The sequence below is a fragment of the Arachis stenosperma genome, chromosome 9, assembly GCF_014773155.1.
Source record: "Arachis stenosperma cultivar V10309 chromosome 9, arast.V10309.gnm1.PFL2, whole genome shotgun sequence".
Classification (NCBI taxonomy): Eukaryota; Viridiplantae; Streptophyta; class Magnoliopsida; order Fabales; family Fabaceae; genus Arachis; species Arachis stenosperma.
This window is the reverse complement of record NC_080385.1, coordinates 130860198-130932286: the sequence shown is the minus strand read 5'-3', so window position 1 is coordinate 130932286 and position 72089 is coordinate 130860198. Positions and strand designations below refer to the sequence as shown.

The 72089-nt window shown below is 37.4% G+C and overlaps 2 non-coding genes across 2 annotated transcripts; one reads left to right on the top strand and one right to left on the bottom strand.

Annotated features, from left to right (window-relative positions):
* The first annotated feature begins 44498 nt into the window (after positions 1-44498).
* LOC130952498 (small nucleolar RNA R71) lies at positions 44499-44602 on the top strand. The gene has a single exon (XR_009074678.1). It is a non-coding gene; the product is annotated as a small nucleolar RNA R71 (small nucleolar RNA).
* A 12653-nt stretch (positions 44603-57255) lies between these two features.
* On the bottom strand, positions 57256-57359 carry LOC130952042 (small nucleolar RNA R71). Its single transcript, XR_009074224.1, has one exon. It is a non-coding gene; the product is annotated as a small nucleolar RNA R71 (small nucleolar RNA).
* Between the last annotated feature and the right edge of the window lie 14730 nt (positions 57360-72089).

Genomic DNA, 72089 nt, shown 5'->3' with positions numbered 1-72089 from the left:
TATTTGAAACATACTTGCATAATCTAATCTCTTGTGCCATAACCACTTTTCAGATTCTTTAGAAAGAAAACAAGCTACATTTTGATCCTTTAGTTCATCAAGAGTAAGTCCATACACATTATTAAAATGCTTGACAACAAAAAGCACTTCATTTGTTTTTTCATTAACAACACATCATTCAAGTCTTTTGAAAGTCACTAGATATCCTAAATCACACAGCTAACTTATACTCAAAAGATTGTGCTTCAAACCACATACCAAAAATACATCATCAATGAAAGTAGATTGTTCATTACCTACTTTTCCAACAGCAATAATTTTACCTTTACTATCATCTCCAAAGGTCACAAAACCTCCATCATACTTGTTTAGTTTGATTAAATAAGTTGACCTTCCAGAGCATGTGCCTTGAGCATCCACAATCCATGTACCACATGTCCTTTTTGTTCTTGGATGCTAGGCAAATCTGCATGAAGAGTTTCAAGTAGCCTTAGGTATCCAAATTAATTTGGATCCTTTGAAGTTAATCCATCTTGGTTGCCCAATTGCATTGAAATCACAAACAACATTATAAATTTGGTTTTCCACAACTCTCTTTTCAATGAAACATTGTGCATATGAGTGACCAAGTTTTTTGCAATTAAAACAGTGATTTTCTGATGCATGTTGCTGAAATTTAGATGAGCTACCATGCTGAAAATGATTAAATGATTGAAATTTTCTGAATTTTGGAAGATGTGTATTTCTTTTGACAAACTGATTTTTGTTATAATTATTCCTCTTTGCAAAAGTATTTTCACCAGAATTTTTGAAAACCTTTGGATTTTTCGAAAATGAGATTTTATTGTAAAAATGTGGTTTCTTGAAAGCTACCTCATTTTTCGAGTTGAATCCCAAATCTGGCCTGTTTGAAGTAGGTTCGGTTCTTGGTGAAGGCTCAGTTTCACTTGTGTGAAATTCATCAAATTTCTCCTCCAGTGTGGGAACATACCCAATACCAGATTTGTTAGATGTGATTTTTGTATTTGATAAAGAAGCCACAAATTTTATAGAGGAATCATTAAAAACTGCACTTTCCTTGGTTCTGTAACCTAAACCAGATTTTTCAAACAATGGTATTTGGCTTGCAAGTAATTTGTCCAAGTTACTAGAACTTTGAGCAAATTTTGCTAAGTCACCATTCAGCCTTTTAATCATATCATTTAATCTTTCATTTTCAGTAGTTAGCTCTTGGGAAGGATCCATAATGTGCTTTCCTTTTAATTTTTCAAGTTCAGATTTTAGAAATCTGTTTTCTTCAATAATGTCCAAAACACTTTCTGTTTCCTTCACTTTTTCTTTTAAAAATTTATTTTCAGTTTTCAACACATCTTTTTCAGATCTCCACTTATTGTATTTATCTAGCAACTTTAATGTATTTAAAGTGAGATCATCAATAATAGCATGTAAATCATCTATGGTTAAATCATAGTAATTTACCTCATCAAGATTATTGTTTTCAGCCATGAAACAGTATTTGTCTTCACCTTCAAATTCTTCTTCTTTATTTGAGTTGTTCTCAAGATCCTCCCAAGCTGCCATGAGCACTGTTTCCCTTTCTTTCTTGCCTTTGTCCTCCTTTTTGAGCTTGGGACAGTTTAACTTGAAGTGTCTAGCCACCTTGTAATGATGACACGTCACTTTGCTCAAGTCCATCTTGTGTTCCTTTGAGTGTGAACCCTTGTACTTGTCCTTGTTCTTTATCATTCTTCTAAATCTCCTAACAAAAATCATGAGTTCATCATCTGAAATACCATCACTAGACTCACTCTCTTTGGTTTCTACTTTTGACTTGAGGGCTATTTCCTTTTTCTTTGAGTCTGGGTTTGTGTGTGTAGTTTCATAGGCAAAGAGTTTTTCTCTCAGCTCATCATAGGTTATGGGGCTTAGGTTGTTGCTCTCGGTTAGGACAGTGGCAGTGGTTTCCCATTTTTTTGTGAGGCTTCTAAGGAATTTTCTCACCAAGGTTTGTTCTGCATAGTTTGTACCCATAGCATCAAGGTTGTTGATTATGATTGAGAATCTCTCAAACACTTCATCAATGCTTTCTCCATCCTTCATGTTAAACATCTCGTACTCTTTTCGCAGCATATCAATCTTCGTTTCTTTGACTTGTTTAGTGCCTTCGTGTGTAACCTGGAGTTTTTCCCAGATTTCTTTGGCTGTCTTACATCTAGACACCTTTCAGTACTCTTCAAAGCTGATAGCACAATGAAGAAGGTTGATGGCTTTAGCATTCAGCTCCATCTTCTTCTTATCGTCTTCATTCCATTCAGCTTCTTCTTTTGGAGTCACCACTTCATCAGCACTTATTTTTGTTGGGATCTTGGGACCGCTCACAACAATCTTTCATATGTTGTAGTCAATAGATTGAATGAAGATCCTTATCCTTTCTTTCCAGTAGGCATAGTTCTTCCCGTTGAAGAAAGGTGGCCGGTTGTTTGACTAGCCTTCAGTGAGGGTGTAGGCAATTGTAGTTGTGCTCAAGTTGTTCGCCATTGGATCTTTGCTCTAAGCGGTTAAGCTTGATTCTTGAGACCTTATCTCTGATACCAAATGAAGGTTGTGGTAGGCTTAGAGAAGGGGGTTGAATCTATGCCTTCCGTTTAAGTTGCTATTATGACCCTTTTAAAACAAACTTTCAATTCTGATTCTGTTTGTACTCAGCAGCGAAAATGTATGAGACAATTTATTTTTGTCTCATGAATATAAAAAAATAGAACACAGCAGAGAAGAAAAAAGCTAACACCAGCATGTATCCTGGTTCGGTCGCCTTGTGCTATGCAACCTACGTCCAGTCTCCTCCACAACAATGGAGGAATTTTCACTATAGTTAAAAGTATTACATACACCAATTCCAAAAGATTGACCCAATCCTTTCACACTCAAGTTCTAACCTAACTTGACATTGGCTATGCTAATACCTAAATCTTCACTCTTAGTGCTAACCCAACTAAGAAAGGGATACCTTACAGGTACAAGATACAAGACATAGACATACTTAAAAAAATCAGAAAATAACTCTAGGCTTTTCTCTCAAGTGTATCACTCAGCCTTTTTTCACTCATGGCTTTTACTTGAGCTCTCTCACTATGCCTTTTTCTCACAAGAAATTGCAGAAAAATAAACATAGAAAAGTACATTACAATCTGTAAAACTTGAAGGAGATTGACTTCATCAACAGCCTCTTTGCTATGTGATAAACTAGATTTGCAAACCTCAGATTAAGTTCTTCAGTATTGGCCGAATACTTCTTTGAAAGAGAGCATTATCCAAGTAAAGGAACTTCTTCACAGAACACAACTCACCAAGCTCTGGTTTTCTCTCCTTGGTTTCTGAATGAACAACAAACCTCTTTTATCTCCTTGCATGTTGCTTGGTTGCTCTCCCTTGGTCAACTTCTTGAGCCTTGAGCTTCACTAACCCAGCCGTTCACTTATTCCCAGTAATCCTCAAAATGGGACTTTGCTTCTGACTTCTCTATCTTGACTGAAAGCCACATTATCAGCAGAAAAAGATTTCTTCAATGGTAAACCCAGATCTTGACCATTGATACACAACTTGGTCTCCAAGTATCTCTTATGACCGTAGATACTGGTGCACGAAATTGCAATCACACTTTTGCAATCCCGCACAACTAACCAGCAAGTGCACTGGGTCGTCCAAGTAATACCTTGCGTGAGCAAGGGTCGATCCCACGGAGATTGTCGGCTTGAAGCAAGCTATGGTTATCTTGTAAATCTTAGTCAGGATATCAGAAATTATCAGGATTGATTGTGAAAAGCAAAAGAACATGAAATAGGTACTTGTTTTGCAGTAATGGAGAATAGGTTGAGGCTTTGGAGATGCTCTATCTTCTGAATCTCTGCTTTCCTACTGTCTTCTTCATCAAACACGCAAGGCTCCTTCCATGGCAAGCTGTATGTAGGGTTTCACCGTTGTCAGTGGCTACCTCCCATCCTCTCAGTGAAAACGTTCCTATGCTCTGTCACAGCATGGCTAATCATCTGTCGGTTCTCGGTCAGGCTGGAATAGAATCCATTGATTCTTTTGCGTCTGTCACTAACGCCCCGCCTGCTAGGAGTTTGAAGCACGTCACAGTCATTCAGTCATTGAATCCTACTCAGAATACTACAGACAAGGTTTAGACCTTCCGGATTCTCTTGAATGCCGCCATCAGTTCTAGCTTATACCACGAAGATTCTGGTTAAGGAATCCAAGAGATATCTACTCAATCTAAAGTAGAACAGGGGTGGTTGTCAGGCACATGTTCATAGTTGAGAATGATGATGAGTGTCACGGATCATCACATTCATCCGGGTTAAGAGCAAGTGATATCTTAGAATGGAAGTAAGCATGATTGAATAAGAAATAGTAGTAATTGCATTAATCCATCAAGACACAGCAGAGCTCCTCACCCCCAACCATGGGGTTTAGAGACTCATGTCGTGGAAGGTATACAATGAAATGTGTAAAAATGTCATGAGGTGCAGATACAATGTCAAAAGATCCTATTAATAGTAAACTAGAATCCTAAGGTTTACAGAAATGAGTAAATGACAGAAAAATCCACTTCCGGGCCCACTTGGTGAGTGCTTGGGCTGAACAATGAAGCATTTTCATGTAGAAACCTTTTCTGGAGTTAAACGCCAGCTTTCATGCCAGTTTGGGCGTTTAACTCCAAGTTTTATGCCAGTTCCAGCGTTAAACGCTGGAATTTCTGAGGCTGATTTGCCACGCCGGTTTGGGCCATCAAATCTTGGGCAAAGTATGGACTATCATATATTGCTGGAAAGCCCAGGATGTCTACTTTCCAACGCCATTGAGAGCGCGCCAATTGGGCTTCGGTAGCTCCAGAAAATCCACTTCGAGTGCAGGGAGGTCAGAATCCAACAGCATCTGCAGTCCTTTTCAGTCTCTGAATCAGATTTTTGCTCAGAACCCTCAATTTTAGCCAGAAAATACCTGAAATCACAGAAAAACACACAAACTCATAGTAAAGTCCAAAAAAGTGAATTTTAACTAAAAACTAATAAAAATATAATAAAAACTAACTAAAAGATACTAAAAACATACTAAAAACAATGCCAAAAAGGGTACAAATTATCCGCTCATCACAACACCAAACTTAAATTGTTGCTTGTCCCCAAGCAACTGAAAATCAAATAAGATAAAAAGAAGAGAATATACTATAGACTCCAAATTATCAATGAAACTTAGCTCCAAATTAGATGAGCGGGACTAGTAGCTTTTTGCCTCCGAACAGTTTTGGCATCTCACTTTATCCTTTGAAATTCAGAATGATTGGCCTCTTTAGGAACTCAGAATCCAGATAGTGTTATTGATTCTCCTAGTTAAGTATGATGATTCTTGAACACAGCTACTTATTGAGTCTTGGCCGTGGCCCAAAGCACTTTGTCTTCCAGTATTACCACCGGATACATACATGCCACAGACACATAATTGGGTGAACCTTTTCAGATTGTGACTCAGCTTTGCTAGAGTCCCCAATTAGAGGTGTCCAGGGTTCTTAAGCACACTCTTTTTGCCTTGGATCACAACTTTATTTCTTTCTTTTTCTTTCTTTTTTCTTTCTTTCGTTTTTCTCCTTCTTTTTTTTTTCTTTTTTTTTGTGTATTCACTGCTTTTTCTTGCTTCAAGAATCATTTTTATGATTTTTCAGATCCTCAGTAACATGTCTCCTTTTTCATCATTCTTTCAAGAGCCAACAATTTTAACATTCATGAACAACAAATTCAAAAGACATATGCACTGTTCAAGCATACATTCAGAAAACAAAAAGTATTGTCACCACATCAAGCTAATTCAACTAGTTTCAAGGATTAATTTCGAAATCCTGTACTTCTTGTTCTTTTGTGATTAAAGCATTTTTCATTTAAGAGAGGTGATGGATTCATGGGACATTCATAGCTTTAAGGCATAAACTTTAAATTTTATTAATTATGAATTAAGATAAAGACTCAAAAATAGATATAAAATGAGACTAAAAAATAGAAAAGAAACTAAAAACGCAAAAATAGGCTCCTAATGATAGAGGTTTTCACAGAGTTAGGACTCAACAACCTTAATTTTGAGAAGTGGATGCTCCCTCAGCTTGAGAGGAGAGCTTTTGGCGTTTCATCTCTTGGAGTTCACGCCCCTGCTTCTCTTGCTCCTTCCATTGACTTCTTGGTGATTGGATGTTCAATGGGTATGAATTCATCTGCTTCCATCTTTACCCCAGCCTCTTTACAGAGCAAGGAGATCAAGCTTGGGTAAGCCAATTTTGTTACAGTGGAATTCTTATTTGCAATTGTGTAGATCTCACAGGCAATCACATGATGAACCTCCACTTCTTTTCCAAGCATAATGCAATGAATCATCACTGCTCTCTTGATAGTTACCTCAGAACGGTTGCTAGTGGGCAGTATGGAACGCCCAATAAAGTCTAGCCAACCTCTTGCAATTGGTTTGAGGTCTCCCCTCTTGAGTTGGTTTGGGACACCCTTTGAATTGGTTATCCACTTAGTTCCAGGGAGGCATATGTCCTCTAGAACTTGATCCAACCCTTTATCTGCTCTCACCATTCTCCTATTAAAGGAGTCAGGATCATCTTGCAGTTGAGGCAACTTGAAGATTTCTCTTATTTTGTCCAGATGGAAGTACATAACTTTCCCTCTGACCATGGTTCTGTAGGTATGGTAAGCGGTTCCAGTCATTCTCTGCTTATCTGTCAGCCACAGATTTGAGTAGAATTCCTGAACCATGTTCCTTCCAACCTTTGTCTCTGGATTGGTTAGAACTTCCCATCCTCTGTTTCGAATTTGCTCTTGGATCCCTGGATATTCATCTTCTTTCAGATCAAATTTTACTTCCGGGATCACTGACCTCAGACCCATTATTTTGTGATAATGGTCTTCATGTTCTTTGGTTAAGAACTTCTCTTGATTCCAAAGATTCTTTGGATTATTCTCTTTCTTGCCTCTTAAATTGGTTTGTTTTCCTTTAGGAGCCATGATATTGATGAATCTTGGCTTAGTGATCACGGAAAAGCACACCAAACTTAGAGGTTTGCTTGTCCTCAAGCAAAAGAAAGGGAAGAAGAGAGAGAGGAGCAAATTCGAATGGTGTGGGTAATGAGGGGTCCAAACGTGTTTATAAAGGGGGGGAGAAGAGATTTCGAAAAAAAATAAGAATTTGAAAGAAAATTTGAGAAGATATGGAAAGGATTTGAGAAAAGGGTGAGTTTTTGAAGAAGATTTGGGATTAATTTGAGATAGATTTGAAGAATGGTTTTGATTTGTGAAGATTTGAAAGTGAATGATGAAAGGTTGAAGTGCATTTATGTAGAAGAGTATGGGTAAGAAAAGGAAAGTTTGAAAAAATCTGAGTTGAAAACGAAATTGTGGTCCCCCCACCTTTCTGGCGTTAAACGCCCAGAATGGCACCCATTCTGGCGTTTAACGCCCATTTGATGCCCCTTTTGGGCGTTTAACGCCCAGCCAGGTGCCCTGGCTGGCGTTAAACGCCAGAAAACCTTTATCACTGGGCATTTTTCTAAACGCCCAGGATGCTGCACACCTGGCGTTAAACGCCCAGAATGGTGCCCATTCTGGCGTTTAACGCCCAAAATGGCACCATTCCTGGCGTTAAACGCCCAGAATGGTACCCATTCTGGCGTTTAACGCCCAAAATGCCCCTTACTGGCGTTTTTTCGCCAGCAAGCTCTTTTTCTCTGCTTTTTTAGCTGAATCCTTCTGTCACTCTGTGAATTCCTTCATTTTTGATACTTGCCTCTGTAAGAACAAATCATATAACCTCCTAATGACTGGGTTGCCTCCCAACAAGCGCTTCTTTACTGTCTTTAGCTGAACCTTCACTGAGAATCACTCAAGTCTCAGTTTTGAGCATTCCTGCTCAAAATTGCCTTCAAGATAATGCTTGATTCTCTGTCCATTAACAATGAACTTTTTGTCAGAATCAATATCCTGAAGCTCAACATATCCATATGGTGAAACTCCTGTAATCACATACGGACCCCTCCACCGGGATTTGAGTTTTCCTGGAAACAATTTGAGCCTAGAGTTGAAGAGCAGAACTTTTTGTCCTGGCTCAAAGACTCTGGTTGACAACTTCTTGTCATGCCACTTCTTTGCCTTTTTCTTATAAATTTTTGCATTTTCAAAGGCATTGAGTCTGAACTCCTCTAGCTCATTTAACTAGAGCAATCTTTTTTCACCAGCTAACTGAGCATCCATGTTTAGGAATCTGGTTGCCCAGTAGGCTTTATGTTCCAGTTCCACGGGCAGATGACAGGCCTTCCCATACACCAGTTGGTATGGAGAGGTTCCTATAGGAGTCTTGAATGCTGTTCTGTATCCCCACAGAGCATCATCCAAGCTCTTTGCCCAATCCTTTCTTCGGGCTATCACAGTCCGTTCTAGGATTCTTTTTAGCTCTCTGTTAGAGACTTCAGCTTGCCCATTTGTCTGGGGATGATACGGAGTTGCCACTTTATGGCTAATTCCATATCTAACCATACCAGAGTATAGCTGTCTGTTGCAGAAATGAGAGCCCCCATCACTGATTAGTACTCTGGGAACACCAAATCTGCTGAAGATGTGTTTCTGGAGGAATTTTAGCACGGTCTTGGTATCATTAGTGGGTGTAGCAATTGCTTCTACCCACTTAGATACATAGTCCACCGCCACCAGAATGTAAGTGTTTGAGTATGATGGTGGGAATGGCCCCATGAAGTCAATTTCCCATACATCAAACAATTCTATCTCTAATATCCCTTGTTGAGGCATGGCATATCCGTGAGGCAGGTTACCAGCTCTTTGGCAACTGTCACAGTTACGCACAAACTCTCAGGAATCTTTGTAGAGAGTAGGCCAGTAGAAGCCACATTGGAGGACTTTAGTGGCTGTTCGCTCACTTCCAAAATGTCCTCCATACTGTGATCCATGGCAGTGCCATAGGATCTTTTGTGCTTCTTCTCTGGGTACACATCTGCGGATTACTCCGTCTGCATATCTCTTAAAGAGATATGGTTCATCCCAGAGGTAGTACTTGGCATCTGAAATTAATTTCTTTCTTTGCACTTTGCTGTACTCCTGGGGTATGAACCTCACAGCTTTATAATTTGCAATATCTGCAAACCATGGAGCTTCCTGAATGGCAAAGAGTTGCTCATCTGGGAAAGTCTCAGAGATCTCAGTAGAAGGGAGGGACGCCCCAGCTACTGGTTCTATTCGGGACAGATGATCAGCTACCTAGTTTTCTGTCCCTTTTCTGTCTCTTATTTCTATATCAAACTCCTGCAGAAGCAACACCCATCTTATAAGCCTGGGTTTTGAATCCTGCTTTGTGAGTAAGTATTTAAGAGCAGCATGGTCAGTGTACACAATCACTTTGGATCCCACTAGATAAGATCTAAACTTGTCAATGGCATAAACCACTGCAAGTAATTCTTTTTCTGTGGTTGTGTAATTCTTCTGTGCATCATTTAGAACACGGCTAGCATAATAAATGACATGCAGAAGTTTGTTATGCCTCTGTCCCAACACTGCACCAATGGCATGGTCACTGGCATCACACATTAATTCAAATGGCAATGTCCAATTTGGTGCAGAGATGACTGGTGATGTGACCAGCTTAGCTTTCAGGGTCTCAAATGCCTACAGACACTGTGTGTCAAACACAAATGGTGTGTCAGCAGCTAGCAGGTTACTTAAAGGTTTTGCAATTTTTGAAAAATCCTTTATGAACCTTCTGTAGAATCCTGCATGCCCCAGAAAGCTTCTGATTGCCTTAACATTGGCAGGTGGTGGTAATTTTTCAATTACCTCTACCTTTGCCTTATCCACCTCTATTCCCCTGCTTGAAATTTTGTGCCCAAGGACAATTCCCTGAGTCACCATAAAGTGACATTTCTCCCAGTTTAAAACCAGGTTAGTTTCTTGGCACCTTTTCAGGACAAGTGCTAGGTGATTAAGACAGGAGCTGAATGAGTCTCCATATACTGAGAAGTCGTCCATGAAGACTTCCAGAAATTTCTCTACCATATCTGAGAAGATAGAGAGCATGCACCTCTGAAAGGTTGCAGGTGCATTGCACAGACCAAAAGGCATCCTTCTGTAGGCAAACACGCCAGAAGGGCAAGTAAATGCTGTTTTCTCTTGGTCCTGAGGATCTACTGCAATTTGGTTGTAGCCTGAATAGCCATCCAAAAAGCAATAGTAATCATGACCAGCTAGTCTTTCTAGCATTTGGTCTATGAATGGTAAAGGAAAATGATCCTTTCTGGTGGCTGTATTGAGCCTTCTGTAGTCAATACACATGCACCACCCTGTGACTGTTCTTGTAGGGACCAGTTCATTTTTTTCATTATGAACCAGTGTCATGCCTCCCTTTTTGGGGACAACTTGGACAGGGCTCACCCAGGGGCTATCAGAAATAGGATAAATAATCCCAGCCTCTAGTAATTTAGTGACCTCTTTCTGCACCACCTCCTTCATGGTTGGATTTAGCCTCCTCTGTGGTTGGACCACTGGTTTGGCATTATCCTCCAACAGGATTTGTGCATGCATCTAGCTGGGCTAATGCCCTTAAGATCACTTATGGACCACCCAAGAGCTGTCTTGTGTATCCTTAGCACTTGAATCAGTGCTTCCTCTTCCTGTGGATTTAAAGCAGAGCTTATAATTACTGGAAAAGTTTCTCCACCTCCCAGAAATGCATATTTCAGGGATGGTGGTAGTGGTTTGAGTTCAGGTTTGGGAGGCTTATTATCCTCCTGAGGAATTTTCGAAAATTCCTTTGTTTCCTGTGGTTTTTCCTGATCAGATTGAGCATCCTTGAAGATGTCTTCAAGCTCTGATTCTAGGCTTTCAGTCATATTGATCTCTTCCACCAAAGAGTCAATAATGTCAGCGCCCATGCAGTCAATTGGTGTGTCTGGATGCTGCATGGCTTTCACAGCATTCAACTTGAACTCATCCTCATTGACTCTCAGGGTTACTTCCCCTCTTTGTACATCAATGAGAGTTCGTCCAGTTGCTAGGAAAGGTCTTCCTAGAATGAGAGTTGCACTCTTGTGCTCCTCCATTTCCAGCACCACAAAGTCAGTTGGAAAGGCAAATGGCCCAACCTTGACAATCATGTCCTCTATTATGCCTGATGGGTGTTTAATGGAGCCATCAACAAGTTGGAGGCATATCCTGGTTGGTTTGACTTCTCCAGTCAGCCCAAGCTTTCTGATAGTGGATGCAGGTATTAGATTGATGCTTGCTCCAAGATCACATAGGGTTGTCTTGGTGCAAGCGCCTTCTAATGTGCATGGTATCATAAAGCTTCCAGGATCTTGAAGCTTTTCTGGTAAGCTTTTCAGAATGACTGCACTGCATTCTTCAGTGAGAAACACTTTTTCAATTTCTCTCCAATCCTTCTTATGACTTAAGATCTCTTTCATGAACTTAGCATAAGAAGGTATTTGCTCAAGTGCTTCTGCAAATGGAATCTTTATTTCAAGAGTCCTCAGATAGTCTGCAAAGCGGGCAAATTGCTTATCCTGTTCCGCTTTGTGGAGTTTCTGAGGATAAGGCATCTTGGCTTGATATTCTTCAACCTTAGATGCTGCAGGTTTATTCCTTACAGAAGTGGTTGAAGAAGCCTTGTTAGAGGGATTACTGTCAGCACTCTCAGGTGTCTGATCTTCCTTTGGCGTCTGAACGCCAGGAAGGGGTGAAGTTTGGGCGTTAAACGCCAACTTTTCTCCCTTTTCTGGCGTTTGAACGCCAGAATTGGGCAAGGAATGGGCGTTTAACGCCAGCTTTCCTTCCCTTTCTGGCGTTTGAACGCCAATAACATTCCTCTCTGGGCTCTTACTGTCCTCAGAGGGATTTTGAACAGTGGTTTGGTTATCCTCTGTCAATTGTTCCTTGTTTGGCTTTTTGCTCTTTTGAGCAGTGGTGTTCAGTGTCTTCCCACTCCTTAGTTGAACTGCTTGACATTCCTCTGTTATCTGTTTAGATATTTGCTGTTTTGCTTGATTCAACTGCAGTTCTATGTTCTTGTTAGCAACCTTAGTATCATGGAGCATTTCTTTAAATTCTGCTAACTGTTCTGTCATCAGGAGCAATTGTTGATTAAGCTCATTCATCTTTTCTTGAGGATTAGGATCAGTGACTACTTTCATGACTTCCTCTTTTGGAGAGAACTCATTGCTAGAGTACAAATATTGGTTTCTAGCAACAGTGTCTATAAGCTCTTGAGCTTCTTCAATTGTCTTCCTCATGTGTATAGATCCACCAGCTGAGTGGTCTAAAGACATCTGAGCTTTTTCTGTGAGCCCATAGTAGAAGATGTCTAACTGTACCCACTCTGAAAACATTTCAGAGGGGCATTTTCTAAGCATACCTCTATACCTCTCCCAGGCATTATAAAGGGATTCATTATCCTCTTGTTTAAAGCCTTGGATGTCCAGCCTTAGTTGTGTCATCCTCTTTGGAGGGTAAAAATGATTCAGGAATTTGTCTGATAACTGTTTCCATGTTTTTATGCTTGCTGTAGGTTGGTTATTCAACCACCTTTTAGCTTGATCTTTTACAGCAAATGGAAACAGTAATAGTCTGTAGACATCCTGATCTACCTCTTTATCATGTACTGTGTCAGCAATTTGTAAGAACTGTGCCAGAAACTCAGTAGGTTCTTCCTGTGGAAGACCGGAATACTGGCAATTTTGCTACACTATGATAATGAGTTGAGGATTTAGCTCAAAGCTGCTTGCTTTGATGGGAGGTGTACAGATGCTACTCCCATATGCAGCTGTAATGGGGTTAGCATATGACCCCAGAGTCCTTTTGGACTGATCAATCCCTCTTAGGTCCATAATGGACAAAAGGGAAATGATAATGATTGCAACTAGATAAATTTTGTTGTTTTTTTTTTTTTGAATTAACGAAAAAATTAAAATAAAACAAAAGAAAATTAAAGTAAAAATTCGAAAATCAAAAAGAAAATAAGATCAAAGCAAATTGAGAACTGGATCAATTAGTTAATTAAAAAGATTTTGAAAATAGCAATTAAAAAGATATGATTGAAAAATTTTTATGAAAAAGATTTGATTTTTGAAAAGAGAAAAGAGAAAAACAACAAAAAGACACCAAACTTAAAATTTTTAGAAAATCAAACACTAATTTTCGAAAATTTTTAAAGGAAAACACAAAGAGGACACCAAACTTAGAATTTTTATGAATCAAAAAGGGACTAAGAACATGCAAAATCGAAAATTAAAAGAAAAACAAAGGCATGCAATTGACACCAAACTTAAAATATGAAACTAGACTCAACTAAAAGACTCTAAACCAACAAAAATAAAACAGTCCTAATCTAAGCAACAAGATAAGCCGTCAGTTGTCCAAACTCGAACAATCCCCGGCAACGGCGCCAAAAACTTGGTGCACGAAATTGCAATCACACTTTTGCAATCCCGCACAACTAACCAGCAAGTGCACTGGGTCGTCCAAGTAATACCTTGCGTGAGCAAGGGTCGATCCCACGGAGATTGTCGGCTTGAAGCAAGCTATGGTTATCTTGTAAATCTTAGTCAGGATATCAGAAATTATCAGCATTGATTGTGAAAAGCAAAAGAACATGAAATAGGTACTTGTTTTGCAGTAATGGAGAATAGGTTGAGGCTTTGGAGATGCTCCATCTTCTGAATCTCTGCTTTCCTACTGTCTTCTTCATCAAACACGCAAGGCTCCTTCCATGGCAAGCTGTATGTAGGGTTTCACCGTTGTCAGTGGCTACCTCCCATCCTCTCAGTGAAAACGTTCCTATGCTCTGTCACAGCATGGCTAATCATCTGTCGGTTCTCGGTCAGGCTGGAATAGAATCCATTGATTCTTTTGCGTCTGTCACTAACGCCCCGCCTGCTAGGAGTTTGAAGCACGTCACAGTCATTCAGTCATTGAATCCTACTCAGAATACCACAGACAAGGTTTAGACCTTCCGGATTCTCTTGAATGCCGCCATCAGTTCTAGCTTATACCACGAAGATTCTGGTTAAGGAATCCAAGAGATATCTACTCAATCTAAAGTAGAACAGGGGTGGTTGTCAGGCACATGTTCATAGTTGAGAATGATGATGAGTGTCACGGATCATCACATTCATCCGGGTTAAGAGCAAGTGATATCTTAGAATGGAAGCAAGCATGATTGAATAAGAAACAGTAGTAATTGCATTAATCCATCAAGACACAGCAGAGCTCCTCACCCCCAACCATGGGGTTTAGAGACTCATGCCGTGGAAGGTATACAATGAAATGTGTAAAAATGTCATGAGGTGCAGATACAATGTCAAAAGATCCTATTAATAGTAAACTAGAATCCTAAGGTTTACAGAAATGAGTAAATGACAGAAAAATCCACTTCCGGGCCCACTTGGTGAGTGCTTGGGCTGAACAATGAAGCATTTTCGTATAGAGACCTTTTCTGGAGTTAAACGCCAGCTTTCATGCCAGTTTGGGCGTTTAACTCCAAGTTTTATGCCAGTTCCAGCGTTAAACGCTGGAATTTCTGAGGCTGATTTGCCACGCCGGTTTGGGCCATCAAATCTTGGGCAAAGTATGGACTATCATATATTGCTGGAAAGCCCAGGATGTCTACTTTCCAACGCCGTTGAGAGCGCGCTAATTGGGCTTCTGTAGTTCCAGAAAATCCACTTCGAATGCAGGGAGGTCAGAATCCAACAGCATCTGCAGTCCTTTTCAGTCTCTGAATCAGATTTTTGCTCAGAACCCTCAATTTCAGCCAGAAAATACCTGAAATCATAGAAAAACACACAAACTCATAGTAAAGTCCAGAAAAGTGAATTTTAACTAAAAACTAATAAAAATATAATAAAAACTAACTAAAAGATACTAAAAACATACTAAAAACAATGCCAAAAAGGGTACAAATTATCCGCTCATCAGATACACAGCAACAAAGAACAGAAATCTTCTTTTCTATATAACCCAAAACGGAGTGGCAGAGAGTTGAAGATGAAGAGAAGAAAGTGTGATGCTTGTAAAAGGAAATGGTTTACCTTTACTCTAAGCTTGATTTGGTTTGAACTTGCTGATTTGACCTCAGCCTTTCTTGCCTAACCTTCTCTTTCTTTCTTCTTTCATGACTAGCTTTAGAACTAAGCTCTCTTTCTTACTTTTTCTGAGTTCTATGAATTGACTGAGACAGAGAAGAGAGGAACGTTGTCTTGGAAGCAAGATGGAGGGATTTGAAATCAACTCAGGCTTGGATCAGTTTCTTCTTAAGTTCAGCCCGTTGGTTTCTTTGGCTTTGTTTCATTTAGGCTCCACTTGACTAACCAGTCCATTTGCCTTGATGTTTTATTTTTATTCTATTTTGGGCTGCTAGAGAAAGTTTTTGGCCTGTATTGTTTAATAAATAATTAGCAACATATAATTATTATTACTCAACACTAATTATTTATTTTATCCAAAAATAATGTTTGTCATCACTAATTAATTTAGTTAATTTCTTAACTCAAAAAAGTTCTTAAATTTGGAGGTGGCTAGAAGGTGGCTCTATTGTGTGTTGAACGTGCCCATGTAGTCGTGCAACATATGACCTTCAATTTGGTGAGTTTGGCCTACGCCTATCTTCCTACATCCCGTGGCCATGCATTTTTGCCTCAAATTGTTCTCTGTTTACTCCCAGGCATCCCACGGCTGAATTTCCGCGTGAGACATGACTGAATGTCGTGCGTATGCATACCAGATGCGTATGCATGACTCCTTTTATGGCTCTAATTGTGCATACTAATGCTAGATGCGTACGTATAATTTTCTTTGATTGCCCAATTCATGTGTATGCATGATATATGCGTATGGATGAATCCCTTTGATTCTCTCTTCACATTGCACATCTAGAGACTCACATTGCATGCTAAGGTTATCATGCGTACGCATGTCAGATGCATACACATGGTGTCACTTTTCGCACTGATTGTGCGTACGCGCATAAAATGTGTACGCACAACACTCCCATGTACAATGGCTATGTCTTCACATCCCATAGTTGCACTTCACACCTCAAGTTTTGCTTTCTATTTTGCTCAGGGCCATGCCTAAATGCACACGCTGCACGGCTAGCTTTCCTCATCAATTGGTGTCTAGGGAGCTCTCTGTTTGGTCCAGAGGGCTCTCTGAGTTGACTTTTCCTTCTTGTTTTTCTTACTCATAGTGATTTCTGGCTTCTTTTTCTTCTTTGATCTTTGCTAATTCTCTTTCAAATTCTCCTATAATCAATGAATTTAACTAACTCAAAGCAATGCTCATTTAACCATAAAATAATTGCTTCTCTAACAAGAATTCTTAGCTAATTGAATAAAATTATAAAGGAAAAATAACTAAAGATGCGAATGCATCACAACACCAAACTTAATACTTTGCTTATCCTCAAGCAAAAGAGAAGAAAAGAAAAGAATTACATGAGATAAGGAAGAATTGAATCATTCTTGAAGCTCATGTCCCTCTTAGGAGTGGGGTTTAGCAGTCCATGTGATTATTTATAGTTTCTCTTCCTTCTTAGTAAATCTTGCATTTTCGGGAGTGAAGGATCCCTGAGAGTTAAGGTTTGGATGATATTATGAGACCCTTCTTTCAAGCTTTGATTGATCTTTGAACCTTTATTTATCAAAGAGAGCTTTTTGGGTTGACAACTCTAAATGCTCCGTTTTTAAGGCAACTCTTAATTGTGGGTGTTCGATCAATAATCTTGGACTAGTTTGCCCAAGTTACCGGGTGATAAGGCACCCCTAAGATCTAATTATCCGAGCAACTCCTTGATATATTTGCACCACAAGCACATAGTTAAAGAATTTAAATTTTCAGTCATCGATGTCTAAAGCCTCTTTCGCCTTCTAAATGTTTTGTCTCAAGAGAACTCTTGATAGTGGGTTTTCGATCGATAATCTCAAACCAGTTAGCTCAAGTTGTCGGGTGATGAGGCACCCCTCAGATCTAGTCACTCGAGTCCTATCCTTGGACAATCAACACCACAGACACATAATTAGGCTCTTTAACCATTGAGACTCAGAGCTTTGCAACCTTTGATCTTTATCTTGATTTTCTTTCTTTTATTCTGTTTCTTTTCTTTGCTGTTTCTTTTTTCTCTTTCTTTTTCTTTTCTTTTTTCATTCAAGTTCAAGGATCTTTTTGTTTGGTCAGTGGTCTCAAAATATTTCTCTAGGCCTCATGCTCATAGAAAATCATTCTTTCCTTTCATACAAGATTCTCAATATGTTAGCTCTATCCATGACAATCAAAAGTATGTACCACCACTTTTCATGTGATTAGAGTGTTTAACAGGACTTTAAAAATAGTAAGTTCAGCAGCCATGACAACGAATAAGAAAACATAAAAATAATACAAAAGCAAAAGAAAAATAAATAGAATAGAATAAAAGGTAAAAGAAGTGCAAAAGAACTTAACCACCTCATTCGTTATTGTTGCCTTCATCTTCTCTTAGGCTATGTAGAGCATAACCTCCAACACCAAATTTAAAGTGGTGGCTTGTTTCATAAACTATAATTTTATGATTTATTTTGGATTTGTATTTATTCATTGAAATAGTATAATTTTATAAATTTTTTCTAATTGTGTTTAATGATTAAAAATATGTTTTTTAAGTTCTTAAATTGCTAAATTTAATTCACTTTAATTCTATTTGATATCTTGATATGTTTATTGAATAATTTTAAACTTAAATGACAAAGATGGCTTAAAGAAGTGAATAAAAAGCTTAAATGGCATTGAGCTTCTGCAATAGAAAGGAGTAGCAAGCTACCCAAGATCAGACAAGGTGAGCTATAATCATTCCCTCTCCTTTTTTTTATCCCTGATGAGTCATGACTTATGAGTTATGATATTCCCAATTAAGTACCTTAATTAATTACGCATGCATATGTGTGGTTGTATTAGGAGAAGAGTTTAATTTTGGTGCACTAATAGTGTAAATGATTTTATATAATCATATAATTATATCTATTTTTTGAGATAATTTTTTATACAATCGATATAAAAAATAATTATTTTTATCAATGTGACGTTATGTAATTAGATATATGTATAAAATTTTACTTTATACTAATAATATATTAAAATTAAATTATTAAAAAAATAAAAAATTCTCCCGTACATTTAAGATCTATCTTATACTTTAATTTAGCTGATTGAGTTGGTTTTTAAAATATAGAACCTCTGGTTCAGTGCTTTTTTTCCTTTTCACCTTTTTTGTTATATTAAATTTTTTATTACAGCAAATAGTTGTAGTAGCTAGATTGCAACATCTTCTTAGAAAGTTTTTTAGCCAGTCTAATAATCACCATGATCTTAAGTGAAAGTTTAAGAAATCAATTTGTAGTTAACTAATATTAACTAATTGTCCTAGCAGCACAGTGAAAGAAAATATTTCATTAAGTGTAGTTAATAAAATTCATGCTAGTTTGAACGAAAGTGGTAAATAGCATATTGATATATGTCTGATGAAAAGTGATGCAGTCTATGATTTAGATTTAGAGAATGAAAATACAGTGGTGAAAGAAATTGGATTAGAGGATGAAGAGGTTGTAAAAAACTTGAAAAATTCGGAAAATTCAGAACAGAATGCAAACGATGAAACTTATCAAGATGAGCACGGAGGAAGTTGGGATAAAGATATGGTTGAAAGCAGAGCTACTTTGGATTTGGTGGTCGAATCAGGAGCTATTTTATATGATGAAGATGAGGACATTATGGTTATTCTCCAAGTTTAGAATGAAGTATTGCATTAAAAAAGGTAAGCAAAACAAAAAGAGAAAGTAAGAAAGAGCTGCCCCAAAAATCAGAATAAGGTGTGTAATAAAGTTTTTAAATGGTTTTAGTTCGTGGAATGTGAGGGATTCAGGGGGTGTTGGAAAATGGAGAATACTAAAAAATTTAAGTGTAAAAATAATGTGAACATGTTAGGATTGATAGAGACAAAGAAGGAGGTGATTACTAAGTTTGATGTAGTACAATTTTGGGGTAATGATGTCGTGGATTGGGAATTTGTGGAATCGAAAGGTGCTTTCGGAGGTTTATTAATAATGTCGGATGATATAATGTTTAGGTTGAGTAATTGTTACAGAGGAGAGAAATGGTTGTGTATAGAAGGAGAATTGACAAACAATAATTTTTATTGTGCAGTTTGTTTGGTGTATGGTGCGCATACAAAGGAGGTGAAGCTTGGTGTGTGGGAAGAATTGAGTTTTTTATCGGAAATATATCAAGTTTTTCTTTGCTATATGGGTGACTTAAATGAGATTGTGCAGTTGGAAGAAAGGAAATGCGCTAGTTTATTAATAGCAACAGTGGAAAACTTTAAAATATAAATACAAGATATGAAGCTAGTGGATATAGAATTGAATGACCATAAGTTTACGTGTTTTAGGAGTCAATCGTGCAGTCGAATTGATAGAATGTTGGTGAGTTTGGTTTTATTGTTATCATTTGGAGCACTTGGTTGAAAAGGAATGATAGAATCTTCAGGAATTAAAAAACAGGTGTTGCGGAAGTAGTCAACAGGTCGATTAGAAATTACAAAGAGTGGAATGATATTTAATCTCTTGGATTATTGATAGTATTGGCAAAAATGATTAAAAATTAGTTTATTTTATCTATCTAATATTTTTTTGATGATATTCCACCTTGTTGTGTTAAGCTTTTTGACTTAAAAAAAATTAAAAATTCATGATGTACAATTTAAATTTAAAATAATTTAAACTAATTAATTGATATTTGAACAAAAAGAATTAGTTCCCTAATATTACTTAGTTATAAATTTAGCCTGATATATCATCATTATTTACTTTTTGTTGTTGATTGTTGAATCATGGAATGAAGAAAATAAAAAAAGACAAAAAAATAATCAAATGGCAAGATGTTGGAGAATTACTATGAAAGATATAATAAAAAGATTGAAGAAGCTGATAAATAAAGAGGAGAACAAGCAATAAATGGAGCACATAATAGGGAACCTGGCTATGGTAGCCACCATGATCGCAACCGTAACCTTCCAAATGGGACTGAATCCACCAGGCGGCGTTGTCTAGAACAGTAAAGACAGGAATGTAAGTTGTTCAAACATGGTTAAATCAAGAGGAGGCAATTATCAATGTCCCAGAATATCTGTTATTGCAGGAGGTGAAAGAGGATTTTAATTCAGCATATTCGTGACCTTCAACAACTTGTCTTTCGCTTCGTCTTTGTGGGCCTGTTTCTTTCTCGTGAGCGGGGTTCCTCTGCGTAAGCCACTCGCCATCTTGCTCATGGCGGTCGACATGTGCTTCTCTCTTAGTGCTATTGGAATAGCCTATTGCATTGGTGTTTTCATTACCGAACCGCAAAATGTCAACTTTGTCATGTATTTGTCCATCATGATATCCGTCATTATCTTCTTTGTAATTGTGGTTTTCTATCTTCTTTTTCGCCTTTTAATTACCTTCAAAGAGTTCTTGAAAGGAAATGAGACTATTAATGCTGCACCATCATCATCAGCTATTGCTCCAACTCTAGAACTAATCTAAAATTCATAGTACTACTAGTAACATAAAAATTTAATTTTTAGTTATTTTGGTGTTTGGTTTTTACTCTTTTGTGTCCTAATTTAATTCGTATTTATTTATTTTTGTATTTTATTTTTTGGAATTATATAATGGTTTAATTTTAACATTAGTGTCAGAAAAAGTATGGAAAAACAATAATTTGAATGAACAATGTGAACAATAATTTAAAATTGGAAGGTCAATTATAATTAAAATTCAGATTTTTAAATTAATGATCTAATTATAACATTTTAAAATTTGAAAAATTAGGATTTATAGTTTAAGTCATTCCCACTACAGACGGTTACTCCTAATATTTTCATTTCCTCTCAGTCTCTGGTATCCCTTCTCGTTGCCACAGCCTCACCTATGTCGTTGCAACCACCGCCCCCGAGAGAAAGTTTCAATGCCCGCATTATCTCCCACCAACACCGACGCGGTCCCCACACACACCACCATCACCTCAAATTGTGCTCCTTGTTCTTCTGTATCCCGGTGATCTCCAATCCCCCTCTTTCCGGTGCGTCCCCTCTGGCACCCTGGCAACCCCCCGGCCGACAAGAATCCCTGCCACCACCGCAACAGATTTCTGTTGATGCACCAAGCGGTGGTTCTCTTGGAAGTGCCGACACCGCTGCGGCCAACAGTCATATATTTAAAAATCTAAGCAGACGATTTCAGTAAGAATTTCTTGGCTTATAGGTCTAGTGATGTAATTGATTTCATTTCATTTCATTTCCGCTACTTCTAATATGACTTAACCATATATTCCCAACACCAGCCCCCAACCACCACTTTATTCATCTCCTTCTTCTTCTACTTGAATTGTCAGTTTAGGATGGTCATTTTAGTAGGTATGCGGGTGGTTATTTTAATTTTTATATGGATGATTATGATTGGATTAGGTTTAGTTATATATAATTAAAATATATTGGATTTTCAATTCATTAGGTATGCGGATGTTTATTTTTGTCCTTAAATAGATGGCTATTTTTACTATGGATGAGTGATATCGGTGGCAGCTTGTGGCAAATCAAGCAGCAACGGTAAAGTGGGATGATTATTGATGCAGAGAGGTAGCAACCGGTTGGAAAAAAAGTATATTGGAGTGAAATATTTTGGTAAACTAGGGTTTGGGATGTTTTTTTGGAATAACTAAGAGAATTTTTTTATTTAGGTAATTTGAGAGTATTTTTTTATTTTTTACATGTATTGAGATAAATATGCAGCCCATTGTTCACATTGTTTAAATTCCCTATTGTCTCCCTAGTGGAGTTGTAAATATAATTAAACCATTGTGTAAAACTTTTATTCTATTAGCACATTAAAATTAAACTCTTAAAAATAATCGTATTTCACTTCTTATTGGTTCATGGTCATACTTGTGATGAAATATAAAAAGGATAAAGTATTATTTTAGTTCTCAATATTTAAGTCAAATTCTAATTTAGTCCCTAATATTTTAATTAAATGTCATATTTTAGTTCTAAAAAGTTTTAAAGTCATATATTAGTCACAAAAAGTTTCAAATAGATTCAATGTTGTTCCAGTATTAAATTTGATATGAACAATTAGCATATTGAAGAGGCAACGTTCAATTTTAGTATGTAAACAAAATCGACCCACTAACGATCACTAGCATAAAAGCTTTTTCTTTAATTTTGGAGCACTAATTATCGATTGCTAGGTTTTGGATTTTTTCTTCCTTTTTTTTTACAAGAAAGATCTAGAAGAAGTATTATAAAAAGGTTTTGGTTATATTTTTCTAACACATGAAAGAAGATATGACTTAACAATAATGTTGTTAACATCTATGCCTATCACTCTATTAATTATTCGTGTTAAATTTAATAATAGGACAACATTGAACCTATTTAAAATTTTTTGGGATAAAAATAGAACGTTTAAAACATATGGGATTAAATTAATATTTGTCCTACATAATGAGAACTAAAATAATATTTTACTCGATATAAAAATAATTACTTGGTCATATTCGTGTGTTAAAGATAAGTTTAAAATTTTCCAAACGAATATTAAAGTTGAAAAACATATTTTATCCTAATATTTATAAGAGATGTTCAGTAAATTTATCATATCAAAACTTTCATCTCATTTTTACCTTTTAATATATTTAATTCAAAAATAAAATTTTTTTTGGATAGATTTTAAAAATAATATAAATAAAACCTAACTATAAAATATTTTAATATATTTAATTCAAAAATAAAAATTTTTTTGGATAGATTTTTAAAATAATATAAATAAAACCTAACTATAAAATAGTTATACCCCAAATTTAAGAAAAATAATCACTTCTACCCATAAATTTTGGGAATACTAATAAAAGTGCTGAATAAATGAGAAAATTAACATTATACACATGAAAAATATGTTCTGTGTGATAAAAATATCTAAACTTTGATTTTTTTTAACTTCTTAATAAAATTTTTAAATTATTCCCATCTTTTATCTTCAACCTCAACTCCATCATTATTTTTTCTTTCCAATTAAAATCCCAAACTTTCAAACTCCATTCCTTTTTCTCTTCCAACCTTCTTTCCAAACCCCCGGCCACCGCCACCATCATCTCCATTCTGCCTCTTTCATGTACTATGCACCGCTACCGCATCTAGCTCCTCTACCATCGCCATCGTTACAACCATCTCGGCCTTTTTCACCTCTCTCGCTGCAACCATTGTCCATGCTCGTATCGACCTCATCCATCATTTCCTGCCCCCAATTCTTTCTCCTCTACCATCATCACTGCTACAACCATGTTTGTCTCTTTCATCACTCATAATAACAACCTCTACGTATTCTACTATTTCTCTTGTCACCGTCGATTTTCTCACCATCCACTTATGATTTTGTTTCTATTGTTGAATCTATTGCTCAAATATGTATTTAGTGGTGGTAGTGGTGGTGGCTGTTATTATTGGTATCATTGTTGTTCTTGGTGATGGTGAGTTGTAAGAGTGGAAAGAGTTTTCGAAAGAAGTGGCGGTGAGTAAAGAGGATGATAACTTAAGTGTGATATGTGACTAGAGTTGGGTGGAGGTGATAGATTGAGTTTCATATAGAGTGAAAAGAGTTCATGGTGTTGTGACGATTATGAGAAGAGAACAACTGTATAATGGTAGCAAGGGTGGGGTGGATGTGGGGGTATGAAGGGATGGTATGTGGCAGTAGTGAGTGTGAAGGGCGGTAGTTGTGGTAGTGGCGATGACAGGTGGCCACGAGAGTGGATGGTAGTTGCTGGAGGGAGAAAGTAGAGATAATGATTACGAGAAATTTATGTTGAAAGTTTGGAATTTTAGGAAGAAAAAATAGCGACGGGGTTGAGGTTGAAGACAAAAGATAAAGATTTTAGAAATTTTATTAAAAAATCATCAAAAATTTAGGATTTGGATACTTTTGTCACACAGAACCCATCTTTCGTGGGTATAATATTAGTTTTCTTGTTTAATGTGTATTTTTATCAGTGTTTGCAATGTTCATGATAAAATTAAAATCAATATCCTTACCATATCCTTATGTCCAGTTGGAAAATAAAATCAAGATAAAAATTTTCATAGATAATCTCAACTAAAATCAATATCCTATTTTTATCCTCTTAACCATTCATACCAGAGTATACAAAATAAAATCAAAATGCTACTAAAATATAAATAGAAACCTAGATAAAGAATGCATAGAAGGAGATATGGAGAGACGAACAAATAAGTAGGAGGAGGAGAAGGCAGCATGAGAACAAAACTGGAAAGAGAAGCAAATGATGTGGCAAGACATGGAATGGGAATAGGATGCGGCAACAAAAGGAGGGGAATGGATCCTCTCTATTGTTAAAAAAAATTGAGAGTGTAAAGTGTAATCTCTAACCCTTCATTGCTCTCTCTTTCATATTTATTCTTGGTCCCACTTATAAAATTAATAGTAAGAAATTACACTTTATTCCCTCAATTGTTAAAAAAATTGAGAGGATCCATTCTCCAGAAGGAGTAGGAGGCAGTAAGGTGTTTGTTGGTGTTAGAGAAAAATGGTATCAATACAAGGGATGGAAGTTAAGAGAATAATTTTAATAAAAAAAAACCAAATTGGCTTATCTAAAAATTAATTTCCAACATTTTTTCGTATGAATACAAAAAAATTTTAAATAAATAAAATAAATATTAAAAGCACAAAAGGGGTGGAATTTACCATTTTACACTTTCTTACTTATCTCACCCTCAAGTAAGACGATTTTCTTATAAACGTATCTCGTCTTTAGAGAAGACAAGATAAGTAAAGAACGTTGATAAAGTATCCAGTTTACAGACGAAATAAGTCACTGGGCTTATTTTAAATGGATTTCGCCCGTGGTGAGGAAGTTGGCAGCGAGAAGGAAGCTGACAGCGAGACTCGAAATAAGAAGTGGATAACAATGCAGAGCAGAGACGCGAACGAGCAGAGCAGAGACAGTAAGGCAGACGCGAACGACTAGAAAAAAAACGTCGAGACAGATGCCAGGTGAAGGCGCAGTGGAAAGGATGTTAGGGGTGAGCGACTGCTAAGGTTCCCCCTCTCTTTCTGTCCCTCACAGCTAGGGTCCCCTTCTTTTTCTTCTATCCCAGTATCCCTCATTTCCCCCCTTTTATATATCACTCTCGCCCTTTTCTCTTTTCTGATCTTTTTTCTTTCTTTTGTTTTTTTATTCAAAATTTTAATTATTTTAAAAATTATAGAAAAATTTTAATTAATTTAAATTATTAAAATTTTATTTAATTCCCTTAGTAAAATAATTTTTGAAATATAAAATTTTGAATAAATAAAATAAAAATAATTTAAAAAAATTAAGACACTTAAATTTAATTTAATTCTATCCTCTAATTACTTAAATTTTAAATTTTAAATTATGCACAATACTTTATTATTAAAAGAATTACTTTTGAACCATTATTAATTAAATCAATTTGACATAAATAAAATTTTAATTTTTTATTGGGATTGATTTTAGGAAATAATAATCCTTAGATTTATAAAATTAATTTTTTATAATTAAATTTTTAAAAGGTTGGAGATTTATAATGCATATAATAAAGGCAGGTTATAGTATTTTTTAATTTTTAACTTTTTAATATTTTACTATTAGATATTTTTTTATTTGAGAAATTAATTTTTAATGAGAATTCAGAATTGATTCCTACTAGATATTAGATATATTAATTTTAACAATTTTTTAAGTTCATAATTTAATTTTTTAATATTTTATATAAAAAAATACTTAATTATTAAAACCAATATTTTAGAAAAACTAAGATTTTGAAAAAAAATTATTATGCAAAAAATTATATAAATATTTTTTCCAACACTAAAAGTTTTATCATCTTAAAACAAAACCTTTTTTAGTTATAAAAAATTTTTAAATTTTGTAACAAAATCTTTTTTAGTTACAAAAAATTTTTAATATTGAATTTTGTGATAAATTAATTTTTTGTTATAAAATATTTTGAACTTTTGCAGTAACTTAATTTTTTGTTACAAAATATTATAAATTTTTACAACAAAATACCATTTTATTACAAAAACTAACATAATTTATAATAAAAGAAATCATGTTATTACAAAACATTTTTATTTTGTAACTATAACCAATTTTTGTTACAAAAAACAACAATTTGTAACAATTTAAAAATTAATACGAAATTTGTGTTACAAATACTTCATTTTCTTGTAGTGTATCTAACCTAAACTATAATCATTATTATCTAACTTAAACTAACAAAACCAGTCTAATAACAATAATATTGTAATAATCAACTAATTTAGTTACCAACTTTACAGTCGAGCGCTCTAACAATGTGTCTAGTCATTTAACCAGTTGATGTCGACGGCACGTGCTTGTGTCATCGTCTATGGTCCGAAGTCGATCAAGAAGAGCAGAGAAATGGAATTTCTCTAGAAAAAAAGTTAAGAGAATTTGGAAAAGTAAACAAATGAACTCGTCTATGGACGAATATATATATATATGGGCTGGTTTTTGTATGTATCTAATCTTCGAATGGACTGATTATATACGTATTTTGTCCTCATCATAAACGAGATATATTTAAAATAATCTGTGTCTTAGTTTGTTTGTAGACTAGATATACTGTTATGTCTTTTACTTATCTCGTCTTCTCCAAAAATGAGATATATGTATAACGTATAAAAAAATAAAATATTATAATGTGTGTCTATATTTATAATTTTTATATTTTTTATTTATTTAAAAAATTCAATAAAAAAGACACAAAAGTAAAATGCATTCATATGTGAAAAATATATTATATTTCATTACATTAGTTAATTAACACATAACACATAAGTTTATAAACGACCACATCTATAGAATAATAACCCAAAACAAAAATCCTTGTTTGAATAAATCGGAAGCAAGCAAATTAATAAACTAAGAGACACTACAGAAGATTTTAATCACAGCGTTGGAAAAACCACTATTTATTCGTAACAATATTAAAACCACTATTTGTATGTAACAATATTATTATTGAACAAGAAAATGCAAAGTAAGTTCTAATTATAACATCCTCACTATCCAAATGTCACACTTCTGGCTGCGCCATTCTGATAGTTTAGGCATTATGATAATTCTAAACATATTTAATACTAAAATATGAGCCTGTTTAAAACTTAAAACCGCATAACCTTTCAAAAACGCTTTTTCATTAAAAATATAAACATACATGTACATACAAACCAGATACAATATATATATATATATATATATATATATATATATATAACACTAACTTACAAACATACCTATCACAATTTCCTATCACTCTTACAGACTTAATAAAGATAAGGCGAGGGAAACATAATAGCTAAGATAATACAAAAATACCGAATAAACAGAAAATAAACATAACTCTTCTAAAGCTTCGTCGTCCATATCCTGAAAAGGAATAACCTGTAGGAGATTGAGAATGTTGTCCTCACTTGTTCTCACTATAGGATTACAGAAATTGCTATAACAAGATACGTAAAATAAAATTATCCTTATAGTACATTGATCATTGCTCGTCTTATAAGTCTTTCCAAAAACCATGGGTTCACATTCGAAATCTAGAAAAATCCTTTTCGAAGACTTGGTAAATTTCTCAAATATTTTAGAACGAAACCTTTTTCCTTTCTTGTAAAATCTGAAAAGTTTTTCCTAGACAGTATGGATGACCAATATGTCCCAAGTATAGGTTCAATTAAATCTAGGATGTAAGAGTTTGATTTTTCATACTTTTTTAGACCACAACCATGAAAGCAGTTACCTACGCGGTATAAATGATCATCCCGTTCCAAACATAGGTTCATTAAGTCTATGCTGAACCGGTCAGATACTTTATATAAAACTAGAACTCAACATACCAACCACGGCCTCAAGCCCATCCAATCCAACATAGCCCCCGACCCAAACAACTCAATCATCAACCAATTCATCACAAACCAACTAATCAAACATAATCACAATTAATGTAGTTCAAATATAATCAATAGCAATTACAACAATTATAGCAGTTAGCAGTTAACGTAAGTATTCACATACGCAAACCAATTACAATATACACACCCAAACAATGTCACATAAATGCATATGATGCATGCCTGTCCTACTGGCCATGAGCTCACGTGTCGGTTACTGGTGGACGAAATTGTGATCATCATTATATGTTTCTTGGATTTTGAATGAATATACTCTTAGGGCACTGTTTATTTTCTTCACAACTCCGTTCAACTAACCAGCAAGTGTACTGGGTCGTCCAAGTAATAACCTTACGTGAGTAAGGGTCGAATCCACAGAGATTGTTGGTATGAAGCAAGCTATGGTCACCTTGCAAATCTCAGTTAGGCGGATTAAATATTGATTTATGGGTTTCGAAAATAGAAAGAAATAAATAATAAAAAGGATAGAAATACTTATGTAGATTCATTGGTAGGAATTTCAGATAAGCGGAATGGAGGTGCTGTAGAGCTCACGGACGCCTGCTCTCCTATTCCTTCCACTCAATTCTTCTTACTCCTTTCCATGGCAAGCCTTGTATAGGGGTTCACCATCAACTGTGGCTACTTTCGATCCTCTCGGGGAAATATCCTATGCGGCTGTCACTCGCACAGCTAACCAGTCTGGAGGCATCACCCATGGTTGATGGCTACATCCCATCCTCGCAGTGAAAGCTAATGCTCACGCACTCTGTCACAGTACGGCCAATCACCGGTTGGTTCCCTCCCCTACTGGAATAGAATCCATTGATTCTTTTGCGTTGTCACTACGCCCAGCAGGTTACAAGTTTGAAGCACGTCACAGTCATTCATTACCGGAATCCTACTCGGACACCACAGACAAGGTAAACTTTCCGGATTCCCAGGATCCTACTCGGAACACCACAGACAAGGTTGGACTTTCCGGATCCTCATAAATGCCGCCATCTATCTAGCTTATACCACGAAGATTCTGTTGGGGAATCTAAGAGATACACATTCAAGCCTTGTTGCATGTAGAACGGAAGTGGTTGTCAATCACGCGCGTTCATAAGTGAGAATGATAATGAGGGTTATCTAACTCATCACATTCATCATGTTCTTGGGTGCGAATGAATATCTTGGAATAAGAATAAGATAGAGATTTGAATAAAAGAAAATAGAACTTCATTAATCTTTGAGGTACAGCAGAGCTCCACACCCTTAATCTATGGTGTGCAGAAACTCCACCGTTGAAAATACATAAGTGAAAGAGGTTCAGGCATGGCCGAATGGCCAGCCCCCTAAACCGTGATCAATGATCTCCTAAGATGAAGAATAAAACAAAACTGAGACCAAAGATGTCTAATACAATAGATAAATGTCCTATATATACTAGACTAGCTACTAGGGTTTACATGAGTAAGTAATTGATGCATAAATCCACTTCCGGGGCCCACTTGGTGTGTGCTTAGGCTGAGCTTGATCAATCCACGAGTTGAGGCTTCTCTTGGAGTTGAATTTCGAGTTATGATGTGTTTTGGGCGTTCAACTCCGGATCATGACGTTTTTCTGGCGTTTAACTCCAGAAAGGAGCGTGTACTTGGCGTTCAATGCCAAGTTGCGTCGTCATTCTTCGAATAAAGTATGGACTATTATATATTGCTGGAAAGCCCTGGATGTCTACTTTCCAACGCCGTTGAGAGCGCGCCATTTAGAGTTCTGTAGCTCCAGAAAATCCATTTCGAGTGCAGGGAGGTCAGAATCCAACAGCATCAGCAGTCCTTTTGTCAGCCTTTTTCAGAGTTTTGCTCAAATCCCTCAATTTCAGTCAGAATTTACCTGAAATCACAGAAAAACACACAAACTCATAGTAAAGTCCAGAAATGTGAATTTAACATAAAAACTAATGAAAACATCCCTAAAAGTAGCTTGAACTCACTAAAAACTATGTAAAAACAATGCCAAAAAGCGTATAAATTATCCGCTCATCACAACACCAAACTTAAGTTGTTGCTTGTCCCCAAGCAACTGAAAATCAAATAGGATAAAAAGAAGAGAATATACTATAAGGTCCAAAATATCAATGAATATTAATTTAATTACATGAGCGGGACTTGTAGCTTTTTGCTTCTGAACAGTTTTGGCATCTCACTTTTTCCTTTGTAGTTTAGAGGTATTGGCGTCTCTGGGGGAACTTAGAATTTGGGATAGTGTTATTGACTTTCTTAGTTAAGCATGTTGATTCTTGAACACAGCTACTTATGAGTCTTGGCTGTGGCCCTAAGCATTTTGTCTTCCAGTATTACCACCGAATACACAAATGCCACAGACACATAACTGGGTGAACCTTTTCAGATTGTGACTTAGCTTTGCTAAAGTCCCCAGTTAGTGGTTGGTGCGCGAAATTGTGAACAATACTTTTTCACAACTCAAATAATCCCCGGTAATGGCTCCAAGAACTTGGTGCGCCTAATACCATGGCATTACACAACTTCGCACAACTAACCAGCAAGTGTACTGGGTCGTCCAAGTAATAAAACCTTACGTGAGTAAGGGTCGATCCCACGGAGATTGTTAGTATTGAAGCAAGCTATGGTCATCTTGTAAATCTTAGTCAGGCAGACTCAAATGTATATGATGATGATGAACGAAAATAACAGAAAAGGTAAAGATAGAGATACTTATGTATATCATTGGTGTATGAGCTTCAGACAAGTGTATGAAGATGCCTTCCCTTCCGTCTCTCTGCTTTCCTACAGTCTTTATCCAATCCTTCTTACTCCTTTCCATGGCAAACTTGTGTAGGGTCTCACTGTTGTCAGCAGCTACCTCCCATCCGCGCAGTGAAAGCTAATGCAGAGCACTCTGTCACAGTGCCGCCAATCACCGGTTTGGTTCCCTCCCCTACCGGAATAGAATCACTCTTTTGCGTCTGTCACTAACGCCCAGTAGGTTACAGGTTTGAAGCACGTCACAGTCATTCAGTCATTGAATCCTACTCAGAACACCACAGACAAGGTTAGACCTTCCGGATTCTCTTGAATGCCGCCATCAGTTCTTGCCTATACCACGAAGACTCTGATCTCATGGAATGGCTGGCTCGTTTGTCAGACGAGCACTCGGTTGTCAGGCGATCAACCATGCGTCATGCAATCAGAAATCCAAGAGATATTCACTAAAGCCTTGAATGCTTGTAGAACAAGAATGGTTGTCAGTCATCTTGTTCATAGGTTGAAGAACAAGTGATATCTTAGATAAAGAACAAGCGGAGTTGAATGGAAGAACAATAGTAATTGCATTAATACTCGAGGTACAGCAGAGCTCCACACCCTTAATCTATGGTGTGTAGAAACTCCACCGTTGAAAATACATAAGAACAAAGGTTAGGCATGGCCGAATGGCCAGCCTCCCAAAGGTCTAAGATAGCATAAAACAAAGATAGCTACTTAGATGTCGTCTCTCCGACTCTCTGACTCAATAGTAAAAGGTCCTACTTATAGAAAACTATTACATAGATGAGTGAATGACATAAAAATCCACTTCCGGGCCCACTTGGTGTGTGCTTGGGCTGAGCAATCAAGGAAATTCGTGTAGAGACGTTTTCTGGAGTTAAACGCCAGCTCCCATGCCAGTTTGGGCGTTTAACTCCAACTTTTAATCCTGTTCCGGCGTTTAACGCTGGAATTTCTGAGGCCGGATTGCTTCGCGGGTTTGGGCCATCAAATCTTGGATAAAGTATGGACTATTATATATTGCTGGAAAGCCCTGGATGTCTACTTTCCAACGCCGTTGAGAGCGCGCCAATTGGGCTTCTGTAGCTCCAGAAAATCCACTTCGAGTGCAGGGAGGTCAGAATCCAACAGCATCTGCAGTCCTTTTTGGTCTCTGAATCAGATTTTTGCTCAAGTCCCTCAATTTCAGCCAGAAAATACCTGAAATCACAGAAAAACACACAAACTCATAGTAAAGTCCAGAAAAGTGAATTTTAAATAAAAACTAATAAAAATATACTAAAATCTAACTAAAAGATATCAAAAACATACTAAAAACAATGCCAAAAAGTATACAAATTATCCGCTCATCACAACACCAAACTTAAATGTTGCTTGTCCTCAAGCAACTGAAAATCAAATAAGATAAAAAGAAGAGAATATGCAATGAATTCCAAAAACATCTGTGAAGATCAGTATTAATTAGATGAGCGGGGCTTTTAACTTTTTGCTTCTGAACAGTTTTGGCATCTCAATCTCTCCTTTAAAATCCAGAATGGTTGGCTTCTTTAGGAACTCAGAGTCCAGATAGTGTTAATGATTCTCCTAGTGAAGTATGATGATTCTTGAACATAGCTATTTATTGAGTCTTGGCTGTGGCCCAAAGCACTCTGTCTTCCAGTATTACCACCGGATACATACATGCCACAGACACATAATTGGGTGAACCTTTTCAGATTGTGACTCAGCTTTGCTAAAGTCCCCAATTAGAGGTGTCCAGGGTTCTTAAGCACACTCTTATTTACCTTGGATCACAACTCTTATTCTTTCTTTTTCTTTCTCTTTTTTTTTTTTTTCGATTTTTTTTTTTTTTGAATAGCTTTTTCTTGCTTCAAGAATCATTTTATTGATTTTTCAGATCCTCAGTAACATGTCTCCTTTTTCATCATTCTTTCAAGAGCCAACATTCATGAACCACAAATTCAAGATACATATGCACTGTTTAAGCATACATTCAGAGAACAAAAATATTGCCACCACATCAAAATAATTAAACTATTATAAAATTCAAAATTCATGCAATTCTTCCTTTTTCAATTAAGCACATTTTTATTCAAGAAAGGTGATGGATTCATAGGACATTCATAACTTTAAGGCATAGACACTAAGACACTAATGATCATAAGACACAAACATGGATAGCATAAAGCATAGAATTCGAAAAACAGAGAGATAAAGAACAAGGAAATCAAGGAATGGGTCCACCTTAGTGATGGCGGCTCTTCCTTGCTTTTGAAGGTCCTATGGAGTGCTTGAGCTCCTCAATGTCTCTTCCTTGTCTTTGTTGTTCCTCCCTCATGATTCTTTGATCTTCTCTAATCTCATGAAGGATGATGGAGTGTTCTTGGTGCTCCACCCTTAGTTGTCCCATGTTGGAACTCAATTCTCCTAGGGAGGTGTTCAGTTGCTCCCAATAGTTGTATGGAGGAAAATGCATCCCTTGAGGTGTCTCAGGGATCTCATGATGAGAGGGCTCCCTTGTGTACTCCATCCTTTGTTTAGTGATGGACTTGTCCTCATCAATGGGGGTGTCTCCCTCTATGTCAACTCCAACTGAATAACAGAGGTGACAAATGAGATGAGGAAAGGCTAATCTTGCCAAAGTGGAGGTCTTGTCTGCCACTTTATAGAGTTCTTGAGCTATAACCTCATGAACTTCTATTTCTTCTCTCATCATGATACTATGGATCATGATGGCCCGGTCTATGGTCACTTCGGACCGGTTGCTAGTGGGAATGATTGAGCGTTGTATGAACTCTAACCATCCTCTAGCTACGGGCTTGAGGTCATGCCTTCTTAATTGAACCGGCTTTCCTCTTGAGTCTTGCCTCCATTGTGCGCCCTCTTCACATATGACTGTGAGGACTTGGTCCAACCTTTGATCAAAGTTGACCCTTCTAGTGTAAGGATGCTCATCTCCTTGCATCATGGGCAAGTTGAACGCCATCCTCACACTCTCCGGACTGAAATCCAAGTATTTCCCCCGAACCATAGTAAGATAATTCTTTGGATTCGGGTTCACACTTTGGTCATGGTTCTTGGTGATCCATGCATTGGCATAGAACTCTTGAACCATCAAGATTCCGACTTGTTGAATGGGGTTGGTAAGTACTTCCCAACCTCTTCTTCGGATCTCATGGTGGATCTCCGGATATTCACCCTTTTGAGTGAAAAAGGGACTTCGGGGATCACCTTTTTCAAGGCCACAACTTCATAGAAGTGGTCTTGATGCACCTTTGAGAGGAATCTATCCATCTCCCATGACTCGGAGGTGGAAGCCTTTGCCTTCCCTTTCCTCTTTTTAGAGGTTTCTCCGGCCTTTGGTGCCATAATGGTTATGGAAAAACGAAAAAGCAACGCTTTTACCACACCAAACTTAAAATGTTTGCTCGTCCTCGAGCAAAAGAAGAAAGAAGGGAGTAGAAGAAGAAGAAATGAGGAAGAGGGAGATGGAGGTGTATTCGGCCAAAGGGGGAAGAAGTGGTGTTTAGGTTGTGTGGAAATGAAGGGTGTAAAGAGGGGTTTATATAGGAGAGAGGGGGATGAAAGTTCGGTCATTTGAGGGTGGGTCTGGGAGGGAAAGTGGTTTGAATTTGAAGTGTGAGGTTGGTGGGGTTTTTGGGGAAGAGGTGTTGAGGTGATTGGTGAATGGGGGAAGAAGAGAGAGTGATTGTAGGGTCCTGTGGGGTCCACAGATCCTGTAGTAGGGTCCTGTGGGGTCCACAGATCCTGTAGTGTCAAGGAAAAGGCATCCCTGCACCAATTGGCACCAAAATCCACGTTTTGGGCCAATTCTGGCGTTAAACGCCGGGCTGGTGCCCATTCCTGGCGTTTAACGCCAGGTTTTATACCTTTACTGGCGTTTAACGCCAGTTTGGTGCCCCTTTCTGGCGTTAAACGCCCAGAAAGGTGCCAGACTGGGCGTTAAACGCCCATCTGCTAGGCTGACTGGCGTTTGAACGCCAGCAGCTTCTTCCTCCAGGGTGTGCTGTTTTTCTTCCTGTTTTCATTCTGTTTTTGCTTTTTTTCATTATTTTTATGACTTCTTATGATCATCAACCTACAAAAAAGATAAAATAACAAAAGAAAATAATTAATTATAAAACATTGGGTTGCCTCCCAACAAGCGCTTCTTTACTGTCACTAGCTTGACAGAGGTCTCTCATGGAGCCTCAGAAATGCTCAGAACCTTATTGAAACCTCCCAACACCAAACTTAGAGTTTGAATGTGGGGTTTCAACACCAAACTTAGAGTTTGATTGTGGCCTCCCAACACCAAACTTAGAGTTTGACTGTGGGGGCTCTGTTTGGCTCTGTTTTGAGAGAAGCTCTTCATGCTTCTTCTCCATGATGATAGAGGGATATCCTTGGGCCTTAAACACCATGGATTCTTCATTCACTTGAATGATCAACTCTCCTCCATCAACATCAATCACAGCCTTTGCTGTGGCTAGGAATGGTCTGCCAAGGATGATGGATTCATCCATGCACTTCCCAGTCTCTAGGATTATGAAATCAGTAGGGATGTAATGGTCTTCAACCTTAACCAGAACATCCTCTACAAGTCTATAGGCTTGTTTTCTTGAGTTGTCTGCCATCTCTAGTGAGATTTTTGCAGCTTGCACCTCAAAGATCCCTAATTTCTCCATTACAGAGAGGGGCATGAGGTTTACACTTGACCCTAAGTCACACAAGGCCTTCTTGAAGGTCATGGTGCCTATGGTACAAGGTATAGAAAACTTCCCAGGATCCTGCCTCTTTTGAGGCAGTTTCTGCCTAGACAAGTTATCCAGTTCTTTGGTGAGCAAGGGAGGTTCATCTTCCCAAGTCTCATTTCCAAATAACTTGTCATTTAGCTCCATGATTGCTCCAAGGTATTTAGCAACTTGCTCTTCAGTGACATACTCATCCTCTTCAGAGGAAGAATACTCATCAGAGCTCATGAAAGGCAGTAGTAAGTCCAAGGGAATCTCTATGGTCTCAGTTTGAGCCTCAGATTCCCAAGGTTCCTCATTGGGGAACTCACTGGAGGCCAGTGCACGCCCATTGAGGTCTTCCTTAGTGGCGTTCACTGCCTCTTCTTCCTCCCAGAATTCGGCCATATTGATGGCTTTGCACTCTCCTTTTGGATTTTCTTCAGTGTTACTTGGGAGAGTGCTTGGAGGAAGTTCAGTAATTTTCTTGCTCAGCTGACCCACTTGTCCTTCCAAGTTTCTAATGGAGGATCTTGTTTCATTCATGAAACTTTGAGTGGTCTTTATTAGATCAGAGACCATGGTTGCTAAGTCAGAATTATTCTGCTTAGAACTCTCTGTCTGTTGCTGAGAAGATGATGGAAAAGGCTTGCTATTGCTAAGCCTGTTTCTTCCACCATTATTATGAAACCTTGTTGAGGTCTCTCTTGATTCTTCCATGAGAGGTTTGGGTGATTTCTCCATGAAGAATTATAGGTATTACCATAGGGTTCTCCTAGGTAATTCACCTCTTCCATGGAAGGGTTCTCAGGATCATAGGCTTCTTCCTCAGATGAAGCATCCTTAGTACTGTTTGGTGCATTTTGCATTCCAGACAGACTTTGAGAAATCAAATTGACTTGTTGAGTCAATATTTTGTTCTGAGCCAATATGGCATTCAGAGCATCAATCTCAAGAACTCCTTTCTTCTGACCAGTCCCATTGTTCACAGGATTCCTTTCAGAAGTGTACATGAATTGGTTATTTGCAACCATTTCAATCAGTTCTTGAGCTTCTGCAGGCGTCTTCTTCAAATGAAGAGATCCTCCTGCAGAGCTATCCAAAGACATCTTGGATAGTTCAGAGAGACCATCATAGAAAATACCTATGATGCTCCATTCAGAAAGCATGTCTGAAGGACATCTCCTGATAATTGTTTGTATCTTTCCCAAGCTTCATAGAGGGATTCTCCATCCTTTTGTCTAAAGGTTTGGACTTCCACTCTAAGCTTACTCCATCTTTGTGGTGGAAAGAATTTTGCCAAGAAGGCATTGACTAGCTTTTCCCAAGAGTCCAGGCTTTCTTTAGGTTGAGAATCCAACCATATTCTAGCTCTGTCTCTCACAGAAAAAGGGAATAGCATCAGCCTATAGACCTCAGGGTTAACCCCATTAGTCTTGACTGTGTCACAGATTTGCAAGAACTCAGCTAAAAACTGATGAGGATCTTCCATTGGAAGTCCATGGAACTTGCAATTCTGTTGCATTAGAGAAACTAATTGAGGCTTTAGCTCAAAGTTGTTTGCTCCAATGGCAGGGATAGAGATGCTTCTCCCATAGAAATCAGGAGTAGGTGCAGTAAAGTCACCAAGCACCTTCCTTGCATTGTTGGCATTGTTGTTGTTTTCGGCTGCCATGTCTTCTCCCTTGAAGAATTCGGTCAAGCCCTCTAAAGAGAGTTGTGCTTTGGCTTCTCTTAGCTTTCTCTTCAAGGTCCTTTCAGGTTCAGGATCAGCTTCAACAAGAATGCCTTTGTCTCTGCTTCTGCTCATAAGAAATAGAAAAAGAAGAAGAGAATGTGGAATCCTCTATGTCACAGTATAGAGATTCCTTGAAATGTCAGAGGAAAAGAGAAATAGTAAGAAGAAGGAGAAGGAGAATTCGAATTTTAATAGATAAAATTCGAATTGTGCATTTAGAAGGAGTAGTACTCCATAAATAGAAGGATGTGGGAAGGAGGGAAGAGAATTTTCGAAAATTCAATTAAAAAAATTTGAAAACATTTTGAAAAATGTTAATTGATTTTCGAAAATCAAAGTGGAAAAGAGATAAAGTGATTTTTGAAAAAGATTTTGAAATTAGAAATTAAAAAGATTTGATTGAGAACTATTTTGAAAAAGATGTGGTTAAAAAGATTTAATTAAAAAGTTATGGGTTTAAAAAGATGTGATTGAGAAGATATGATTTGAAAACATTTTTAAAAGATATGATTTGAAAACAATTTGAAAAGATATGATTTTGAAAATGATGACTTGCCTAACAAGAAAAGATATGATTGAAACATTTAAACCTCTCTCAACAGAAAAGGCAACAATCTTGTGATGTTCAATCAAATCATTAATTGTTGGTAAGTATCTTTTTAAAAGGAAAGAAATTGAATTTGAAAACATTTGATTGAAAAGATTTGATTTGAAAAAGATTTGATTTGAAAAACTAAGAAAAATTGATTTTGAAAACAAAATCTTCCCCCTGGCACCATCCTGGCGTTAAACGCCCAGAATGGTATACATTCTGGCGTTTAACGCCCAAATGCACCCCTTTTGGGCGTTAAACGCCCAACCAGGTGCCCTGGCTGGCGTTTAAACGCCAGTCTGCCTTCTTCACTGGGCATTTTGAATGCTCAGCTTTTTCTGTATAATTCCTCTGCAGTTGGTTCTGAATCTTCAATTCCTTGTATCATTGACTTGAAAAGACTCAAATTAAAAATATTTTTTGGATTTTTCTATTAATCAAAATGCAACAAGAATCAAATAACAATGCATGCAAGACACCAAACTTAGCAGTTTGTGCACTACTGACACTAACAATATGAGAATGCATATGAGACACACAAAATACTTCAAGTCAATAGAATTCAAAGATCAAAACAAGAAATATATGCATGAATTCGAAAATTATAACAAAAACATGCATTTGACACTAAACTTAAGATGAGACTCTAGACTCAAACAAGAAACATAAAATCTTTTTGGTCTTTTATGGTTTTATAAAATTTTTTTTTTGTGTTTTTCGAAAATTAAGTGGAAAAAGGCATCAAAATTCTTAACGAGAATTCCAGGAATCAGTGCAATGCTAGTCTAAGACTCCGGTCCAGGAATTAGACATGGCTTCACAGCCAGCCAAGCTTCCAAGGAAAGCTTCGGTCCAAAACACTAGACATGACCAAAGGTCAGCCAAATCTTAGCAAATCACTGCTCCAAGAGCAAGATTGATACGAAATCAACAAGCTCTTGTGGTGATAAGTTGAAACCTCGGTCCAATCAGATTAGACATGGCTTCTCAGCCAGCCAGATTTCAACAAATCATCATGAAACTCTAGAATTCACCTTCAAGAATTTCGAAAAAAAAATACCTAATCTAAGCAACAAGATGAACCGTCAGTTGTCCAGCCTAAACAATCCCGGGCAATAACACCAAGAACTTGATGTTGTTGCCGGATCTTGGCATCTGATGTTACCACAAGCTTGCTCAAAACATGAACAATCCCCGGCAACGGCGCCAAAAACTTGGTGTTGTTGCCGGATCAAAATATGGCACTGTTATTGCAGGGAACAAATGCGAAACTGTAGTTAGGACATTTAATTCCCCGGCAACGGCGCCAAAAACTTGGTGCGCGAAATTGTGAACAATACTTTTTCACAACTCAAATAATCCCCGGTAATGGCTCCAAGAACTTGGTGCGCCTAATACCATGGCATTACACAACTTCGCACAACTAACCAGCAAGTGTACTGGGTCGTCCAAGTAATAAAACCTTACGTGAGTAAGGGTCGATCCCACGGAGATTGTTAGTATTGAAGCAAGCTATGGTCATCTTGTAAATCTTAGTCAGGCAGACTCAAATGTATATGATGATGATGAACGAAAATAACAGAAAAGGTAAAGATAGAGATACTTATGTATATCATTGGTGTATGAGCTTCAGACAAGTGTATGAAGATGCCTTCCCTTCCGTCTCTCTGCTTTCCTACAGTCTTTATCCAATCCTTCTTACTCCTTTCCATGGCAAACTTGTGTAGGGTCTCACTGTTGTCAGCAGCTACCTCCCATCCGCGCAGTGAAAGCTAATGCAGAGCACTCTGTCACAGTGCCGCCAATCACCGGTTTGGTTCCCTCCCCTACCGGAATAGAATCACTCTTTTGCGTCTGTCACTAACGCCCAGTAGGTTACAGGTTTGAAGCACGTCACAGTCATTCAGTCATTGAATCCTACTCAGAACACCACAGACAAGGTTAGACCTTCCGGATTCTCTTGAATGCCGCCATCAGTTCTTGCCTATACCACGAAGACTCTGATCTCATGGAATGGCTGGCTCGTTTGTCAGACGAGCACTCGGTTGTCAGGCGATCAACCATGCGTCATGCAATCAGAAATCCAAGAGATATTCACTAAAGCCTTGAATGCTTGTAGAACAAGAATGGTTGTCAGTCATCTTGTTCATAGGTTGAAGAACAAGTGATATCTTAGATAAAGAACAAGCGGAGTTGAATGGAAGAACAATAGTAATTGCATTAATACTCGAGGTACAGCAGAGCTCCACACCCTTAATCTATGGTGTGTAGAAACTCCACCGTTGAAAATACATAAGAACAAAGGTTAGGCATGGCCGAATGGCCAGCCTCCCAAAGGTCTAAGATAGCATAAAACAAAGATAGCTACTTAGATGTCGTCTCTCCGACTCTCTGACTCAATAGTAAAAGGTCCTACTTATAGAAAACTATTACATAGATGAGTGAATGACATAAAAATCCACTTCCGGGCCCACTTGGTGTGTGCTTGGGCTGAGCAATCAAGGAAATTCGTGTAGAGACGTTTTCTGGAGTTAAACGCCAGCTCCCATGCCAGTTTGGGCGTTTAACTCCAACTTTTAATCCTGTTCCGGCGTTTAACGCTGGAATTTCTGAGGCCGGATTGCTTCGCGGGTTTGGGCCATCAAATCTTGGATAAAGTATGGACTATTATATATTGCTGGAAAGCCCTGGATGTCTACTTTCCAACGCCGTTGAGAGCGCGCCAATTGGGCTTCTGTAGCTCCAGAAAATCCACTTCGAGTGCAGGGAGGTCAGAATCCAACAGCATCTGCAGTCCTTTTTGGTCTCTGAATCAGATTTTTGCTCAAGTCCCTCAATTTCAGCCAGAAAATACCTGAAATCACAGAAAAACACACAAACTCATAGTAAAGTCCAGAAAAGTGAATTTTAAATAAAAACTAATAAAAATATACTAAAATCTAACTAAAAGATATCAAAAACATACTAAAAACAATGCCAAAAAGTATACAAATTATCCGCTCATCAGTGGTGTCCAGAGCTCTTAAGCACACTCTTTAGCTTTAGATCACGACTTTAACCATTCAGTCTCAAGCTTTTCACTTGGACCTTCATGACACAAGCACATGGTTAGGGACAGCTTGATTTAGCCGCTTAGGCCTGGATTTATTTTCCTTGGGCCCTCCTATCCAGTGATGCTCAAAGCCTTGGATCCTTGCTTTAAAATTTTCGCCATTTTTTTTTTGCTGCTTTTTCTTGCTTCAAGAATCAATTTCATGATGTTTTTCAGATCATCAATAACATTTCTCTTTGTTCATCATTCTTTCAAGAACCAACAATTTTAAACACTCATAAACAACAAGATCAAAAGACATATGCACTGTTCATTCATTCATTCAGAAAACAAAAGCATTGTCACCACATCAATATAATTAAACTAAATTCAATAATAATTTCGAAAATTATGTACTTCTTGTTCTTTTGAATTAAAACATTTTTCTTTTAAGAAAGGTGAAGGACTAATGGATTTTATTCATAGCTTTAAGGCATGGTTACATACTAATGATCATGAAATAAAGACACAAAACATAGATAAACATAATAATTAAAAACCGAAAACAGAAAGAAATAAAGAATCAAGGAATGAATCCACCTGAGTGAGGGTGGCGCCTTTTTGAAGGTCCAATGGTGCTCTTTGAGCTCCTTTATGTCTCTTCCTTGCTTCTGTTGAATGATTCCTAGTAATTTTCGTGTTCCTCCCTTTAGTTGCTTCCAATATTTTTGTGGAGGATAACTTATCCCCTGAGGTATCTCAGGGATCTCTTGATTTGCAGCCACATGTTCTACCCAACTGAGCTATTCCAGTTTACATGAGTCTTTTCATCTCCCATGACTCAGAGGTGGAAGCTTTTGTCTTCCCTTTGAGGTTTCTCTGGCCTTAGGTGCCCTTAATGGTAATGGAAAAGCAAAAAAGCTATGCTTTTACCACACCAAACTTAAAATATTGCTCGCCCTCGAGCAAGAGAAGAAAGAAGAGAAGAAGAAGAAGAAGAAGAAAAATGGAGGTGAGTGAGGGGAGATGGGTTCGGCTAAATGGGTGGGATTGGGTGGGAAAGAATTTTGAATTTTGAAGGTGAGTGGGGTTTATGGGAAAGGGTGAGTGGTGAATGAAAATAGTGAATAGGGGAATTAGGAAGAGGAATTGAGGTGATTGGTGATGGGTGTTGGTTAAGTGTGACATGGGGAGTAGTCATCACAAAAACTAGGATTAGGAGGTAAGGTGGGAATATGGTAGGTGGGGATCCTGTGGGGTCCACAGATCCTGAGGTGATCCTGTGGGGTCCACAGATCCTGAGGTGTCAAGGAATTCCATCCCTGCACCAAATAGGCATGTAACATGCCTTCATGCAACATTCTGGCGTTCAAACGCCCATTGGTGCATGTTCTGGGCGTTCAACGCCCATGTAATGCATGTTCCTGGCGTTGAACGCCAGTTTCATGCTTGTTTCTGGCGTTCAGCGCCAGTTTGTCCTCTCTGTGCACCATCCTGGCGTTTAACGCCAGGTTGTTGCTTGTTTTGGGCGTTCAGCGCCAGAATGGTGCTCTGTTCTGGCGTTGAACGCCGGCCAGATGCACCTTCTGGGCGTTGAACGCCAGCCCGTGCTTCCTCCAGGGTGAAAATTTTTTTCTTCTGTTTTTAATTTTTTTGATTTTTTTCGTGACTCCTCATGATCATGTACCTAATAAAACACAAAAATAACAAAGAAACAAAATAAAATAAAATTAGATAAATAAAATTAGGTTGCCTCCCAACAAGCGCTTCTTTAATGTCAATAGCTTGACAGTGGTTCTCATGGAACCACAAGGTGATCAGGTCAACTTAAGTGTGGTATTCCCAACACCAAACTTAGAGTTTGGATATGGGGTTTGAACACCAAACTTAGAGTTTGGTTGTGGCCTCACAACACCAAACTTAGAGTTTGACTGTGAATGCTCTTCTTGACTCTGAACTGAGAGAAGCTCTTCATGCTTACTCTCTTTTGTCACAGAGGGATGCCCATGTGCTTGAAACACAAGGTAGTCCCTATTCAATTGAATGACTAACTCACCTCTGTTGACATCTATCACAGCTCCTGCTGTGGCTAGGAAAGGTCTTCCTAGGATGATGCATTCATCATCTTCCTTCCTAGTGTCTAGGATTATGAAATCAGTAGGGATGTAAAGGCCTTCAACCTTTACTAGCACGTCCTCTACTAATCCATATGCTTGCCTCACTGACTTATCTGCCAATTGTAATGAGAACAAGGCAGGTTGTACCTCAATGATCCCCAGCTTCTCCATTACAGAGAGTGGCATAAGATTTATCCCTGAGCCAAGATCATATAGAGCTTTTTCAAAGCTCATAGTGCCTATGGTACAAGGTATTGAGAACTTGCCAGGATCTTGCTTCTTTTGAGGTAGAGTTCTCTGAATCCAAGTATCTAGTTTACTAATGAGCAAGGGAGGTTCACTTTCCCAAGTCTCATTACCAAACAGCTTGGCATTCAGCTTCATGATAGCTCCTAAATATAGAGCAGCTTGCTCTCCAGTCACATCTTCATCCTCTTCAGAGGATGAATATTCTTCAGAGCTCATGAATGGCAGAAGGAGGTTCAATGGAATCTCTATGATCTCTGTATGAGCCTCAGATTCCTTTGGATCCTCAATAGGAAACTCCTTCATGCTTGAGGGACATCCCAGGAGGTCTTCCTCACTAGGATTTTCGTCCCCCTCCTCCCTAGTGCATTCGGCCACTTTGATTAAATCAATGGCCTTGCACTCTCCTTTTGGATTTTCTTCTGTATTACTTGGGAGAGTACTGGGAGGAGTTTCACTAACTTTCTTACTCAGCTGGCCCACTTGTGCCTCCAAATTTCTAATGGAGGATCTTGTTTCATTCATGAAACTAAAAGTGGCCTTTGACAGATCAGAGACTATATTGGCTAAATTAGAATTGTTTTGTTCAGAATTCTCTGTCTGTTGCTGAGAAGATGATGGATATGGCTTACTATTGTTTAGCCTATTACGTCCACCATTGTTAAAACCTTGTTGAGGTTTTTGTTGATCCTTCCATGAGAAATTTGGATGATTTCTCCATGATGAGTTATAGGTGTTTCCATAAGGTTCACCTAAGTAATTAACCTCTGCCATGGCAGGGTTCTCAGGATCATAAGCTTCTTCAGAAGCTGCCTCTCTAGCACTGTTGGATGCATGTTGCAATCCATTCAGATTTTGAGAGATCATGTTAACCTGTTGAGTCAACACTTTGTTCTGAGCCAATATGGCATTCAGAGCATCAATTTCAAGAACTCCTTTCTTCTGAGGTACCCCATTGTTCACGGAATTCCTCTCAGAAGTATACATGAACTGGTTGTTTGTAACCATGTCAATGAGTTCTTGAGCCTCTCCAGGCGTTTTCTTCAGGTGAATAGATCCACCTGCAGAATGGTCCAATGACATTTTCGAAAATTCAGAGAGACCATAATAGAAGATATCCAATATGGTCCATTCTAAAAACATGTCAGATGGACATCTTTTGGTCAACTGCTTGTATCTTTCCCAAGCTTCATAGAGGGATTCACCATCTTTTTGTTTGAAGGTTTGAACATCCACTCTCAGCTTGCTCAGCTTTTGAGGAGGAAAGAATTTATCCAAGAAGGCAGTGACCAGCTTATCCCAAGAGTCCAGGCTATCCTTGGGTTGTGAATCCAACCATACTCTAGCTCTGTCTCTTACAGCAAAAGGGAAAAGCATGAGTCTGTAGACTTCAGGATCAACTCCATTTGTCTTTACAGTCTCACAGATTTGCAAGAACTCAGTTAAAAACTGGTAAGGATCTTCAGATGGAAGTCCATAAAACTTGCAGTTTTGTTGCATTAAAGTAACTAGTTGAGGCTTAAGCTCAAAGTTATTGGCTCCAATGGCAGGAATAGAGATGCTTCTTCCATCAAACTTGGACGTTGGCTTTGTGAAGTCACCAAGCATTCTCCTTTCATTATTATTATTATTTCCGTCTGCCATCTCTTTCTCTTGTTCGAAAATTTCAAGAAGGTCTCTTCTGGATTGTTGTAATTTAGCTTCTTTTAATTTTCTCTTCAGAGTCCTTTCAGGTTCTGGATCAATTTCAACAAGAGTGCCTTTATCCCTGTTCCTGCTCATATGAAAGAGAAGAAAACAAGAAAAGAAAAAGGAATCCTCTATGTCACAGTATAGAGATTCCTTTATGTTAGTAGAAGAAGAAAGGGGTAGAAGAAGAAGGGGAGACAAAGAATGTAATGTAATGGAAGAAACACAACTGTGAGGATGGCAGAGATGTGAGATGAGATGTTAGGATATGAATGAAGAGAGGTGAAGAGAAGTGTTAGTAATTAAATAATTAAATAGAAGAAGAAAAGAGAAGAGAGTTTTCAAAAATAATTTTTGAAAAAGGGTTAGTGATTTTCGAAAATTAGAAATAAATTATAATTAAAATTAAAACATAAAACAATTAATTAATTAAGAAGAACTTTTGAAAAAGGGAAGAGATATTTTCGAAAATAAGAGAGGGAAAAGTAGTTAGGTGGTTTTGAAAAAGATAAGAAACAAACAAGAAGTTAGTTAGTTGATTGAAAAAGATTTGAAATCAAAATTTGAAAAAGATAAGAAGATAGTAAGTTAGATGAGATATTTTTGAAATCAAATTTTGAAAAAGATAAAATTTAAGAGATAAAAAGATTTTTAAGAAAAAGGATATTTTGAAAAAGATTTAATTTTTTTTTTAAAATTACTTAGCTAACAAGAAACTACAAGATAAGATTCTAGAACTTAAAGATTGAACCTTTCTTAACAAGAAAGTAACAAACTTCAAATTTTTGAATCAATCACATTAATTGTTAGCCAATTTTCGAAAATTACATATAAAGATAAGAAAAAGATTTTGGAAATAATTTGAAAAAGATTTTTGAAATTTTCGAAAAAAAAAGAAAAAATTGAAAAAGATAAGATTTTTAAAAAAAAGATTTTGAAAAGATAAGATTTTTAAAATTGAAATTTTGACTTGACTTGTAAGAAACAACTAATTTTGAAAATTTTTGACCAAGTCAACCCAAAATTTCGAAAATTAGAGGAAAATAAGGAAAAGATATTTTTGATTTTTAATATTTTTAAAGAAAAACACAAAAATGACCCAAAACATGAAAATTTTGGATCAAGACACAAGACGCATGCAAGAATGCTATGAATGTCAAGATGAACACCAAGAACACTTTGAAGATCATGATGAACATCAAGAACATATTTTTGAAAAATTTTTTTGATGCAAAGAAAATATGCAAGACACCAAACTTAGAAATTTTTAGTGCATGAAAAATATGAATGCAAAAATGCACATGAAAAACAACAAACAATACAAAACAAGAAATCATCAAGATCAAACAAGAGGACTTATCAAGAACAACTTGAAGATCATGAAGAACACTATGAATGCATGGGATTTTCGAAAAATGCAAGAAAAATTTTTAAAAACATGCAATTGACACCAAACTTAAAAATTGACTCAATACTCAAACAAGAAACACAAAATATTTTTGATTTTTATGATTTTCTTATTTTTTTGTATTTTTATTAATTTTTTTTCGAAAAATAAAGTTGGAAAAACGAAAAATAAAAAGAAAAATTTTTGAAAAAGATTTTTGAAAAGAAAATTACCTAATCTGAGCAACAAGATGAACCGTCAGTTGTCCATACTCGAACAATCCCCGGCAACGGCGCCAAAAACTTGGTGGACGAAATTGTGATCATCATTATATGTTTCTTGGATTTTGAATGAATATACTCTTAGGGCACTGTTTATTTTCTTCACAACTCCGTTCAACTAACCAGCAAGTGTACTGGGTCGTCCAAGTAATAACCTTACGTGAGTAAGGGTCGAATCCACAGAGATTGTTGGTATGAAGCAAGCTATGGTCACCTTGCAAATCTCAGTTAGGCGGATTAAATATTGATTTATGGGTTTCGAAAACAGAAAGAAATAAATAATAAAAAGGATAGAAATACTTATGTAGATTCATTGGTAGGAATTTCAGATAAGCGGAATGGAGGTGCTGTAGAGCTCACGGACGCCTGCTCTCCTATTCCTTCCACTCAATTCTTCTTACTCCTTTCCATGGCAAGCCTTGTATAGGGGTTCACCATCAACTGTGGCTACTTTCGATCCTCTCGGGGAAATATCCTATGCGGCTGTCACTCGCACAGCTAACCAGTCTGGAGGCATCACCCATGGTTGATGGCTACATCCCATCCTCGCAGTGAAAGCTAATGCTCACGCACTCTGTCACAGTACGGCCAATCACCGGTTGGTTCCCTCCCCTACTGGAATAGAATCTATTGATTCTTTTGCGTTGTCACTACGCCCAGCAGGTTACAAGTTTGAAGCACGTCACATTCATTCATTACCGGAATCCTACTCGGACACCACAGACAAGGTAGACTTTCCGGATTCCCAGGATCCTACTCGGAACACCACAGACAAGGTTGGACTTTCCAGATCCTCATAAATGCCGCCATCTATCTAGCTTATACCACGAAGATTCTGTTGGGGAATCTAAGAGATACACATTCAAGCCTTGTTGCATGTAGAACGGAAGTGGTTGTCAATCACGCGCGTTCATAAGTGAGAATGATAATGAGGGTTATCTAACTCATCACATTCATCATGTTCTTGGGTGCGAATGAATATCTTGGAATAAGAATAAGATAGAGATTTGAATAAAAGAAAATAGAACTTCATTAATCTTTGAGGTACAGCAGAGCTCCACACCCTTAATCTATGGTGTGCAGAAACTCCACCGTTGAAAATACATAAGTGAAAGAGGTTCAGGCATGGCCGAATGGCCAGCCCCCTAAACCGTGATCAATGATCTCCTAAGATGAAGAATAAAACAAAACTGAGACCAAAGATGTCTAATACAATAGATAAATGTCCTATATATACTAGACTAGCTACTAGGGTTTACATGAGTAAGTAATTGATGCATAAATCCACTTCCGGGGCCCACTTGGTGTGTGCTTGGGCTGAGCTTGATCAATCCACGAGCTGAGGCTTCTCTTGGAGTTGAATTTCGAGTTATGATGTGTTTTGGGCGTTCAACTCCGGATCATGACGTTTTTCTGGCGTTTAACTCCAGAAAGGAGCGTGTACTTGGCGTTCAACGCCAAGTTGCGTCGTCATTCTTCGAATAAAGTATGGACTATTATATATTGCTGGAAAGCCCTGGATGTCTACTTTCCAACGCCGTTGAGAGCGCGCCATTTAGAGTTCTGTAGCTCCAGAAAATCCATTTCGAGTGCAGGGAGGTCAGAATCCAACAGCATCAGCAGTCCTTTTGTCAGCCTTTTTCAGAGTTTTGCTCAAATCCCTCAATTTCAGTCAGAATTTACCTGAAATCACAGAAAAATACACAAACTCATAGTAAAGTCCAGAAATGTGAATTTAACATAAAAACTAATGAAAACATCCCTAAAAGTAGCTTGAACTCACTAAAAACTATGTAAAAACAATGCCAAAAAGCGTATAAATTATCCGCTCATCAGTTACGTTGCCAAACCCGACTCGGATAAGCAGGATCCAACCACCGTTCTTACCCGTAGGTCCCAAAGACAAGTAGAATTAAACCACCATCCTTGCCCAGGAACACGCAAGTGGGATTAAACCACCGTCCTTGCCTCCACCGTAAGCGGGATCAAACCACCGTCCTTACGCGGGCACTGCACCCTCGACAAGCGGGATTAAACCACCGTCCTTGCCAGGTGCCAGCAACTTATCAACAATCTCATCTCAGCATAAGTGGAACGAACCTAGCCCTTATGCCTACCAAACTATAACTCATCAATCTTGAGGACATCCATAATCAATCAGGCTCAATAACTTATTTCAAATTCATTCTTGGCCCATTTTCTTTTAAATAACAAACGTATTCAATTCACATCTTGCCAAGAATCACTTTTCAAAACGGAGCCACTTTCCACATCTTTCCAACACTTCCAAACACTCACAAAATCATGCCAAGTTCAAAATCTCTTTGAAAGACTCAAAATCATTCATTTCTAAATCAAGATTTGGTCATAAAATTCCTCAACGGAGTCTCAAGACTTTAGGGGAGAACAACCTAACTCATTTCTTAAATTCGTTGAAAACCTCTGAAACTTAAACTTCTTGATTTGAATAAATAGAATAGAATTTAAACCAAAACCAAATCGTGTTTTCAATTATTCCGAACCAATTTCAAAACCAACGAAACTTAAGCCAAAACCAAATCATGTTTAAACCGAAAATCAATTTTAGTTTCGTTCTTAAATCTATTTTCAAAGGCTCGGAAAGTGTTTCAATTTTACTAAGTCAAAGTTTCAGAAAATATTTCAAACTCTTCCTAAAATGTCGTAAAGTGAAATTAGTTAATCGAACTCCATTAAATATGAGTCTTTTCTAAAATATGAGTCTTTTCTAAAATAGTTTACATTCAAAATATAATAATTTTCTTAATAAAAGGGTTCAATCTAATTCTTTTATCGGTAATACAGTTCAAGGTATAATCTGTTCCTTCTTAAAATACCGTTTCAAATAAAGTCTCAAATTTTATAGAAATTTCGGCAGCATCTCCCTTAAAACTTGGACTTTGCCACCCTATCCGGGTCCCAACCAAACCAATCCTCAACTCTTTCCAACAGGTTCAAGACCAAATCAGTTTCTAATAAAACAAAAACTCGAACTTTCAGATTATCGAACATCATTTCAATTCAACCAAATCCAGAAATCTCCAATTCATCAAAGCAGACATTATCCCAATCCAAAGGCAACCATATTCATTCAGGACAAAATCAGACAATTCATAAGACTCACATAATCACTAGAAATACGTTTCGCACAACATATCTATTTATAACCATTTCCAATTTAAAATAAATTAGTTCATATAAAAAGCCCCTACCTCGACACGTTGAAACCACAACCCAACCTCGTTAACTGACTCCTTTCATCTCGACCCGAAATGACTGCAACCAAAACCTCAGCTCCACTTGCATTCTCAACAACCATTACGACTCTAATCACAACTTATAATAATCAGGACTCGAGCCCACATTGCCAAAACTCATATTCATTAACCAAACACAATAGAATACTAACGCGAGGCTTTTTGAAACATACTTACTTACCGAAATAACAAAATGAAGTAGCTGCAATTCCTAATCGACCCGGCAATAGCTCCAAGAATAATCCTAAGTGGCAGTCGCGAGCAAAAACCCCCCGTGACGGTGACTGTAACAACTACGCAGCATTAACAACCTTTCCAAAATTCTAAAAGAGCATAAACTAAACTTAAAACTCTTACCGGTGGTAGAACTCCGTGGTAGCAGAGGCGTTCTCCGGCGGTAGATTCTTGGCAGCAGCTCCGGTAGTGGCCAGAAGCTCCGATGGATCAACTATAATAACCACGCAGCATCAAAACCTTCTCCAATCCAAAAAGGACAGAAGCCACAATTGAAACCCTTACCGGTAGAGCGTTCTCCGGCGGCAGAGGCAGCTTCCTCTACTCTCATCCATAACCAACCCCAATGGAGGTGAAAGCTGGCAGTGACGGTGGTGGTTTCGACAGAGGCGCTCCTCGCGTGCGGCAGTTCGGCACGACACCATCCTCTCTTCTTCTCCCTCTCCGGTCTTCTTCTCCATGCACGTTAGGCTCCTCTGTGTGCGTCCCCTTTCTCCTAGCAGAACCCCATTGACGGCGACGGCAGAACGGTGGCGGTCAGTGGCGCAACAAACGCGACTGGACGCAGCTCGTCCAGCTCGCGTCTTCTTCTCCCCCAGCGTCACTCAGTCTCGGCCTTCATCCTCGACGCAACGCGACGGCGACTGGCCGTAGCTCATGGATCCATGGGTGACGGCGATGAGGCACGAGCTCCCGCTTTCTCTCCGACGCGAACTCTCTCTGTATCAGTTCGGCGGTGGCGGTGGTAGCGAGGCTCACCGGTGCCAGTGCCCCTCCCTCTTCTCTTCTCCAATCTGCCGCAACTCAGTCTCCCATTCCCCTTTCAGCTTCGTTATTCTCTCGTTTAATAACGAGGGAAAGCTGTGTGTGCTACTACTACTAGGTGAAGGAAACATTGTGTGTGCTATGGCTGGGTCCTAGGGGGAAAAATGGTAACCGGGTAGGGTTTCAGGGTTTGGGTTTTGAGTAAAATTAGGGTTAGGGTTAGTTTTGTAATTTCAAATAAAAGTAGGGGTAATATAGTAATTAGAAATAATTTTAATCCAACAATAATAATGTATAAAAATACTATTTGTTCACCAATTTTACAAATTATTTTCAATAAAATGTTCAAATCTGAAAATTAAAAATAATATACTTAATTTTTTTATTTTCTAAAATAGCAGTATTAATATTTAAAATATTAATTATTTAATCCAAATCATATAAAAATTCTTATTATTTCATAACTATCAACTTTATAATTTAAATATAGAAAATAATTCAATAATTATAAAATTAGATAATAATCTTAGTTTATTTCAAATTCAATTAATCAAAATTGCCTATGATTATTTTTAATAAAATAATTTTTGAAATTAAAACTGTAATTAAATGTATAATTTGAAATTAGTTCATAATAAGACTTTTCAAAAATTCTGAGTCTTACATTCCACTCACCTTATAAAAATTTTCGTCCTTGAAAATTAAAGTAATACAAAAGATCATACATAGACTTAGCACTCTACTTTTTAAATACTTTTTATGAAAATAAAAAATCTTAGCAGACATATATATAAAATTTCAAATACCGGATAACCATCAGGTTTAAATATAAAGGTAAGGTATAGTGTAAGGTAAAAGATACAAGATAGGCTCGATGCAAAAAGGTTATATGGTTTCAAAACTTTACAAAAGCTTGGAGAAACAAAATAGGGTGCAAGTCAAGATAGGCGTTCATAAAGCAAAGCGGTGGTTAACATGGCAAAAAGGCTACAAAGCAGGTTGTATCTAACAACAGATATAACGTTCACTCACAGATCTCGTACCCCTTTCCAAGTATCAACTTTCTAACTCCATCAATTACTTCACAACCCCATAACTGGTCACAAGCCTAACATCTGCAAACTCTTCTGTGAGAAACAAAACTCCCACAACTTCTCATAACGTCGGACACTTACCGCTTCCCTTTCCATAACCACAAACCACAATCTAGAGAACTAAGCATCGCATTACTGTATCTAAAGATCGCACGTGACATCAAAACAATTCTCGAGTTTATTCAGAAGGATAAAAGACTTTGAAAAAGAAGGACAAACAACAAGGATAATCTCCGCAAGAGTTTTGAAAGAACTGCTAAATCTACAAGTAAACAAGGATGTACAATCGATGAAGAGTATTGGAAAAAAATTCTGTTTAACAACCTTAAGGGTGACTCCTGAATCAGAGATAACTGATAGGAACACAAAAAGGATAAGCAAGGCTGTAGTTTGGAACTAAATCAAGCTGAGTTAAAAAGTATAAAATCATAGAAGAAGGTTAACTAACTCTAGTGATGACACTCTTAAGATTTAAAATTTATGATTAAGTACACATAATACATTTGAATATAAAGAATGAAAAAAATTGAAAGAAGATCACCTCATGTACTAAAAGAAAAGTATGTAACTACCATTTCACAAAAGGGTGACATAACATATATCAAAACTGCAATATGGTTAAAGGAAAATGAAATTACATTTTGTCTAAATAGCTTCCAAGTAAAAGACATAATAGGTGAGGTTTGCAAAATGAAAATCAATTGAATTAAGGCTAAACAATTTTGAAAATCCTGAAAGACATTTAGGTACTCAATCAAATAAAGGTACACACTGAAATTGTGGCACGGTTGTAAGAAAATTAAATGTTTGTTCAAGAATTCTCAAAGTTTAAATTCAAACAAACGTGTATAAAATTTATAGCAAACATGGAACAAGTTAAACTCTATTTAGAAAAGAAAACTCCGAGGTAAAAATTTGCTTATCAGTCGGTTTCAAAACTTTATTTAAAACAGTGCATGCCAACTTCAAAACAACTTTGCCAATTTAAAGAAATACTATGGATGCAATTTAAGAGAGAAGAATTAATTTAAATTTCTTAAGAGAATCCAAAACTTGTTTCGAAAGTTCACATCAAAACTCTAAGAATACACTTGAAATTGCCATCACATAAAAACATTCAAGAATATTAAGATGTACTTAAAAAGAAATCAGACCAAACAAGAAAGGATCTTAATTCAAGGGAGTTCAAACAAGATCCACGAAGCATGGGACATCAAATAAGTTTTTCATTGGTCCAAAAGAATACAAAACTCGTAAGAAAAGATGATGAGCGGATAATTTATACGCTTTTTGGCATTGTTTTTAGATAGTTTTTAGTAGGATTTAGCTACTTTTAGGGATGTTTTTATTAGTTTTTATGTAAAATTCGTATTTTTGGACTTTACTATGAGTTTGTATATTTTTCTGTGATTTCAGGTATTTTCTGGCTGAAATTGAGGGACCTGAGCAAACTCTGATAAAAGGCTGTCAAAGGACTGCTGATGCTGTTGGATTCTAACCTCCCTGCACTTGAAATGGATTTTCTGGAGCTATAGAACTCCAAATGGCGCACTCTCAACGGCGTTGGAAAGTAGACATCCAGAGCTTTCTAGAAAAATATAATAGTCCATACTTTATTCGAGATTAGACAACACAAACTGGCGTTCAACGCCAGCTCCACGCTGCATTCTGGAGTCAAATGCCAGAAACAAGTCACAAACCAGAGTTAAACGCGAAAAACATTTTACAACTTGGCGTTTAACTCCAAAAGAAGTCTCTGCACATGTAAAGCTCAAGCTCAGCCCAAGCACACAGCAAGTGGGGTCCAGAAGTGGATTTCTGCATCAATCACTTATCTTTGTAGCCCTAGTAGCTAGTCTTAGTATAAATAGAACTTTTTACTATTGTACTAGTGTCTTTTGACCACATAGTTGGTTTTTTTCCCTATTTTTGAATTCATATGTCTTTTGTGGAGGCTGGCCATTCGGCCATGCCTGGACCTTGATCACTTTTGTATTTTCAACGGTGGAGTTTCTACACACCATAGATTAAGGGTGTGGAGCTCTGCTGTACCTCGAGTTTTAATGCAATTACTACTATTTTCTATTCAATTCAGCTTATTCTTATTCTAAGATATTCGTTGCACTTCAACATGACGAATGTGATGACAGTGACACTAATCATCGTTCTCACCTATGAACGCGTGATTGACAACCACTTCCGTTCTACCTTAGACCAGGCGCATATCTCTTGGATTCCTTAATCAGAATCTTCGTGGTATAAGGTAGAATTGATGGTAGCATTCATGAGAATTCGGAAAGTCTAGACCTTGTGTGTGGTATTCCGAGTAGGATTCAGGGATTGAATGACTGTGACGAGCTTCGAACTCGCGATTGTTGGGCGTGATGACAAACGCAAAAGAATCAATGGATTCTATTCCGACATGATCGAGAACCGACAGATGATTAGCCGTACTGTGACAGAGTATTTGGACCATTTTCACTGAGAGGATGGGATGTAGCCATTGACAATGGTGATGCCCTACATACAGCTTGCCATGGAAACGAGTAAGAAGGATTGGATGAAAGCAGTAGAAAAGCAGAGATTCAGAAGGAGCACAGCATCTTCATATGCCTATCTGAAATTCCCACCGATGATCTACATAAGTATCTTTATCTTTATTTTATGTTTTATTTATTATTATTTTCGAAAACCAATATAATCATTTAAATCCGCCTAACTGAGATTTACAAGATGACCATAGCTTGCTTCATACCAACAATCTCCATAGGATCGACCCTTACTCACGTAAGATTTATTACTTGGACGACCCAGTGCACTTGCTGGTTAGTTGTGCGAATTTGTGAAGAAAGTGATGAGTTAGTAGATGCGCATACCAAGTTGAATGCCATTATTAGAGATCACAATTTCGTGCACCAAGTTTTTGGTGCCGTTGCCGGGGATTGTTCGAGTTTGGACAACTGACAGTTCATCTTGTTGCTCAGATTAGGTAATTTTCTTTTTTGTTTTATTTTCAAAAATTTTTGAAAAATTTTTCAAAAATTTATCACCTATTTTCGAAAATTTTCAGAGTTTTTAAGAATGAATTCTAGAGTTTCATGTAACATGTTGAAGCCTGGTTGGCTGTAAAGCCATGTCTAATTCCTGGATCGGAGCTTTAGATTAACATTATATGATTCCTAGAATTTTGATTGAGGACTTTGGATTCATTACTTCCTTTTTCCAAAATATGTTTTCGAAAAATATAAAATAAAATCCAAAAAAATTATAAAATCGAAAAAAATAAAAAATATTTTTGTGTTTCTTGTTTGAGTATAGTGTCAATTTTTAAGTTGGGTGTCAATTGCATGTTTTTTTTAAAAAATTATGCATTTTTTGAAATTTTCATGCATGGTGTTCTTCATGATCTTCAAGTTGTTCTTGGTAAGTCTTCTTGTTTGATCTTGATATTTTCTTGTTGTGTCTTTTGTTTTTTTTTCATATGCATTTTTACATTCATAGTGTCTAAGCATTAAAGATTTCTAAGTTTGGTGTCTTGCATGTTTTCTTTGCATCAAAAAATTTTCAAAAATATGTTCTTGATGTTCATCATGATCTTCAAGTTGTTCTTGGTGTTCATCTTGACATTCATAGTGTTCTTACATGCATCATTGGTTTTGATCCAAAAATTTTCATGTTTTGGGTCATTTTTATGTTTTTTCCTTTTATCATTAAAGATTCAAAAATAAAAAAAAATAAAATATCTTTTCCTTATTTTGCTCATAATTTTCGAAAATTTGAGTTGACTTAGTCAAAAATTTTTAAAACTTAGCTATTTCTTATAAGTCAAGTCAAATTTTCAATTTTAAAAATCTTATCTTTTCAAATTCTTTTTTCAAAAATCAAATCTTTTTCATTTTTTTATTTTCGAAAATTTTTTAAATTTAATTTCAAAATCTTTTTCTTATCTTTATTTCAAAATTTCGAAAACTTTACTAACAATTAATGTGATTGATTCAAAAATTTGAAGTTTGTTACTTTCTTGTTAAGAAAGGTTCAATCTTTAAATTCTAGAATCATATCTTTTAGTTTCTTATTAGTCAAGTAATCAATTTTAACTTTAAAAATCAAATCTTTTTCAAAATATCTTTTTAATCATATATTTTCAATCATATCTTTTTAAAAAATTTGATTTTAAAATGTCTTTTCCAACTTCTTATCTTTTCAAAATTGATTTTCAAATATTCTTCAGCTAACTAGTTGACTTTTTATTTGTATTAACTATATCTTATCTTTTTCAAAACCACCTAACTACTTTCCTCTCTCTAATTTTCGAAAATTACCTCCCTCTTTTTCAAAATTCTTTTAATTAACTAATTATTTTAAATTTTAATTTTAATTTTAATTCTTCTTTTAATTTTCGAAAATCACTAACCCTTTTTCAAAATTAATTTTTGAATTCTCTCCCTCTTATCTCCTTCTATTTATTTATTTATTTACTAACACTTCTCTTCATCTCAAGAATCTGAACCTATCTTCACCCTTGTGTTTGGATTCTTACCTTTTCCTTCTTCTATTCCCTTCTTCTTCTACTAACATAAAGGAATCTCTCTACTGTGGTAAAGAAGATCCCTATTATTATTTTCTATTTCCTTTTTTTCATATGAGCAGGAGCAAAGACAAGAATATTCTTGTTGAAGCAGATCCTGAACCTGAAAGGACTCTGAAGAGGAAACTAAGAGAAGCTAAATTACAACAATCTAGAGACAACCTTACAAAAATTTTTGAAAAGGAAGAAGAGATGGCAACTAAAAATAATAATGCAAGGAGGATGCTTGGTGATTATACCACACCTACTTCCAAGTTTGATGGAAGAAGCATCTCAATCTCTGCCATTGGAGCAAACAATTTTGAGCTGAAACCTCAACTAGTTGCTCTTATGCAACAGAACTGCAAGTTTCATGAACTTCCATCAGAAGATCCCTACTTGTTTTTAACTGAGTTCTTGCAGATCTGTGAGACTGTTAAGACTAACGGAGTAGATCCTGAAGTCTACAGGCTCATGCTTTTCCCTTTTGCTGTAAGAGACAGAGCTAGAACATGGTTAGACTCACAGCCTAAAGATAGCCTGGACTCATGGGATAAGCTGGTCGTAGCCTTCTTGGCTAAGTTCTTTCCTCCTCAAAAGCTGAGTAAGCTTAGAGTGGATGTTCAGACTTTCAAACAAAAAGATGGTGAATTCCTCTATGAAGCTTGGGAAAGATACAAGCAAATGACCAAATGGTGTCCTTCTGACATGCTATCAGAGTGGACTATTCTGGATATATTCTATTATGGTCTATCTGAGTTCTCTAAGATGTCACTAGACCATTCTGCAGGTGGATCCATTCACCTAAAGAAAACACCTGCAGAAGCTCAAGAACTTATTGACATGGTTGCAAATAACCAGTTCATGTACACTTCTGAGAGGAATTCCGTGAATAATGGGACGCCTCAGAGGAAGGGAGTTCTTGAAATTGATGCTCTGAATGCCATATTGGCTCAGAACAAAATGTTGACTCAACAAGTCAACATGATTTCTCAAAGTCTGAATGGATGGCAAAATGCATCTAACAGTACTAAAGAGGCATCTTCTGAAGAAGAAGCTTATAATCCTGAGAACCCTGCAATGGCAGAGGTAAATTACATGGGTGAACCTTATGGAAACACCTATAATTCATCATGGAGAAATCATCCAAATTTCTCATGGAAGGATCAATAAAAGCCTCAACAAGGCTTTAATAATGGTAGAAGAAATAGGCTCATCAATAGCAAGCCTTTTCCATCATCTTTTCAGCAACAGACAGAGAATTCTGAACAGAGCCCCTCTAACTTAGCAAATATAGTCTCTGATCTGTCTAAGGCCACTTTAAGTTTCATGAGTGAAACAAGGTCCTCCATCAGAAATTTAGAGGCACAAGTGGGCCAGCTGAGTAAGAAAGTCACTGAAACTCCTCCTAGTACTCTCCTAAGCAATACTGAAGAGAATCAAAGAAGAGAATGCAAGGCCATAGACATAATCAACATGGCCGAACCTAAGGAGGAAGGAGAGGACATGAATCCCAATGAGGAAGACCTCATGGGACGTCCCTCCAGCAAGAAGGAGCTCCCTATTGAGGACCCAAAGGGATCTGAAGGTCATATAGAGACCATAAAGATCCCATTAAACCTCCTCCTGCCATTCATGAGCTCTGAAGACTATTCTTCCTCTGAAGAGGATGAAGATGTAACTAGAGAGTAAGTTGCTCAATATCTAGGAGCCATCATGAAGCTGAATGCCAAATTGTTTGGTAATGAGACTTGGGAAAGTGAACCTCCCTTGCTCATTAGTGAACTAGATACATAGGTTCAGCAAACTTTACCTCAAAAGAGACAAGATCCTGGCAAATTCTTAATACCCTGTACCATAGGCACCATGACCTTTGAGAAGGCTCTGTGTGACCTAGGGTCAGGCATAAATCTTATGCCACTCTCTGTAATAGAGAAGCTGGGGATCATTGAGGTACAACTTGCCATATTCTCATTACAAATGGCAGATAACTCAGTAAGACAGGCTTATGGATTGGTAGAGGACATGTTAGTAAAGGTTGAAGGCCTTTACATCCCTGCTAATTTCATAATCTTAAACACTAGGAAGGAGGAGGATAAATGCATCATCCTTGGAAGACCTTTCCTAGCCACAGCAGGAGCTGTGATAGATGTTAACAGAGGAGAATTAGTCCTTCAATTGAATGGGGACTACCTTGTGTTTAAGACCCAAGGGTGTTCTTCTGTATACATGGAGAGGAAGCATGAAAAGTTTCTCTCAGTACAGAGTCAAACAAAACCCCCACAATCAAACTCTAAGTTTGGTGTTGAGAGGCCACAACTAAACTCTAAGTTTGGTGTTGAATTCCCACATCCAAACTCTAAGTTTGGTGTTGGGAGTCTACAACATTGACCTGATCACCTGTGAGACTCCATGAGAGCCCACTGTCAAGCTAGTGACATTAAAGAAGCGCTTATTGGGAGGCAACCCAATTTTTATTTATCTAATTTTATTTTTCTTTTATTGTTCTTTTATGTTTTATTAGGTTCATGGTCATGTGGAGTCACAAAATAAATACTAAAATTAAAAACAGAATAAAAAACAGCAAAAAAAAAGCACACCCTAGAGGAAGGGCTTACTGGCGTTTAAACGCCAGTAAGGAGCATCTGGCTGGCGTTCAACGCCAGAACAGAGCATGGATCTGGCGTTGAATGCCAGAAATAAGCAGCATCATGGCGTTTAAATGCCAGGAGTACACCCTGAGGAGAGCTGGTGCTAAACGCCAGAAACAAGCATGGAATTGGCGTTCAACGCCATAAACATGCTGCAAATGGGCGTTGAATGCCCAAAACAAGCATGAAGCTGGCGTCCAACGCCAGAAACAAGCATCAATCTGGCGTTGAATGCCAGGATTGCATGCAGAGGGCGTTTTACACACCTCATTGGTGCAGGGATGATAATCCTTGACACCTCAGGATCTGTGGTCCCCACAGGATCCCCACCTACCTCAACTCACCTTCTCTCCTCTTCACACAATCCAATAACACTCTTCCTCAAAAATCCTTCACCAATCACCTCAATCTCTCTTCCCTATCATCTCTTTACCACTCACATCCATCCACTCTTCCCCATAAACCCCACCTACCTTCAAAATTCAAAATCCCTTTTCCCACCCAACCCACCCAATATGGCCGAACCTTAACCCCTCTCCCTCCACTATATAAACCCCTCCATTCTTCTTCATTTTCATACAACACAACTTTCTCTTCTCCTCCTTGGCCGAAACACAACCCTCTCTTCCTCTCCTCCATATCTTCTTCTTCTTCATCTATTCTTTCTTCTCTTGCTCGAGGGCGAGCAATTTTCTAAGTTTGGTGTGGTAAAAGTATAGCTTTTTTGTTTTTCCATAACCACCTATGACACCTAAGGCCGGAGAGACCTCTAGAAAAGGGAAAGGGAAGACAAAAGCTTTTACCTTCGAGTCATGGGAGATGGAGAGATTCATCTCCAAAGCCCATCAAGACCACTTCTATGAAGTTGTGGCCAAGAAGAAGGTGATCCCCGAGGTCCCTTTCAAACTTAAGAAAAATGAGTATCCGGAGATCCGACATGAGATCCAAAGAAGAGGTTGGGAAGTTCTAACCAACCCCATTCAACAAGTCGGAATATTAATGGTTCAAGAGTTCTATGCATTTAGGAACCATGATCAAAGTGTGAACCCGAATCCAAAGAATTATCTTACAATGGTTCGAGGGAAATACTTAGATTTCAGTCCGAAAAATGTAAGGTTGGCATTTAACTTGCCCATGATGCAAGGAGATGCATGCCCCTATACTAGAAGGGTCAACTTTAATCAAAGGTTGGACCAAGTCCTTATGGACATATGTGTGGAAGGAGCTCAATAAAAAAGAGACTCCAAAGGTAAGCCGGTTCAATTAAGAAGATTGGACCTCAAGCCTGTGGCTAGAGGATGGTTGGAATTCATCCAACGCTCCATCATCTCCACTAGCAACCGATCTGAAGTTACTGTGGATCGAGCCATCATGATTCATAGCATCATGAATGGAGAGGAAGTAGAAGTTCATGAAGTCATCTTCCTTGAATTCTACAAAATAGCCAAAAAGTCCTCCACCATGGCAAAGCTAGCTTTTCCTCATCTTATTTGCCATCTATGTTACCCAGCTGGAGTTATCATAGAAGGAGACATCCCCATTGAGGAGGATAAGCCCATCACTAAGAAGATGATGGAGCAAACAAGAGAGCCCACTCATGGATCCCAAGAGACGCATGAGGAAGCTCATCACCAAGAAATCTCGAAGATGCCTCAAGGGATGCACTTTCCTCCCAACAACTATTGGGAATAACTCAACACTTTTCTAGAAGATTTGAGTTACAATATGGATCAATTAAGGGTGGAACATCAAGAGCACTCCATCATTCTCCATGAAATTAGAGAAGATCAAAGAGCAATAAGGGAGGAGCAATAAAGGCAAGGAAGAGACATAGAAGAGCTCAAAGACATCATTGGTTCTTTAAGAAGAAAGCACCACCATCACTAAGGTGGACTCATTCCTTGTTCTTATTTCTCTATTTTTTTTTCAGTTTTTATGATATATGTTTGTTTATGTTTTGTGTCTCTACTTCATGATCATTAGCATGTAGTAACTATGTCTTAAGGCTATGAATAATTCGATGAATCCTTCACCTCTCTTAAATGAAAAATGTTCCTAATTCAAAAGAACAAGAAGTACATGAGTTTCGAATTTATCCTTGAAATTAGTTTAATTATATTGATGTGGTGACAATACTTTTTGTTTTCTGAATGAATGCTTGAACAGTGCATATTTTTTATCTTATTGTTTATGAATATTAAAATTGTTGGCTCTTGAAAGAATGATGAACAAAGAGAAATGTTATTGATAATATGAAAAATCATAAATTTGATTCTTAAAGCAAGAAAAGACAGTGAATAGCAAAAGCTTGCGGAAAAAAAAAAGTGGCAAAAAAATAATACAGAAAGAAAAAGAAAAAGCAAGCAAAAAAAACCAATAGCCCTTAAAACCAAAAGGCAAGGGTAAAAAGGATCCAAGGCTTTGAGCATTAATGGATAGGAGGGCCCAAGGAAATAAAATCCAGGCCTAAGCGGCTAAATCAAGCTGTCCCTAACCATGTGCTTGTGGCATGCAGGTCCAAGTGAAAAGCTTGAGACTGAGTGGTTAAAGTCGTGATCCAAAGCAAAAAGAGTGTGCTTAAGAGCTCTGGACACCTCTAACTGGGGACTTTAGCAAAGCTGAGTCACAATCTGAAAAGGTTCACCCAGTTATGTGTCTGTGGCATTTATGTATCTGGTGGTAATACTGGAAAACAAAGTGCTTATGGCCACGGCCAAGACTCATAAAAGTAGCTGTGTTCAAGAATCAACATACTTAACTAGGAGAATCAATCACACTATCCAAAATTCTGAGTTCCTATAGATGCCAATCATTCTAAACTTCAAAGGAGAAAGTGAGATGCCAAAACTGTTCAGAAGCAAAAAGCTACAAGTCCCGCTCATCTAATTAGAACTAATATTCATTGATATTTTGGGATTTATAGTATATTCTCTTCTTTTTATCCTAATTGATTTTCAGTTGCTTGGGGACAAGCAACAATTTAAGTTTGGTGTTGTGATGAGCGGATAATTTATATGCTTTTTGGCATTGTTTTTAGATAGTTTTTAGTAGGATCTAGCTACTTTTAGGGATGTTTTTATTAGTTTTTATGTAAAATTCATATTTCTGGATTTTACTAAGAGTTTGTGTGTTTTTATGTGATTTCAGATATTTTCTGGCTGAAATTGAGGGACCTGAGCAAAACTCTGATAAAAGGCTGTCAAAGGACTGCTGATGCTGTTGGATTCTGACCTCCCTACACTCGAAATAGATTTTCTGGAGCTATAAAACTCCAAATGGCATGCTCTTAATCGCGTTGGAAAGTAGACATCCAGAGCTTTTCAGCAATATATAACAGTCTATACTTTATTCGAGATTAGACGATGAAAACGGACGTTCAACGCCAGTTCTATGCTGCATTCTGGAGTCAAACGCCAGAAACACGTCACAAACCAGAGTTAAACGCCAAAAACACGTTACAACTTGGTGTTTAACTCCAAAATAAGCCTCTGCACGTGTAAAGCTCAAGCTCAACCCAAGCACACGCCAAGTGGGCCCCGAAAGTAGATTTCTGCATCAATCACTTATCTCTGTAACCCTAGTAGCTAGTCTTAGTATAAATAGAACTTTTTACTATTGTACTAGTGTCTTTTGACCACATAGCTGGTCCTTTTCCCTATTTTTGAATTCATATGTCTTTTGTGGAGGCTGGCCATTCGGCCATGCCTGGACCTTGATCACTTTTGTATTTTCAACGGTGGAGTTTCTACACACCATAGATTAAGGGTGTGGAGCTCTGCTGTACCTCGAGTTTTAATGCAATTACTACTATTTTCTATTCAATTCATCTTATTCTTATTCTAAGATATTCGTTGCACTTCAACATGACGAATGTGATGATCTGTGACACTCATCATCGTTCTCACCTATGAATGCGTGATTGACAACCACTTCCGTTCTACCTTAGACCAGGCGCATATCTCTTGGATTCCTTAATCAGAATCTTCGTGGTATAAGCTAGAATTGATGGCGGAATTCATGAGAATTCAGAAAGTCTAAACCTTGTCTGTGGTATTCCGAGTAGGATTCAGGGATTGAATGACTGTGACGAGCTTCAAACTCGCGATTGTTGGGCGTGATGACAAACGCAAAAGAATCAATGGATTCTATTCCGACATGATCGAGAACCGACAGATGATTAGCCGTGCTGTGGCAGAGCATTTGGACCATTTTCACTAAGAGGATAGGATGTAGCCATTGACAACGGTGATGCCCTACATACAGCTTGCCATGGAAAGGAGTAAGAAGGATTGGATGAAGGCAGTAGGAAAGCAGAGATTCAGAAAGAACACAGCATCTTCATACGCCTATCTGAAATTCCCACCGATGATCTACATAAGTATCTTTATCTTTATTTTATGTTTTATTTATTATTATTTTCGAAAACCAATATAATCATTTAAATCCGCCTAACTGAGATTTACAAGATGACCATAGCTTGCTTCATACTAACAATCTCCGTGGGATCGACCCTTACTCACGTAAGGTTTATTACTTGGACGACCCAGTGCACTTGCTGGTTAGTTGTGCGAATTTGTGAAGAAAGTGCTGAGTTAGTAGATGTGCATACCAAGTTGAATGCCATTATTAGAGATCACAATTTCGTGCACCAAAAGACAACTCAATCAACAGTGAATTTTCAAGAAAGAACCTTTGACTAAAGAAGGACAATTAAGAGGACAAACAACGCACTAGATAGAAACAAATTCAAGCTGACTTAGAGGAGTATGAAGCTCATAAGAGAAGGAAAACTAAGACTAATGGTGGTGTTCATAAAAGGAAAAGAATAGTTAAAAACAAAATCAAGTATCACAACCATAGAAACAAACGCTTAAAGAATTAGTCCATACTTGAGAGGGAAGGTATGAACCCAATATTTTCAAAAGAACAACGAATGCATAAATAATGTATCATGCTAAATTAAAGTCAATTTGTCAGACGAAAGCTAACTGGAATAAAAGCGAAAATCCTTTCCTTTAAGAATTTAAAAAAAATACCTAAGCACATCATCAAATAAAGTTATGTATAGGAATCGTAGTAAAATTATTTGAAAAGTCAAATTGTATTTAAAGTAAGTGTAGTTCCGTAAACCAGTAAAAGAACATGCGAGGTATTAGAAATAAATAGTTTTTAAGTTGTATAAGGAATTTTTAAAGTTTTATATAGATAGGTGTATATCAAATCAAAAGTGATTTTATAAAAGTTTGAAAATTGGTTATAAATATATTCAATTAAGAGAAAAACTGAATCACCATTTCTTTTAAAAAGGACTCAAAGTAAGGACATAAAAAAGCACATTACATCAAGACAAGTTCAAAGTCATGTTGAAAAATTACATGGATCAAGAAAAGAGTTCGAACAGAGAAAGACAGATACACCAAGAAATTCAAAACGGCATATGCAATTTAGGATCAAATAAGAATGCATATGAACAGAAAAATAGGATTGGAAACACCAAACTACTATCCAAAAGAAAAGGCAACAAGAACATCAAGATAAACAACAAGTTACATGACTCCAATAGAATCCAAAGCACATAACTGAGTAACCTCGAGAAATAGTTTCTAATGTTCCCAAAACCCACGAGTCGCATTACCTATTACTCGTATCTCGTCTATGATAACCCATTAGTATATTCATATACATAATCCACTCGTTTTAAGCCGGCCAAACTTAACACAAGGAGTTATGCAATGCAAGACTAACAGTATTAATCAATAGACTGTGATGTGCAAAAATCTCTAATTCTTATTATTTGAACAAGACTATTACATGACAAACACTCAGAGTATGCAATTGAAGCATAGTCAGTCCATTCCTCAGGCTCTACAGGAAAGGACTACTTTGATACCACAATTATAACACCCTCACTATCCGAATGTCACGCTTCCGGCTGCGTCACTCTGATAGCTTGGGCATTACGACAACTCTAAACATATTTAATACTAAAATAGGAGCCTGTTTAAAACTTAAAACCGCATAACCTTTCAAAAACACTTTTTCGTTGAAAACATAAATATACAAATACATACAAACCAGATACAATACCTTAAGATATATATATATATAACACTGGCTTACAAACATACATATCACAATTTTCTATCCCTCTTACAGACTTAATAAAGATAAGGCGAGGGAAACATAATAGCTAAGATAATACAAAAATACCGAATAAATAGAAAATAAACATAACTCTTCTGAAGCTTCGTCGTCTATATCCTGAAAAGGAATAACCTGTAGGGGAGTGAGAACGTCGTCCTCGCTTGTTCTCACTATAGGATTACAGAAATTGCTATAACAAGATACATAAAATAAAATTATCCTTAGAGTACAGTGATCATTGCTCGTCTTATAAGTCTTTCCAAAAACCATGAGTTCACATTTGAAATCCAGAAAAATCCTTTTCGAAGACTTGGTAAATTTCTCAAATATTTTAGAATAAAAGCTTTTTCCTTTATTGTAAAATCTGAAAAGTTTTTCCTAGACAGTATGAATGACCAACATGTTCCAAGCATAGGTTCAATTAAATCTAGGCTGTAAGAGTTTGATTATCCATACTTTTCTAGACCACAACCATGAAAGCAGTTACCTACGCAGTATAAATGATCATCCCGTTCCAAACATAGGTTCATTAAGTCTATGCTGAACCGGTCAGATACTTTATACAAAACTAGAACTCAACGTACCAACCACGGCCTCAAGCCCATCCAATCCAATACGGCCCCCGGCCCAAACAACTTAATCATCAACCAATTCATCACAAACCAACCAATCAAACACAATCACAATTAATGTAGTTCAAATACAATCAATTGCAATTACAACAATTATAGCAGTTAGCAGTTCACATAAGTATTCACATAGGCAAACCAATTACAATATGCACACCCAAACAAGGTCACTAAATGCATATGATGCATGCCTATCCTACTGGCCATGAGCTCACATGTCGGTTACGTTACCAAACCCGACTCGGATAAGCGGGATCCAACCACCGTTCTTACCCGTAGGTCCTAAAGACAAGCAGAATTAAACCACCGTCCTTCCCCAGGAACACGCAAGCGGGATTAAACCACCGTCCTTGCCTTCACTGTAAGCGGGATCAAACCAGCGTCCTTACGCGGGCGCTGCAGTCTCAACAAGCGGGATTAAACCACCGTCCTTGCCAAGTGCCAACGACTTTTCAACAATCTCATGTCAGCATAAGCGGAACAAACCTGACCCTTATGCCTACCAAACCATAACTCATCACTCTTGAAGAAATCCATAATCAATTAGGCTCAATAACTTATTTCAAATTCATTCTTGGCCCATTTTCTTTTAAATAAAAAACGTATTCAATTCACATCTTGCCAAGAATCACTTTTCAAAACGGAGCCACTTTCCACATCTTTCCAACACTTCTAAACAATCACAAAATCATGCCAAGTTCAAAATCTCTTTGAAAGACTCAAAATCATTCATTTTTAAATCAAGATTTGGTCGTAAAATTCCTCAGCGGAGTCTCAAGACTTTAGGGGAGAATAACCTAACTCATTTCTTAAATTTGTTGAAAACCTCCGAAACTTTAACTTCTTGATTTGAATAAATAGAATAGTATTTAAACCAAAACCAAATCATCTTTCCAATAATTCCGAACTAATTTCAAAACCAACTAAACTTAAGCCAAAACCAAATCATTTTTAAACCGAAAATCAATTTCAGTTTCATTCTTAAATCTGTTTCCAAAGGCTCGGAAAGTGTTTCAATTTTACTAAGTCAAAGTTTCAGAAAATACTTCAAACTCTTCCTAAAATGTCGTAAAGTGAAATTAGTTAATCGAAATCCATTAAAACTCCTTCAAATTTTCTTATTCAATCAAATTCCAAAACATGATTCTTTTCATCTTTAAATCGACTTTAAAACATGACTCTTTTCTAAAATAGTTTACATTCAAAATATAACAATTTTCTTAATAAAAGGGTTCAATCTATTTCTCTTATTGGTAATACAGTTCAAGGCATAATCCGTTCCTTCTTAAAATACCGTTTCAAACAAAGTCTCAGATTTTATAAAAATTTCGGCAACATCTCCCCTAAAACTTGGACTCTACCACCCTGTCCGGGTCCCAACCAAACCAATCCTTAACTCTTTCCAACAAGTTCAAGACCAAATCAGTTTCCAATAAAATAAAAACTCAAACTTTCATATTATCAAAAATCATTTCAATTCAACCAAATCCAAAAATCTCCAATTTATCAAAGCAGACATTATCCCAATCAGACAGGCAACCATATGCATTTAGGACAAAATCAGACAATTCATAAGACTCACATAATCACCAAAATACGTTTCGCACAGCATATCTATTTATAATAATTTCCAATTTAAAATAAATTAGTTTGTATAAAAAGCCCCTACCTCGACACGTTGAAACCACAACCCAACCTCGTTAATTGACTCCTTTCGTCTCGACCCGAAACGACTGCAACCAAAACCTCAGCTCTACTTGCGTTCTCAACAACCACTACGACTCTAATCGCAACATATAATAATCAGGACTCAACCCCACGTTACCAAAACTCATATTCATTAACCAATCACAACAGAAAACTAACACGAGGCTTTTCGAAACATACTTACTTACTGAAATAACAAAATAATGCAGCTATGATTCCGAATCGACCCGGCAGTAGCTCCAACAATAACCCTAAGTGGCAGTCGCGAGCAAAAACCCCAGTGACGGTGACTGTAACAACCACGCAGTGTTAACAACCTTTTCAGAATTCTAAAAGAGCAGAAACCAAACTTAAAACTCTTACCGGTGGTGGAACTCTATGGCAGCAGAGGCATTTTCCAGCGGCAGATTCTTGGCAGCAGCTCCGGTAGCGGCGAGAAGCTCCGGTGGATCAACTATAATAACCACGCAGCATCAAAACCTTCTCGAAATCCAAAAAGGACATAAACCACAATTAAAACCCTTACCGGCAGAGCGTTCTCCGGCAGCAGAGGTAGCTTCCTCCACTCTCATCCATAACCAACCACGATGGAGGTAGAACCTGGCAGTGACGGCGGTGGTTCCACCAGAGGCACTTCTCACATGCGGCAGTCTGGCACAACTCCCTTCTCTCATTTTCTCCCTCTCCGGTCTTCTTCTCCACGCACGTCGAGCTCCTCCTTGTGCGTCCCCTTTCACCTGGCAGAACCCCATTGACGGTGGTACACAAAATCGTGATACACAACTTCGTGCAGCTGACCAGCAAGTGCACTGGGTCATCCAAGTAATACCTTACGTGAGTAAGGGTCGATCCCACAGAGATTGTCGGCTTGAAGCAAGCTATGGTTGTCTTGTAACTCTTAGTCAGGAGATTAATGATAAAAATTATTTTTGTTTAAGAAGAATGAATAACATGAAATAAAAAATACTTATGATTCAATAATGAGGAATAGGTTGAGGTTTTGGAGATGCTCTGTCTTCTGAATCTCTGCTTTCCTACTGTTGTCTTCTTCATGCACGCAAGGTTCCTTCCATGACAAGCTGTATGTTGGTGGATTACCGTTGTCAATGGTTACCATCCATCCTCTCAGTGAAAATGGTCCAACTACGGGTTACGTAGGGCTAATCATCTGTCGGTTCTCACTCGTGCTGGAATAGGATCCATTGATCCTTTTGCACACTTTCACTGCACCCAACATTTGTGAGTGTGAAGCTCATCACAGTCACCCCTTTCCAGATCCTACTCAGAATACCACAGGCAAGGTTTAGACTTTTTAGATCTCAAGAGTGCTGCCAATTGGTTTTAGCTTATACCACAAAGACTCTGGTTTCACAGATTTGAACGCTCTGTTGTCAAGAGAGGCAATCAAACTCGTGAACCAGGAACCCAAGAGATACACACTCAATCTAAGGTAGAACGGAAGTGGTTGTCAGGCACGCGTTCATAAGTTGAGAATGGTGATGAGTGTCACGGATCATCACATTCATCATGTTGAAGTGCGAATAAATATCTTAGAATAGAAACAAGCGTGATTGAATAGAAAACAGAAATAATTGCATTAATCCATTGAGACACAGCAGAGCTCCTCACCCCCAACCATGGGATTTAGAGACTCATGCCGTAGAAGATACAAATTCAGATGTAAAATGTCATGAGGTACAAAATGAATCTCTAAAAGTAGCTTTTACACTAAACTAGTAACCTAGGTTTACAGAAAATGGGTAAACTAAGATAGATAGTGTAAAAATCCACTTCCGGGGCCCACTTGGTGTGTGTTTGGGCTGAGCATTGAAGCTTTCACATGTAGAGGCTATTTCTGGCATTAAACGCCGGCTTTGGTGCCAGTTTGGGCGTTTAACTCCAACTTTTATGCCAGTTCTGGCGTTTAACACTAGAAAAGGTAAAAAGTTGGCGTTAAAACGCCAGTTTGCGCTATCAAATCTCGGGTAAAGTATGGACTATTAGGCATTGCTGGAAAGCTCAAGATATCTATTTTTCAACGCAATTGAGAGCGCGCCAATTGGACTTTTGTAGCTCCAAAAAATCCATTTTACGTGCAGGAGGGTCAGAATCCAACAGCATCTGCAGTCATTTTTCGGCCTCTGAATCAGATTTTTGCTCAGGTCCCTCAATTTCAGCCAGAAAATACCTGAAATCACAGAAAAATACACAAACTCATAGTAAAGTCCAGAAATATGATTTTTGCATAAAAACTAATAAAAATATACTAAAAAGTAACTAAAGCATACTAAAAACTACATGAAAATACCACCAAAAGCGTATAAAATATCCGCTCATCAGACGGCGACGGTGAAACGGTGGCGGTCAGTGGCACGACAACAGCGACTAGACGCAGCTCCTCCAGCTCGCGTCTTCTTCTCCCCCAGCGTCGCTCAGTCTTGGCCTTCCTCCTCGACGTGACGCGGCGGCGTCTGGGCGCAGCTCGTGGCTCCATGGGTGACGGCGATAAGGCACGAGCTCTCTCTCTCTCTCTCTCTCTCTCTCTCTCTCTCTCTCTGTGTATCGGTTCGGCGGCGATGGTGGTGGCGAGGCCCACCGGTGCTAGTGCCCCGCCCTTTTCTCTTCTCCTCCCTGCCGCAACTCAATCTCCCTTTCTCCTTTCAGCTTCGTTTTTCTCTCGTTCAATAAGGAGGGAAAGCTGTGTGTGCTACTGCTACTAGGTGAGGGAAACATTGTGTGTGCTACGGCTGGGTCTTAGGGAGAAAAACGGGTAACCGGGTAAAGTTTCAGGGTTTGGATTTTTGAGTAAAATTAGGGTTAGGGTTAGTTTTGTAATTCAAATAAAAGTAGGGGTAATATAGTAATTAGAAATAATTTTAATATAACAATAATAATGTATAGAAACTCTATTTGTTCACCAAATTCACAAATTATTTTCAATAAAATGTTCAAATCTAAAAATTAGAAATAATATACTTAATTTTTTCATTTTCCAAAACAACAGTATTAATATTTAAAATATTAATTATTTAATCTAAATCATATAAAAAAATTTATTATTTCATAACTATCAACTTTATAATTTAAATATAAAAAATAATTCAATAATTATAAATTGGATAATAATCTTAATTTATTTCAAATTCAATTAATCAAAATTGCCTTTTGATTATTTTAATAAAATAATTTCTAAAATTAAAATTGTAATTAAATATATAATTTGAAATTAGTTCGTAATAAAACTTTTCAAAAATTATTACACTAATAATTACTCGAGATTTGGAATATTCACTTTGGTCCAAACTGAAAACATAAAATAACAAATCGTAGTATAAGGAGTAACCCCGCAGTGCCAACAAAATAAGACCGAACTTTGAATGTCTTGTTGGCAAAAAGGTAAGATCTGAAGCCATCGGGAGTGATCATGTATGCACACCAAAGCAGTAAGTAAGTGCAAGGATAGTAAGAAAAATGCACATTCCTATCGCCAAGAGACACGTAGGGACACGGTGGTTGAGAGGGAGTCCACTTATGAGGGAGAGGCACATAATCAATGAAGCAAAGGAAGAGATGCTGTTTAACACCATGAACAACTTAAATACTCCCTCTTTTCATACAATGCAACTGCGTATACTGATTCTCCGTTTTGTGGACACAGGACGTATCCATTGGCCAGAACTGGGGCAATGCCGCCAGGTGGGTTGAGACCGACAAGAAAGGTTGTGATGGTTGTGATGAAAGTGGCAACCATTGGGAGGTTGTCCCCTCATGTTCGTCAACCATTCACCTTTCTCCTGGGTATCCACCCATGTCAAGGCACTGATTATAGCATCTTTAAATCTCTTGGTTTTGGGAGTTTGAATGGTTTGTGGATGATGGTGATGATAGATGCTCCATTTCAAATGTTGAGTTTGGTTCATTGTACTCTCTCTACCTTCTAAGAGACGGTATTTAAAGCCACCGTTGCGGGTTAAAAAAAGAAAAAGAATGTAGCTCGAAAGAAAAAGGAAGAGCAATGAATTAATTCATCAGCAGAAAATAATTACGAAAAGCTTTTAAGTATACCGATACAATAGTATTTCAGTAAATTTTAATTAGTGGTCTTAAATCTTAATTATATATCGTTTATCTTCTAGCAGTGTTGTTTCTGCTTAAGTACAAGGTTAATAGGTTTCTATATTACAAAGTACGAGGTAATAAAAATAGAATTTTTACACACAACTTTCCAGCTTACAGTTCGACCGAGGCATTTGATGGTAGAGGTGTTTGCGATGCGGTTTAAATTGGTTTTAAGTCTAAAATTTATTTA